The sequence below is a fragment of the Odocoileus virginianus genome, chromosome 12, assembly GCF_023699985.2.
Source record: "Odocoileus virginianus isolate 20LAN1187 ecotype Illinois chromosome 12, Ovbor_1.2, whole genome shotgun sequence".
Lineage (NCBI taxonomy): Eukaryota > Metazoa > Chordata > Mammalia > Artiodactyla > Cervidae > Odocoileus > Odocoileus virginianus.
Window position 1 is genome coordinate 38,361,523 of NC_069685.1, and position 72,089 is coordinate 38,433,611.

The 72,089-nt window shown below is 38.5% G+C and overlaps 2 long non-coding RNA genes across 2 annotated transcripts; one reads left to right on the forward strand and one right to left on the reverse strand.

Moving 5' to 3' along the window:
• Positions 1 to 5,898: 5,898 nt before the first annotated feature.
• On the reverse strand, positions 5,899 to 16,308 carry LOC139037701 (uncharacterized). The gene is made up of 3 exons (XR_011490535.1): positions 16,222 to 16,308; positions 7,427 to 7,477; positions 5,899 to 5,991 (listed from the first exon to the last, which is right to left on the reverse strand). It is a non-coding gene; the product is annotated as an uncharacterized lncRNA (long non-coding RNA).
• An 84-nt stretch (positions 16,309 to 16,392) lies between these two features.
• LOC110127819 (uncharacterized) lies at positions 16,393 to 17,985 on the forward strand. The gene is made up of 2 exons (XR_002310950.2): positions 16,393 to 16,652; positions 17,711 to 17,985. It is a non-coding gene; the product is annotated as an uncharacterized lncRNA (long non-coding RNA).
• Positions 17,986 to 72,089: the final 54,104 nt, after the last annotated feature.

Below are 72,089 nucleotides of genomic sequence, written 5' to 3' on the forward strand. Positions count from 1 at the left end.
CTTCTAATGGTCCCCCCTTCTGGGACCCATGCTCTCTTCTCCTTAAGTGTGAGCAGGGCATAGTGACTTGTGGTTATTAGTAGAAGATGGCAATAGTGATGAGATACAACTTCTGACATTAGATTAAAAGACATCTTACTTGTCTTCTCTCTTGATGGCTTGCTCTGGTGGAAGACTGAAGCATGTAGCCACACCTGAAGCCTATAGTCTACATCCTGCAGATGGAAGAACAGTGCTACTAGATGAAAACTTGGATTTCCTGAAAATAATACTGTTGGGAATGGTAAATGTGTGAGTAAACATCATGCTGTGTCAATACGATTCTCTCATTTTTATAAAACAGAAATATCAGAAAGTCTACCGTGAAGCTTGTAATATACATGTAACATATGTTATAAATCCTATGTATGAAAACCAAAGTATGAAGGATGGGGGGAAATATAATTTCTATGTTGTTAAGATATTTTTGCATTTTACCCGAAGTGATGTTAACATTAACTGAAGCAGAGTATGACAAGAAGCATGTAGAAAACCCTAGAACAACCATTAAAAATGAAATGTAAAGCTATTGCTATAAGACAATAGAGGAAATTGGAGCAAAAAAAAAAGAAAAGAAAAAGAAATAAAAGAGAGAAGAGGGAAAATAGCAGAGGTACAATTACAAAATAAATAAGGGATAGATTTTAACTTAATAGTCTTAATTAAAGGAAATGAAAGAAAGACTACAGTTAAAAGGGAGAGAGTACCCCACTGGATGAAATAGATAGACCCAATTATATGACCTACAATAAATGCATTTCAAATGCTAACACAGATAGGTGTTATAAATAAACATAAATATATATTCACACATAATATACCACTACTAATAAGAAAACAGGTATAACTACATTCATGTCAGAGAAAGTAAATTTTAGGACAAGGAATTATACTTTAAAAATTATAAAATAATAAAGTGGGAACTTAACCAAGAAGGTTAATTTACAACCCTAAATGTGTATACCCACTAACTGTGATCTCAACCCCAGCACTTCCTCCATGATTCGCCACATGCCACGTCTGTCTCTCTGCATCAGCAGAAAGTAGGATAAAGGGAAAGCAAACACAGTTAACCCTGGAACAATGCAGATTTGAACTGTGTGGGTCCACTTATACATGGATCTTTTTCAGTAGTGAACACTACAGTACTATAGGGTCTGCGGTTGGTGGAGGAACCAAGGATGTGGACGGCCAGCCACAAATTATGCTCAAATTAACTCCCATATTGTGCAAAAGTCAACTGTATTCCCGAATGGGATCCCAACTTGGGGCTTGAATTGTTGTGTTCTTGGGCATGTCCTTTCCCTCTCTGGACCTTACTTTTTCAGTGGGTCAGGTTAGGGAACTGGACTTGGTAAGCTCCAAGGGTCTGTCTTCCTTCACTATCCAGTAGAGGGATCCCAAGGCCTCTGATATGGTTATTCTTAACCACCATAGATTTGCTGTTATTGTTATTTTTTAAGTATTTAGAAACATTAAAAAAAAAATAGGGAGCTATGCATAAAACTCTGGATCTAGTGTGTCTTGAATACAAACCAGAGACTCTGGTAACATAGGTCTGTGTTCCTTCTGTACTGCAGCTATTGGTTAGAATGGAGCTCCCACCTCTTTAAAGGAGATACTCTTCTCCAGCTCACCACAGTCCCCACCTTTCCCTATTGCCCTCTGTCCTATATAGTACAGATCAGTTGCCATTTATCACTGTGCTTATATTGTGGCTTTATTCTTTTTTTTAATATGTATTTATCCTTAGACAGGGGCTTTCCTGGTGGCTCAGTGATAAAGAATCCACCTGCCAACGCAGGAGACATGGGTTTGACCCCTGGGTCTGGGAAGATCCCCTGGAAAAGGAAATGGCAACCCACTCCAGTAGTCCTGCCTGGAGAATCCCACGGACAGAGCAGTCTGGCAGGCTACAATCCACGGGATCACAAAGAGTCAGACATGACTTAGCAACTGAACAACAACAGTAGTAACACAAGCTCAAAATGCAGGAAACAAGCGCAGATTGAGCTGAAAAGTAAATAGGAAATTCCACAATCATATGTGGACAATTTAAACTTCTCTCTCAGTAGTTGATAAAGAGTATTAAGAAATAAAAGGTAATTGAATTTGTGAAGTTTTTATTCTGCAGTAGCAGAGTAAACATTCTTATTGGTAGCATATGGGCAATTCACCAAAATAGACCTTATACTGGGGCATAAAACATACCTTCAAAAATCAAAAGGACTGAAACTATAAAACTGTATTTTGCATCTAACAGAATTAAATTTTAAAATGACAGCAGAAATCTATCTAGAAAATTTCCAAATACCTGAGCATTAATCAGATCATTTCTACAAAACCATGAGTCAAAGGAAATTCACAAAAATTTTAAAAATATTCCTGTTAAATGTAAATGAAAACATAATATTTCAACATAGGTGAGATACTGCTAATATATTGCTTAGAAGGAAATTTAAGACTTTAAATAATTATATTAGAAAAAATAAAAATCTAAAACAATTTGTATTAATACCTAAAGAAATGAGGAAAAAGATAACTAAGAAAAGGACAATAGAACACAAGTAAATAAGTCAACAGTAACTAGTAAGAAAAGTCAGTATCATGAAAGGATTTTTCTAAAGATCAGAAAAATAAACTTCTGGCTGGATCAATAGAAAACATAAGTGAAGACACAACTTATCAATAGCAGGAATGAAAGAGAGAGCTCCAGAATTTATAGAAATTAAGACAATCAAGTGATATCATGAACAAATCTGTGTCCATAAATTTGACAATTACATAACATTCAAAATATTATTAGAAAGGCACAAATTATCAGAAATGATTCATCTCTAAATACAAGGTATTTAATACATTCTTCAAGAAAATTCGAGATACCAAGGGAACATTTCATGCAAAGATGGGTTCGATAAAGGACAGAAATGGTATGGACCTAACAGAAGCAGAAGATATTAAGAGGTGGCAAGAATACACAGAGGAACTGTACAAAAAAGATCTTCATGACCCAGATAATCATGATGGTGTGGTCACTCACCTAGAGCCAGACATCCTGGAATGTGAAGTCAAGTGGGCCTTAGAAAGCATCACTAGGAACAAAGATAATGGAGGTGATGGAATTCCAGTTGAGCTATTTCAAATCCTGAAAGATGATGCTGTGAAAGTGCTACACTCAATATGCCAGCAAATTTGGAAAATTCAGCAGTGGCCACAGGACTGGAAAATGTCAGTTTTCATTCTGGTCCCAAAGAAAGGCAATGCCAAAGAATGCTCAAACTACTGCACAATTGCACTCATCTCACATGCTAGTAATGCTCAAAATTCTCCAAGCCAGGCTTCAGCAATACGTGAACACATGAACTTCCAGATGTTCAAGCTGGTTTTAGAAAGGGCAGAGGAACCAGAGATCAAATTGCCAACATCTGCTGGATCATTGAAAAAGCAAGAGAGTTCCAGAAAAGCACTTGTTTCTGTTTTATTGACTATGCCAAAGACTTTGACTGTGTGGATCAAAATAAACTGTGGAAAATTCCAAAAGAGATGGGCATACCAGACCACCTGAACTGCCTCTTGAGAAACCTGTATGCAGGTCAGGAAGCAACAATTAGAACTGGACATGGAACAACAGGCTAGTTCCAAATAAGAAAAGGAATACATCAAGGCTGTATATTGTCACCCTGCTTATTTAACTTATATGCAGAGTACATCATGAGAAATGCTGGGCTGGAAGAAGCAAAAGCTGGAATCAAGATTGCTGGGAGAAATATCAGTAACTTCAGATATGCAGATGACACCACCCTTATTGCAGAAAGTGAAGAGGAACTAAAAAGCCTCTTGATGAAAGTGAAAGAGGAGAGTGGAAACGTTGGCTTAAAGCTCAACATTCAGAAAACTAAGATCATGGCATCTGGTCCCATCACTTCATGGGAAATAAATGGGGAAACAGTGGAAATAGTGTCAGAGTTTATTTTTCTGGGCTCCAAAATCAGTGCAGATGGTGATTGCAGCCATGAAATTAAGACTTTTACTCCTTGGAAGGAAAGCTATGACCAACTTAGATAGCATATTAAAAAGCAGAGACATTACTTTGCCAACAAAGTTCCATCTAGTCAAGGCTATGGTTTTTCCAGTGGTCATGTATGGATGTGAGAGTTCGACTATAAAGAAAGCTGAGTGCTGAAGAATTGATGCATTTGAACTGTGGTGTTGGAGAAGACTCTTGAGAGTCCCTTGGAATGCAAGGAGATCCAACCAGTCCATCCTAAAGATCAATCCTGGGTGTTCATTGGAAGGACTGATACTGAAGCTGAAACTCCAATACTTTGGTCACCTCATGGGAAGAATTGACTCATTGGAAAAGACCCTGATGCTGGGAGAGATTGGGGGCAGGAGGAGAAGGGGATGACAGAGGATAAGATGTTTGGATGGCACCACCGACTCCATGGACACGGGTTTGAGTAAACTCTGGGAGTTGGTGATGGACAGGGAGGCCTGGCGTTCTGTGATTCATGGGGTTGCAAAGAGTTGGACACGTCTGAGTGACTGAACTGAACTGAATATATTCTGTATTACATTGCATCATGGAAAATAGTAAATAGTTCAAATCTTCTTTGGCATTGATACCTATGTTGAGTGCCATACCCCTGGATTAATATTTTAAGACTGTATTTCCTACTAACTTTCTAGGAAGAATAATGGGTATGCTGCTATATACATAGTTGGTGATTAACATAATTATGGTTGAATGGCATCACCATGATTGAATGGTTGGATGGCATCACCAACTCAATGGATATGAGTTTGAGTAAACTACAGGAATTGGTGATGGACAGGGAAGCCTGGTATGCTGCAGTCCCTGGGGTTGCGAAGAGTCCAACACGACTGAGCAACTGAACTGAACTGAACATCATTATTGATATGAAATACTGGCATCAGTGACTCAATGGACATGAATTTGAGCAAACTCCAGGAGATAGTGAAGGACAGGGGAGCCTGGTGTGCTGCTGTTCACAGGGTCACAAAGAATCGGAAACGACTGATTGACTGAACAACAGAGTACAACCATTATGAGACTGCAATACACGGCCAGTGCAATGGCGCCATCAACAAAACTGTACACCGTTCATTGGAGAGACAGGAAAAATTTGCAGCTAATGTGCATTGCTGGTGGAAGCTGCAGGCACAACCAGTGTGTGAAACAACTTGGCAATCATGCTCACCACACAAGCCAGCCATTCTACTCCTAAGTACTTACACAAGTGAAGTGACAAATACACATTTGCACATTCATTCCAGTCCAGAATTGGAAACCAACAGGTGAATAGATGAACTCTTACATTTGAATTAATCCCCAAATGGAAACTTCTCAAATACCCATCAGTAGTGAGTGGATAGAAACCTTCCTGGTGGTCTAGCGATTAAAAATCTACTTTGCGATGCAGGGGACTTGAGTTCAATCCCTGGTTGGGGAACTAAGACCCAACATGACTTGCAGCAACTAAGCCCGTGTGCTGGAACTATTGCGCCTGTGTGCCACAAGGAGAAAGTTCAGGTGCCACAAGGAAAGATCCCACATGATGCAGCAAAGATCCTACAAACTGTGGTAACTAAGTCTCAAAGCAGCCAAACAAATAAATATTAAGATAATACTAAATAGATAAGTAAACTGTGGTACATGTGATACATGAACACAAAGAAAAATCAATGATACACAGAACATGCACAAACCTCAAAAACATGCTGAGACCCAAAAGAATGACACAAAGGAAGACATAGTACATAATTTCATTTACATGAAATGCTTTCACACGTAAAACTAACCTATAGTGACAGGAAGAAGGTCATGCCTACCTGGAGCCATGGTGACATGGCAGGAACATTTACTGCCTAAGGCAGGAGGTAAGTGGTTGTATCTTGATTGCAGTGTATCCAGTGTCAAAACCCATCAATCTGTACATTTGAAATTCATCCATTTTATTGTGTATAAAGATTTCTTCAATGAAATGGAGTAAAACATTTTTTTTTAAGAAAGAGAAAGAAACACATTCTAAGAATGTTCTTCTCAGTATTTGAATGTTTTAATGTAACAATGTTACACACTTTAATAATAAAGATTATGAAATCTATACTTGAAACAAAAAATCAAAAACCCTACATCTATTTAAGTTTACAGTATATCAGATGCAAAGATAATCATATTTTCTTTGCCATAGTCAAACATCAGATAGAAAATGGAAATTTTAATAAATATGAATTTCTCTTCTGCCAAAAATGAAGCAAGGAGAAGAAAAGACAGGAAAATGGATGAGTTAAATGAGTGAAAAAAGAAATACAGTTGTATGACACAGTTACAGTATCTGACATAGATAATATACTGCTCAAAAGTCCCTGCGGAGAAGGCAATGGTCACCCACTCCAGTACTGCCTGGAGAATCCCGGGACGGTGGAGCCTGGTGGGCTGCTGTCTCTGGGGTCGCACAGAGTTGGGCATAACTGAAGCGACTTAGCAGCAGCGGCAACAAAAGTCCCTGAACTGGGGAGATAAGAAAAGAGATACCTATGCAGGTCCATGACCTGAAGGAAAATATTGATTTGCAAACTGCCTGGGGCGCATACTTGAAAATGACGGCATTAGGCTCATATATCCCTTAGAGACTCTAAAGATAGAACAGCTTACTCAGAGGAAGAGGGAGTCGCCTGCAGCCTATTTATTTAGCCTAATAGGGAAATTAGCAGCAAAGCTCTCCAAGTGTCTTACACATGTGATGCAGAGATGGAGGTAACCCATGGAGATTTCAAAACAAATATGGAAACTCCTATTTATATCATTTTACTTAAAATTTTTAAGGAAGTTTTCTTTGACAGTTAACATGTTCATTGGGAATTTTCATGTTTCCCAAATATTGTTGGATTTAGGTGGGTCACCACGTGACCACCACGGACAGTTAATGAGCCTGACACTGCATTATGAGGGGTACAGTTTTTCTAGTCTAAAAAAAAACAAACGAATTTTTTTTCAGATGAAAAGATTTTTCTTAATACAGCACACCCTCTAAGCCCAGCCGTTTGAGCCAGGATGCAGGGTGAGGGTCCACACAGGGTGTTGATGGTTTGGTGGAACTGCCTCTCCTTGGTTTCTGGTACTGCCCTGCAGCTTGTTCTTTGGTTTCCACATGGGGATGCTCGATCGTTTTGACCCTGATGATCAAGGAACAGCCTGTGTAGGGACTTACTGAACAAGAAACAAGAAGAAAGAACTCATTCTAAGGAATTACAAACTTCTTCTAAAAAGCTGGGCAAGTCCAAAAATACATATTTTTAAAAGTGGCAGTGAACTATTAGGTTATAATCTGTACAAAATTCCACTGGTGTTACCTTTGTTTACCTTGAATCACAATGAGTCCTCTCCTATGTGGCCGCATCCTGATTGCAGTTTCTAGAAAGAAATCCTTTGGTTGAATCAGTAAAGCACATTTTTGTGTTCCATAGCTCTTTTCTTAAATGCACATTGCAGTTTCCAGAAGTAGTTTTCCCTCATTGCCTGTATTTGCATAATGTTTATTGCCAGGAAGATTATTTAAGTGTGATGAAAGTTTGAAGTTTGGAGCATGTGCTCTAATCAAGGCTATAGTTACTGCATCTGGAATTATCTGGTTATTCAGAAAAGTCTAATTTGGTGTATGATTTTCTATAAGTTTTAACCAATAAGCTATTTCCCAAAAAGGAAGAACACAGGTTTTGGAATAGCACTACTTTTAGTTTGCCATGTATATACCTTCTTGGTGGAGAAGGGAATGACAATCCACTCCAGTAATCTTGCCTGGGAAAGCCCATGGATAGAGGAACCTGATGGGCTACAGTTCATGGGGTTGTAAAGAGTTGGACATGACTTAGCAACTAAACAACAACAATGCATTCTTGGACCACTGCTTATTTGAACCAATGTATCCGATCACACATATGACGGTTACATAATTGGAATATGATTTTCTGCAGAAGATTTGCTGTCTTCTTTCCAAGCAGAGGAAGTAAGATATTGGGAACTGTGAATAAAAGACATTTTATTTCTGGCACTTCATTTACTCTTTGGAAATTGTTAGACTCAGATACAGTTTCCATTTCCATCTATAATCCAAAATGCTGTTAATAGAGGAGTGATATTATTGTTCATCAGACATGAAGAGATTTATCTTACATTATTTTGATTCTCTGAAAATGGAAACACCATTCAGGGTTTTAAATACCCAGTTGTTGTTTCTGATCTATCCATTCTTACAAATATAGAGTATTCAATTGTTCTTTTCTTTTTAATATATTTTTTTTACTTAAAAATATAAATCTTACTTTATTGTGCACTGATAATAGAGGTATAAAATTAGAATTGCATACATTGGCCAAATATACATTATCAAATTTGTTTCCTGAATCTGGAGAGTAAAGTAATTCACTCTACAAATCTAACAATTATTTATCAAATTCTTGCCTTTCCACAAGAGAATGCAGTTTCTGTTTGTTATGCAGTATTTTAGCTGATCTGAAGGAATGCACAGTCTGTCAGAGAGGCTGACTAACCATATTTTAAGGTATTTTTTGTAAATGATGAAAAGATTAGTGATTGTAAATAACAGCTTAACCTTTATTTTTACTTTTAGAGTCCCCAAGTCAATTATCTTTTACATTTTCTTTAATTTTCCTGTTGACTGTAGCTTTCATGAAATATTTCAGTAGAAATCATAATCATATTCTATGAGGTTTTCATTCTGTATCTGCTTGTTCAAAATGATCTGGAAAGGTTTTTTAAAAAAATATTTTCTGTATGGCTTATTTCCAAATCTATGATCTATTTTTGAATTCAAAATCCATGAAAATACACACAAAAACACAGACTTTCCCATTTTCTCTCATATGGAATTATATTCTGGAGTTACCAAGTGACCCCAAGTTTCACCTGCCATATAATGTTCATCTTATTTTTCATCTAAATCAATCAGCAAATATTTATTCCTTGAATATATATATATTCAAATTTTAAGCTTGGCTCTGGGAATATATTTACTTTGATTTTGAGTGAACAAATACAACTTTCTACCAAAAGATACTTTTCTATAAAAAGTGTAATCTCAAAGTAACAAGTAAAGAATCTAGGGTGGGAGATTTCTAAAAGATATCTCTGAAAATTATAGTAATTCTCTTTTCTTTTGGAAAAGACCAGATCAAAAACCTAAGTTTGCAATAAATAGTGACAGTATAGTTTTTACTTAAATTTATATGTGGTAAGGAGATATTTCTCACCTCTCTTTACACATAAAGGATGATGGCAACATTAGTGCCCTCTGGTCACTATTCAACAACTTTTTTAATGCAAATATTCTCATCAATTTTGTTTGGAAGTTGAGACCTATGTTTTCAAAGTATAAAGTTTTATTAATTTGAATTATTCTGGATGGACAGAAAAAACCTCAATAAACAGTAATGGGGGAAAATAATCTCACTTGAACAACATACCACTCTGAACCCTGATACTTTCTCCAAAGTTGACCTCTTCATTGTTTGCTGCTGATTCTCAGTAGGCATATAGGGCTGCTTGCCCCATATTGATTTGTGCAGAATTATAACATGTTTCTAGATTCCATATATATGCATTAATATACAATATTTATTTTTCTCATTCTGATTTATTTCACTCTGTTTGACAGTCTGTAGGTCCACCCACATGCCTGCAAATGATTCAGTTTTGTTCCTTTTGAATGGCTAAGCAATATTCCACTGTATATCTGTACCATATCCACTTTATCCATTCACCTGTCAAAGTGCATTTAGGTTGTTTCCAAGTCTTGTGACTGTGCCAAGTGGTCATCACTAGTCACATGTGGATGTATACATCAATTTTAAATTTAAATATAATTTTAAAACTCAGGGTACATGCCCAGGAGTGAGATTGCTAGATCATGTTAGTTCTATTTTTAGTTTTCTAAAGAAACTCCATACTGTTCTCCAAGGTGGCTGCAGCAATTTACATTCCCACCAACAGTGTAGGAGGGTTCCTTGTGGAGAAAAGGGAACCCTCTGACCCCCTTTTAATTGGTGCTGTTTATATTCCTTCTGGTGGGATTTCCTAAAGTGTATCTACTACATTTATTGCCTTTAACCATGAAGTAAGCATCGCAAAATGGTAGAATGTGCTAACAGGAAGGAGACACATACCTTTTTAATTTACCTGTATTACCTAGGACTTACTGTTGTTAATTTCAATTTTTATTACAATTATCTGCTCCAAATTTGACAGATGGCATAGCTCAGGATGTGAAAAACTACTTCTGCTAGGCCCAACTCATAAAACACAGACTACAGTAAACATTTAAAACACATTTACATTGTGCCTGAGTGGCTTTTAGTCTATGCACAGGCATTTGATAACATAGCTGCTCTCAGCACAGAAGCAACTCCCTTGTCCACAACATTGCTCACAGCTGGACTCATGGTTGGGGCCTGACTATACAGCAGAAAATAGCAGGACATGTCTGATAAAGACTAAGCAATGAACTGTCCAATCAGAGTGTCAATAAATCACTTCCCATACACATAACTGGCTGCCAGTGAGGATTTCATGGTTGTTTATCTTGTGTCCATATGTGTTTTTAATGGATTTCAACCACAAAAAAAAAAAAAAAAAAAAAGAATTCACAGACACACGCTGATGCAAGAGAGAGAGAATTTAAAATCAGGTGATAGTGAAGTAAGTCAAAAAGAGAAAAACAAATATTGTATATTAAAGCATATATATGGAATCTGGAAAAATGATACAGATGATCTTATTTACAAAGCAGAAATATAATCACAGACATAGAGAACAAATGTATGGACAAATGTGGTAAAGCGGATGATGAATTGAGAGAATGGAATAACGTATATAGTGTGCGGGTATACTGAGTCACTTCAGTTGTGTCTGACTCTGCGTGACCCTATAGACTGTAGCCCGCCAGGCTCCTCTATCCAGGGGTTCTCCAGGCAAGAATACTAGAGTTGGTGCCATGCCCTCCTCCAGGGGTCGAATCCACATCCCATCTACTGCATTGGCAGGTGGCTTCTTTACCATTTGTGCCACCTGGGAAGCCCCATATATATAGTACTATGTATAAACTAGATAGCTAATGAGTGTATGGGTGTGTGGGTCATGTATGGATGTGAGAGATGGACTGTGAAGAAGGCTGAGCACTGAAGAATTGATGCTTTTGAACTGCAGTGTTGGAGAAGACTCTTGAGAGTCCCTCGGACTGCAAGGAGATCCAACCAGTCCATCCTAAAGGAGATCAGTCCTGGGTGTTCATTGGAAGGACTGATGCTGAAGCTGAAACTCCAATACTTTGGTCACCTCATGCGAAGAGTTGACTCATTGGAAAAGACTCTGATTCTGGGAAAGATTGAGAACAGGAGGAGAAGGGGATGACAGAGGATAAGATGGTTGGATGGCATCACTGACTCCGTGGACATGAGTTTGAGTAAACTCCGGGAGTTGGTGATGGACAGGGAGGCCTGGCGTGCTGCGATTCATGGGGTCACAAAGAGTTGGACATGACTGAGTGACTGAACTGAACTGAACTGACCTAATGAGGAACTACTGTATAGCACCGGGAACTCCACTCATACTGTGGTGACCCAGATGGGCAGGAAGTTCAAAGGAAAAGGGATATGTGTACATATGTATGACTGACTTGGGTTTCCCAAGTGGTGCTAGTGGTAAAGTAGCTGCCTGGATGCAGGAGATGTAAGAGACCTGGGTTCAATCCCTGAGTTGGGAAGATGCCCTGGAGGAGGGCATGACAATCCACTCCAGCATTCTTGCCTGGAGAATCCCATGGGCCGAGGAGCCTGGAGGGCTATAATCCATAAGGTTGCAAAGCCCTGGACATGACTGAAGTGACTTGGCACGCACATGGCTGATTCACTCTGCTGTCGTAGAAACTCATACAACCTTATAAAGCAACTATATGCCAATAAAAATTAATTAAAGGATAAGATGTTAATGGCATCTGTCAGGTGATCCTTCCAAGTAAAGAAGATGCCCACCCTTAGGTCTGCAGGAAGCAGAGGGTTTTAGCCTTTTTTATTTAACCACATAGATGTGAAGCTGCCAACCAGGATTGCAAAAATGTAGAAAATGCAAATGCAATGGATCATTTTCATCCCTAACGCCTTTGATTCTACCAGTCCACAGAAAAATCCAAGAGACTGAAAACTAGATGAATCACTCTTTCCTCTACAATCAAAGCATTTGGGCGGTGGTGGGAGTTAAGTATCTTTCTTTAAGTACATTTTAAAGAAAGGAGGGTAGGAGTGAGGGTAATTTCTCACTGAGGGTGAAGCCACCTTTGGAGCTGCAGCTGTCAATAGAATCTGTTTTAAAATGTACTCGCAGACTTTCGACTGAGCACACCACACCCAGACATTTAGATGGTTTAGTGGTACCAGGGGAGATGTGATTACCAGTGGGTGATGGAAAACACTCTGAAAAATATCGGTTCTTCTCTTTGATATGCATTTTGTACAGTATCTAACTAGGGTGGACATTTTATAATTCTTGTGCCCTCATCCTTTAATAATGTTGTATATTTGCAGGTCTTACTGACAGACTTATATGATGTATTCAGAGTATTTTGCAGAGAATGAAATTTTGATTTGTTCTAGTAAAGAAAAAGTTTGCATTAAAGATAAATTACATAGTGGGAGGAATAAGCAAATAGAGGCAAAGGCAGAATTTTGTGGCTGTCTGTCAAGTTGGACTTAATGGTGCTAATCCAAAAGTAACCTGGGGATTTAAGTGGCAGCTAACAGTGAACATGTAGTTGCATGTGTATCACTGTCCAGGAGCCCTGGTCTGTGTTGGCATCGCCTGAAAACCACACTGTGGGATCAGCCCCACCAGGGACACTGCTACTGAGAATAAAGGGGAATCCAGAAGGTGGGGAACCACATGATGTCTCATGAATCTCCCCTTTGGAGACACGTCAATTTCCATCACTCATTTGCTGAAGTCAGTTGTGTGACCAAGCCTGAAGTCAGTGATGTTAAAAGGTCTATCTTAACTCAAGGGATCCTGTAAGAAGAGCAGCAGGTGTTTGAACATGTAACATTACACTGGTCAGAGCACAGCTGCTGGAGCCTCACAGACTCAAATTTCAATCGCAGGTCAGCAACTTGTTGTGCCAGAGTACATGGAACTCCCTGGGTCTCAGTCTTTATTCTGTTTATGGCACTTATTTCACAGAGTCATTATAATATTTAAATAAGATAATGCACATAAAATACATAACACAAATGTTTAACACTTGTAAGCAGACAGAGTTAGCTATTAACATAGTCAAGTTCTGTTCAGTGGTTTTTTAATGTTTTTTATTTCTTTGCTATGATAGTGCTAAGTTGCTTCAGTTGTGTCCGACTCTGAGACCCCATGGACTGTAGCCTGCCAGGCTTCTCTCTTCATGGACTTCTCCAGGCAAGAATAGTAGAGTAGGTAGCCATTCTTTCTCCAGGGGATCTTCCTGACCCAGGGGTTGAAGACCCTGGGTCTCCTGCATTGCAGGTGAATTCTTTACCTTCTAAGCCACCTGGGAAGCCCTTTATTTCTTTAATACTATAATAAAGTCTTTAATATATATGAAAAACAATTGTTCTGAATATTCCCAAGTTGCTGATAGAAACTAGTAGAAGACATTTATTTCAAATCCTCAATAGCAAGTCAGATAACACTTTGCTCTTTGTATTTTAGCAGGGACAGAGGAAGCAATCTAGAAAGGTATACTATGCAGTGTATTTTAAAAACAAAATCCAGAGGCAAATTTTAATTAATTAATTATAATATATTCTAATTTTAAAGCAGCTGTGGCCACACAAATTTATTTTACACTTCTATAAGAATTTTTTTTATTAAGGCTTTTCTTTTTATTCATCTGTTCCCACCAATCCGAGATAAATTTTTAAATCTGGATTTTGTTTCCAAATCAAATTCTGCCCTATAACAGCATATTAATAGCTCTAACTTTTAATAGAAAAATATTGAAAAAAATAATTTCAAAAAAGAGAATATGATGAAAGGACATAGAGGGCACCTGGATGTTTTATTCAAACTCACAGAATTAGTTCTAGAAACGAATTTTGGCAAATTGTAAAATTTCAATTATCAACATTCATAAAGCTTCTGAATTTAACTAAACAACTGAAAAGTCTTTGTCTGAAATATTAAAGGTTATAGTAGTAATAAAGGCAACAGAATATGGAGTATCTTTAAAATCCAAAGAACATTATTTTCACATTTAAAATTCATAAGCAAATTTTCATAAAAACTGGCATTTCTTTCTGCTGACATCTGAGTTAGAATTCGGTCTCATGTCAAAGTCATTGGCTAAATGTTTAATGGGGAAAAATTTATAGACTGAAATAAGGCATATACAATACTAATGAGGGCTTCCCTAGTAGCTCAGATGGTAAAGAATCCGCCTGCAATGCGGGAGACCTGGGTACAATCCCTGGATTGGGAAGATCTCCTGGAGGAGGGCCTGGCTAACCACCCCTATATTCTTGCCTGAAAAATTCCGTGGACAGAGGAGCCTGGCAGGCTAAAGTCAATTAGGTCACAAAGAGTCGGACATGCCTGAGAGACTAAGTATAAATACCAATGAATAAAATAATCTTTCTTAAAAGAAATTTTTGATGGCCTTTGAACTCTTCATAAACAAAATAGCAATAAAACAGAAAATAAAGTTTTAGTTTACCTAGGGAAAAGCAGAAACCAAAACTGAGCTAATTAGTATACTAAAACACTAAGGGTACAGTTAACTCAGATCAAAAGCATTCAGTTGCTCAAGTTTGAGAAACTTAATTTCAAATTCACAACTTTGGTATTTAGGGTGTTGTGAAGTCAGCTCTTCTGCTCTGCAGCGTCCCTCTTCCTATGGCAACATCTGTCTCCAGTCCTTTTTGGTACCTCAGTTTGAATGTGATCACCTTCCAGAATTCACTTCTGAAGGATATTCCTGCATCGGCAAAGTTGTGTGATGCAGACGCCTATGCAAGTTATTCCACAGACTAGGTTTTCCTCCCCCCCGACCCCCGCCCAATGCCCTGGACTCCCCTCTCTTTATCTCTTTCCTGGCTTCATCCCTGTTCTGTTTTCCTCTCTTATTCTTATCAGCATATCTCTTTTCTATTTATCTTTTGGTATGAGAAATGAAGTGAAGTCAGAGAGACCCTTTGGCAGAGGAATAATGAGATGAAGGAGTTAAGAGAATTACCTGTAATATCACAGGAACACGTAGGAAGAAAGCACAGAAGCCATCTCATCACAAAACACAGTGTGTAATTGGCCAACATCATCCATTCATTGCTTTATTCAGCTTTCCTATACTGCATGGTGGTGGGCAGTTTATAACATTTACTTTTTAGTTTACTTTCTCCCCCCAAAGTAAAAATAAATAAAATCACTAAAGAGCAGTCAAACGTCCATGTGTCTGACTTATTGACTATCCAGATTTATGCTAGGATCTGGCCACACAAACGTGAATAAAGTGAAGTTGCTCAGTTGTGTCCAACTCTTTGCAACCCCATGGACTGTAACCTACCAGGCTCCTCCGTCCATGGGATTTTCCAGGCAAGAATACTGGAGTGGGTTGCCATTTCTTTCTCCAGGAGATCTTCCCAACCCAGGGATTGAACTTGGGTCTCCCGCATTATAGGCAGATGCTTTAGCATCTGAGCCACCAGGGAAGCCCCAAATGTGAATAAACTATGACCTAATAAGAGACCTCTTTTTACTGCAAGAAAGACAAACAGGAACACAGCTACCATAATGAACGTACAAACCATTATAAGGGAGTCATGAAAAAGATCATGGGAACATAGAAGAGGAATGAGTCATTCATTTCCGGAATATTTATGTGGCTTTTTGTAGCAGTGGATGCAAGGCTTATCGCTCCCTTATTTGGATGGTCTGGTTTTATAAGTCATTCATTTGTTGTAAGAATAATTTTTGATTTGGAAATAGAATGATTTTTCTCCTCATAGATCCTATATTTTAGTGGAAGTATAGTCAATAAATCAGAGAAATAATTAGATATATATCATACTACTTGGTGCTGAGTGCTACAGAGAAAATTAAAACAAGGAAAGTAGCTAAGAAATGCATACGTGTGCCATGGGGGATCGCATTCCAGAAAGAATAAAGAGCAAGCCTGCCCTAGACCAGGAACACCAAGGCCAGGTGCCTGAAGCAGAGATGCTGATGACTGAGAACCGGAGGGAATGAGGTCACGGAGCTCATTCTGTTACCAGACTGGAGAGAGCTGTGGTGACTATAGTGAAGAATTTAGCTCTCCCTTTGAGGAAGATGGAAATTCCTGAGAGATTTTGAACATAGGCTAACATCTGACTACTATCAACAGGATCACTTCAGTTTGCTCTGTGGAGGATAGCCTGAAGGGGGGCCAGGGAGGGAATAAGTAGAGAGTCAGAGGTCATGGCAAGAATCCTGATGGGAGATGATGGTGTTACCAGAGGGGAGGTTGCTGTATCATCCTAGAAAGATGGCAGAGATGACTCATGGAAGCCAAGGAAGCCAAGTATGGATGTATTAAGTGATGATGCGCTCCTAAGAAGGAGAGAGGGCAGACTCAGATGGGCAGCTGCCCCGAGTGCCCTTGGGGGCTTATTACAGGGGGCGTGAAAATGGTTGGGCAGGGCAGAATATGCATGGACTAGGGAGGGGTTTACCATCACATTTCCTGATTTTCATTCCAGCTCCACCTTAGTGAGGTGTGGAGGGAGTTTTGTTCTTTGGTTTTGAGGGAAGTGTCATGGCATTGAGGCTTGATGGATATTTCATATATATATATATATATATATATATATATATATATATATATGTATGTATGTATGTATGTATGTATTAAGTTAAGTCACTCAGTCGTGTCCAACTCTTTGCGACCCCGTGGACTGTAACCCACCAGGCTCCTCCGTTCATGGGATTCTCCAGGCAAGAATATTGAAGTGGGTTGCCATTTCCTTCTCCAATATATATGTGTGTATATATATATATATATATTTTTATTGGAGTATAATTGCTTTACAAATGGAACCTAGCTAAACTTAAAAGCTTTTGCATAGCAAAGGAAACCATGAACAAGACAACAAAGACACCCCTCAGAGTGGGAGAAAATATTTGATAGGTACTTCTTGTTTGCAAGGTTAATTTTATTGCAATAAGAGCAAAAGGTAACAATTGGATGCTATTAACTCCCACCTTTTGCCACTGTTGACTTAAAAAATCCACAATGTGAGAGTTGCAAGTTAAGTTTTATTTGGGGCAAAATGAGGCCTGCGGCCAGGGAGACAGCACCTGAGACACCTCGGAGAAACTTGCATTGAAGAGAAAAAAAAAAAGGAATGAGTTTTTTCTTTCCCTTTCTCCAGAACAAATAAGATAAAGAGAACAGTGAGCAGGCCTAAACATTCCTAGGTGTTTTTTACTTTAACTCTTTTTACTTTTAACTTTTTTACTCCTAACTCTCCATGTTTGTAATTAAGTTTGCTTTTCTTCCCCCTAACTCTGCAGGAGTTATATGTCACACTTATTTTTCTTTGACTCTATTTTACCCTTGCAACGTATTTTCCCTTGTAGTTACATATCAGAAGAAGGCCACAGAGTCACCAAATTGCCAGACTCAATTACTGGGTTACTGATGCCAGCCTTTGACTGTCTTTGAAATAATGCGAGAGGAAGAAATCAAGTTTCTAACACCTTTGGTCCTCATCACCGACTCCTCACTGCGAGTTCATCTTATATAACTCCTTAGGCTCCTCATGGAGTGGGGGACACAGTTCCTGAGGCATAAGCCTACTGTGTTCCCCCCTCTGCTGGCTGAGGACTAAAGCCACCCTTCTATTTCCTCAAAACTCTGTGTCTGCATTTTTTTATTCAGCTTCAGTGGGCAGAGAAAGCCAAGATTTTGGCCAGCAACCATACTGCACGAAAGAGGAAAAGGGGAAGGCCAGAACATATGATTTTTGGTGAAGGGGGAATACATGCATTCAAGCATTTACTTTTCCAGAAGGTTTCTATGAGTCTCCTGAAGCCTTTGCTGGTCACAAGGAATAGTCATCATCATGAAGGGTTTCAGTGCTTTGCTAGATAAGGAGAGTTACAAGAAATGGGCTCATAAAATCAGCTCCTGAGAATATCTGGCTATCTGAAGGCTTGTCCTGCCAGTTTTTTCCCAAGCACAGAATACCTCATTTCTGATCTGCACCCTGAACTCCTTTCAGGGGGTATTGAAGGTCAGTCAGCAGCTACAGCCGCACATGATTTAATTCTTGTAGAGGTAGATGGCAAGTGCCGATGGCTAGTGCCAATTTGTAGTTGACTCAGCCTTTCTTTCTCTGCCCCAAGAACCCACTGTTGCCTCAAGATGTGTGGTTTCCTGTCTCCCGATCCATGCCTCCTTTCTTGACTCAGACCTAGCTATTTGCCTGCTCTAACAAAGTTGGCTTGGATCATGGTGGAAACAGTGCAAGCTGTGAGCAAATCTTGCAGTCTGAATATACTCTAAGGCTATTAATATTCAATCAAATTAATATTTTGATGATACACTTCTCTGGCACATAAATGTAATGATAGTTGATCTAACGAAGTCAGTCCACACTGTCAATTTCAGCACTTAGAAACTGTTGACTAGAAAACATAGTCACAACCTGAAAGTAGAGAATTGCTTTTTCAGTGGGAATTCTTAGGACTTCAAGCCCGAGAGGCAGCATCTCAAGTAGCCCTGAAAAACTGTTCCAAGGAGTTGGGAGAAGCAGACAGGTTATATAGAATCTTGCAAAAAAGGGGGCAGATAGTCTGAGACATCAAATATTATTATTAATTAAGGAAACTAAGATATCTCAAAATGAGGAATTTAGTGCTCTTTTATGTATGCGAAGATGCAAGTGTCTGGGTTCACTGAAATCATTTCTTTTATATGCTTACATCCCTTGCCTGTGTGGAGGGGCTGTAGCCTGATAGATATTCTTTGCCTTCTTGAATTCCCGTAGGGCTAACTGGCTCACAGAGGAAGGCTGTTATCACTGATGACTGTCAGTGAGCCTCAAGTTCCTTGCTTACCGTAGAGAGTGGCAGATGGCATTGTTCTTCCTGGGCTCAGAAATTCACATTTGGAGGGCTCAATAGCTGTGACACCCTTGTTTATTGATGTGGCAGGGGATATTCCATTTCACAGTATTTAACTATTTTTAATGACCAAGCCAGACTGATATATCATGTAAATCAACCCCAAATTCCATATTTGATCTGTCCTATGTATTCACAGGAAAACTCTAATATTATGACTTCAGAGAGCAGGCCTGAGTAGCCAGGAGTTTATCTAGTGAGAATCAAACCATCTATACTGAGAGAACAGATTGCTGTATACTTTCTCAAACTTTTACTGTTTGCCTATATTTTCCTATAGCATACCTTCATTCACTACTGTCTTTATCAACGTGACTGCTCTTCCAGAAAAGAGTTGCCCAGGAAAACAAATGCTGCACAAAAAGACAGCATCAAAGTATTCACCAAGATTCTCCATAAAACTCTCACCTTCAATTTTCATCTGGCTGTGTTGCTGGTCCTACACTGTTACATCAAGATCCTTGCCATTCTATTTAAAACACCCCCATTCAAAGACCTACTTTAAATATAAAAGGCCTTTAAATACAAATAGCCAATGTTTTCACACCCTTCTGAGATGCTACTAATCTCTGAATACAGTATCCTCCCTTATTGTAGGAAGTAATTATAAACACTTTTCCTCATTAACAAGTGATTTTGGTAATGTTTTCAGGGGACCAGCATTCAGCAATGTTTTACCTGTTAATAGTGGTATACTGTGCTTAGTCGCTCAGTCATGTCTGACTCTTTGCGACCCCATGAACTGTAGCCCACCAGGCTCCTCTGCTCATGGGGATTCTCCAGGCAGGAATACTGGAGTGGGTCACCATGCACTTCTCCAGGGGATCTTCCCAACCCAGGGATTGAATCCAGGGCTCCCACATTGCAGGTGGATTCTTTACTACTGGGCCACCAGGGAAGTCCTTGGTAATAGTGGAGGTGGTGCAAAGAAAATCTTTATAATTTTTTGACTTGCTGGCAGACTTTTACAATTAAAATCCATTGTACAAATATATAAAAAAAATGAGAACACCATTGAGATATTTGGGTCATGGGTGTCATATAATCTAATAGCTTTTCTATAGGATCCCTTTAGCTGCTCTTTGGTGAGTAGCCTGAAGGATGGTGTGTGAAATTTGTGGCCTGATCAAAGACAAAAATAGGGCTGTCATGCACTAATATGGGGAAGAGTGAAGAGGGGCAAGTATGGATAAAGAGTAGAGGCTCCGTCTTAGACCTGTAACATATAAGACACAGACTTGACATGCAAGTGGAGAGACTGAGCAGGCAGTTGGAAATTGGGGTCTGAGCAGAGATATTGGGGTGGACATAAGGTTTGATAGTTGAACATATGGCACTGCCGCTTCTTTTTCTTTTGCTTTTTCCCCTGGTATTTATATTTACTATTGTTGTTCGGTCACCGAGTCATGTCTGACTCTTCCTGACCCCCTGGAGTGCAGCACACCAGGCTTTCCTGCCCTTCACACTCTCTTGGAGTTTGCTCAAGTTCATGTCCATTGAATTGGTGATGCCATCCAACCATTTCACCTTCATTCTCTGTCACCCTCTTCTCCTTCTGCCTTCAATCTTTCCCAGCATCAGGGTCTTTTCCAACGAGTTAGCTGTTTGCATCAGGTGGCCAAAGTGTGTGTGTGTGTGTGTGTGTGTGTGTGTGTGTGTGTGTACATACACATATATATATGAGAAAAATTAAGAATAAGGATAAAATAATAAATAACATTTTAAATTATCACATTTATTTTTATTAGTCATACCCAAACTTCTTTGGTCTTACTGCTACTGCTAAGTCACTTCAGTCATGTCCGATTCTGTGTGACCCCATCCCTGGGATTCTCCAGGCAAGAGCACTGGAGTAGGTTGCCATTTCCTTCTCCAATGCATAAAAATGGAATGCGAAAGTGAAGTCGCTCAGTCATGTCTGACTCTTCACAACCCCGTGGACTGCAGCCTACCAGGCTCCTCCGTCCATGCGATTTTCCAGGCAAGAGTGCTGGAGTGGGGTGCCATTGCCTTCTCCATTGGTCTTACTAAGTATTATTTAAATGGTTCAATATATTGAAAAGTTTTACCCTTTGTTTTTAATGATATTTTGAAGTTGTGTTTCTAAGTTCAGTATATTTTAATATTGCATTTTAAAGCAATGGCTAACTTGACAGAATAAGATCTAGCTGTCAAAGTCCAAAATTGGCTTTATGTGTCAATTATAATATGCATTTTTCTATTCTAATTATGAAAGGTGTTTGGTTGATATTAGCCATAAATTTTCTATTCTAAGTGATCTTGATAGATTGTTCTTGTGTACAAGGCAGTGCACTTTTATATTTTAAGCAAATGGCTCAAAATTCAATAAGGCTCTCCATTTGGAGAATTTGGAACTGATTGGGAGCTTCTATTTTGATGTTTTAATATAAAATATTAAAATGTACGTAAATGACACACTTTTGCTATAAAATATCATATTGAGGGAAACTTTACCAAATACCCAAATTCAATGGAGTATCTTTCAAAATAAAGCTACTTTCTCATTTATCATTAAAATATCATTTTTATCTTAAGGGCATAGCAAAGGTTGCATTTAAAAGAAAATCTGCTGGCTAGTACGCCACTGAAAAGTTGCTATCACCAAAAATTCAGTACATTTGGAACACTTATCCTTTTACCAAAAAAATGCTAATGTATCTTTAGGCTTGACAGCTCTTCTAAGTACCTTGTCTTGACACAAACTGTGGACTTCTGAACAGTACAAAAACAAATCAAGTCATTTCACCTCTCAGGTCATTGTCTTGTAAAAACTCCAGGATTTAAGCTATTCTTTCAACCAATTTAACAAGGTACATACAAACTATTATAATTTAAGTTTTGTTAAAATTAAGTTAGAAAGTGGTAGTAGAACCATGAGCATCTCCACCTTATACAACTTTCAGTCTGCTCTCGGCAACCCTGACCTTTGCAAGTGAGCCTGTAGGCTAGTGAGGACACCAATATTATTCTATATCAAATATTAACATAGCCTGGTTGTTAAATCATTTAAAATTATTTTGGTAGAAAATAAACTTGCCAGTGTTTTTCCACACTAGTCTTTTTATGCACCCTGTGGGGCTTGCAACATATTTTGGAGACCATTGCTTAAAATATATGGAAACAGGCTTGTTGGTATTTCATGAAAGATAAATGTTGAATGCTTAGTATATTAGTGATGGTCCCTTCGTTTTTCAGCTTAAGAAATCAGATTCAGCTTTCATAAAATAATTTATTAGAGACGATATTTTAACAGCTCATAGAAATCATGGAAAAGTTTTCAAGTAAATTTCAAGAATGGGGCCCAGAATGAGTGATTATGGACTTTCTTTTGTCACGATCCTATAAAAGTTACTTCACTACTCACAGGATCTTGCCCCAATAACTCTGTTCAGAAATCCAGGTTCCTGAGAATAGAACTGGGATTGCCCAACTTGGATATTGTATGGATGTCTGGTCCAATCTTTTATGGATGGAAAAGAAAGTCAGATAGTAGAAAATAGTTTCATAAAAGATGTGGAGAACAGATCTCAAAGACAAGGGGCTGGCTGGTGAAGCCAGATTACAACCTCTGTATCAAAGATTGGACATGGGAATGCATGGGACAGGTGTGGGAAAAAAAGAATATGGGCTGACCAAAGAACAGTGTTCCTGAAGCTCAACAATAGAAATAATCAAGGCTAAACAAAGAAATACCATATGATCAAAAAATCCCACTACTGGACATATATTCAAACAATTTTATAATTCCAAAAGACAAATGTACTCAGTGTTCATTGCAGCACTATTCACATAGACAGGGAACAGGAGCAACCCAAACATCCATCAACAGAGGAAGGGAAAAAGAAGATACGTGGTCCATATATACAGTGGAATATTACTCAGCCACAAAAAGGAAGGAAATTTAAAAAAAAATTTAAAAAAATTTTAAAAAAGGAAGGAAATTGAATCATTTGCAGAGACGTGGATAGACCTAGAGACTGTGATACAGAGTGATGTAAATCAGAAAGAGAAAAACAAATATTGTATATTAACATATATGTGGAATATAGTAAGAGTATAGATGATATTATTTGCCAAGCAGAAATAGAATCAGAGACATAGAGAACAAATTTATGGTTACCAGGGGGACAGGGGCTGTAGGATGAATTGGGAGACTGGGATTGACACATAGACACTATTGGTACTATGTATAAAATAGATAACCAATGAGAACCTACTGTATGCCTCAGGGAACTCTACTCAGTGCTCTGTGGTGACCTAAATAAGAAAGGAAGCCAAAAATGTGAGGACATAGGTATATGTATAACTGATTCACTTTGCTATACAGCAGAAACTGACACAGCAGTGTAAAGCAACTATACTCCAATAAAATTAATTTTTAAAAAAGACTTATAAGATCAGCTGGCTGAATTTAGTGGGGTTAAAGATCAGACCTGGAAAAGTAAAATTTGCATTAAAGATGTAAGAGGATTTTGGAAGGAACTTTTGAGGAGCAGCATGACTAGATCAGTCAGAATCTTAATAGGAAACAACTGAAGAAACAACTGAAGAGAATAATGAGATGATTTAGAAAAGAGTGAGTGGGATTAAGGGAAAGCTCCACTTGGGACTAGCAACGCTAGACCCGGAGAAGCAGCGGTGGTGGCCAGAATTTGAAGAGAGCTGGTGGTGCTGAGAGCGGCATTCTATAAAGGCTGTGTCCTTTCCTTAGGGAAGTGTATCTCCCAGCGAACTACAGCCTGCAGTTGGTGTGTGTTAGTTACTCAGGCATGCCTGACTCTTTGCGAGCCGATGGACTATAGCCCACCAGACCCTGTCTCCAGAATTCTCCAGGCAAGAACATTGCAGTGGGTAGCCATTCCCTTCTCCAGGGATCTTCCCGACTCAGGGATCAAACCCGGGTCTCCTTCATTTCAGGCAGATTCTTTACTATCTGAGCCACCAGAGAAGCCCACCAGGAGGTTGTGGCCAGAGTGAAAAGTGCACTTACTATCCATCCTCCTACTTTCTGACTTCCTATTGGAGACTCTCATGGAAGAACTCAAAGAAAAGCTAGAAAACATGGTTACTGGTTGGTGCTATCTACACAGGTTGGCATCTATGGGCCCAGAGAAGAGTGTAGAATGTGTAGAAATGAATGCAAAGGGGAAAATAAAGAATATCCCATCCCAATGATTGAAGCACTGTTTCAGAAAAGATAACGCTTTAACATTAAATATGGAGCACTGCTTTCCTGGTGGCTCAGGAAATAAAGATTTCTCCTGCAATGCAGGAGATTCAGTAGCTTATTGGATATGGTGAGTGTCATAAAGACAGAAAAGTCCATAGAGCAAAAAGTCCCAGCCCCCCAAACAGGAATAAAGTAGAAGGTATACTGTGAGTCTGTGAACATGTTATGCAGGAGAGAGTGGTGAGAGAGAGCACAATTAGGTGACCTCCAAAATAATTTCTGATTCTACAACTTACAGAAAAAGAGAAACACGGTTGGATGATTCAAAGGGTCTTGGATATCTGCACCAACTTGTCAACAAGCGGGTATACAATGCAGACTAATCATCCTAGGACTTACCTTGACTTTGAATTTCCCTGGCCCAGCCCTTTGAGACTACACCCAATTTGATTCCATTTAGCAGAATGTCCTACCGTATTTTCTAAAAATGAGAATTATTTTCTTGAAGACATGTAGTGGTACCCTATAAGAGAATAAATGGCATAACATGGATATTGTTTCTTATATTGCAGATTCAGTCTAAATGATCCTTTCTTTATTTTTTGAAAATCGTTTCAATTGTAAGATGGATTTTTAAATTTTTATTGCATCATTTTTACAAAATTATTCTTGATTTATATTAAACACCTCTTGGGTGTGATATACTGAATGTAGGAATTTTATATATATGGGATATAATGGAGATGGGGATGGTGGGATTGGTTTTATAGCTATCTAGTATAAGGATTCTTTGTCAAATATTTTAATTCATTTTTTCTACTCAGAAGAAACTTTTAGATATCCCAGGCAATTAAGTCCAGTTTTTTTTTTTTTGTTGTTGTTAATTTACAATAATTGCAAGAGAATTAGATTTGTTTTGAAACTTCTCCTTAGACTTGCACAATTGAATCCACATGGTGAATTTTTTTTTTTAAACTGGTTGGGTAGCAGCTGGGAGGAAAATGAGAACATCCTTGTATGATACTGTTGAATGTCACCAGGACTGTGGGGGAAGGAGAAGCCTTTTTATATTTTCTTGAGTTTTTGAACGATGGTCTAAGTTTCACTGAAGTTTCTCTTACAAAAGCACCATTAAGCCAAAATTAAAGACCCCATACATTCCAAGAATAGCTGGATGGTTTTGAATAACATATTTGCCAGCTGAAAAGTACCTCTGAATAGCTCAGGCTCGGCTGGAAGTCTTGTTCTCCCAGCCCATTAGGCTTATGCATTAGAGCACAGACAGCCGCAGCTGCCTGACTGTCCCATTGTGCTCAAGGACTAGAAAGTGATAAGGTTAATGAGACTTTGTATTGATGCCATACCCTTCAGAGCAGAGCCAAACTATGTAAGCACTGCCTTACATGTTCTCCAGTGATTTTAAAGTGTTAATGAGCTTACAGGAGTGCTTAAGGAGAACGGGGCTAATTGTGATAGAAATATTACCCTTGAGGAGAACGTGCTTTTTGTATTGAAACTCTCAATGTTATCAATCATTTGTTAGTGCACAGAAATGGTCCCTCCGAGTTTCCTAAGAGGAAGACAACTAATCCAGCTTCAAGTCGTCTATGACCCCTAAAGGGATGATGTCCAGGATGTTAGAAAGTAATGGGTTTGGGGATACTGGGTGTCTCAGGTCCTTTAATAGGACCCACATAAATATTTTAATATTGTGATTCTCAACTCTGACTGAATGGTCATTAAAAGCACTGGATAGCTTTTTTTAAAAATTGCAAATATCTGGATCTCAATCTTTAAGATTCAGCAAGTCCAAGCATCTGTGCCATTGGTCTAGTAGTTTGTACTATGTTGATTAAAAACAAAAGAATGCTTATAAAGATGCATTGAGCTGTTTAAATCACATGGCTAGGGGAAGAGTTATAATTTGTCTCAAGTCCGCAGGGTTCCAAGGCCCCCATGGGTCACCACACCCTGATTCTGTCCTCCGCTACCAACTCATGACCCAGATAAATTCCCGGGAAGTTCAGCGGGCTTTGTATTAAGGGTGTGGATTTAGAAAGTACATAGATTTTAAATTATGATTTTATGATTTTATTTTTAAATTGAACATTTCCAGCTTGACAGCATATGCACGCCTCCATGACCAACCCAGGAGTAGTAGTGATGAGTCAGCCACCAGCAGTAGGTGGTGCTAAGATTTGTTAAGGACTCCCTGCTCCAGGCGCTCTTGCAGGGATTCTGCAGTTATTATTGTCACCAAACTCAGGTCTTGCTGCTCACCAGTTGAAAGCCAGTACTGGAGAGACAAATGCTGATAGGAACAGAAAAATTGCTTTAATCAGGATGTGGGCAACCTGGGGAGAAGGCAGACCCATGTCCCCAAACCAACTCTGAATGTTCTGCTCAGCCATGAAAGTTTTTAAAGGGAGAAAGGGGGGGTAATCATGGAGACTGGGGTCAGATTCATCCCCATCTCCACTGTGTACAGGCTTGTCAGCTCCTCATGATCTCTCTATAAATGCTGTTTTGTTCACAGTTTGTTCACAAGATGACTGAAGAGGAAGCTGGGGAAGAGATCTAGTCATCTGTTATTTATCTATTCTCCATGTCTACTTCTTTGATCTAAGGAAAGAACCAACGGATTAGGCAAGATATTGTGTGATCAAAAGATTTGAAAGGTGTGCTTGGGCCAGAGGTTAGTTTAAATATAGCTTTGCTAAAGTGACAAGACAAAAGGGGCCTCCTGCAGAGAGCTCTTTCCTGCAAAAAGCTGCTTGCATTACATATTAGCCTTTTGCAGCTACCCTAGGAGGTAGTCACAAAATTGCTACCATTTCGCAGATGGCGACACAGGGGTCTTTAAAGTTTTAGAAAGGTACCTATCTCATGGTTAGTAGGGGCAGACTCAGCATTCAAACCCAGTCTGTCTTGTTCTGGGCCCCAAGTTTATCACTGGTACCCCAAGGATTGGCAAACTTTCTGTAGAGGGCTATGCAATAAATATCTTAGATTTTGTTAGCATACAGACTCTGTCACTGAGATTATAGTGTGAAATCAGAGACAACGTGTAAATTAATGAGCATGATGGTGTTCCAATAATGCGCTGAAAAGCACATTTATGGACCCTGAAATTTGAATATCATATAATTTACAGATATGTTAAATTACAGTATTCATATTACAGAATATTATTCCTTTCTATTTTTAAGGTGTTTTTGAATCCACATTTTTTAAATGAAGACTTCCTTATTATTATTTTGGCCATGCTGTGCAGGATGTGGGATCTTAATTCCCCAATCAAGGATCAAATTGAGGTTCCCTGCAATGGAAGCTCAGTTTTAACTACTGGGCTTCCAGGGAAGTCCCTGATTTTTTAAAGTATTTAAAAATGTTACAACCATCTCTAGCTTGCAGGCTGTACAAAGGCAGGCAGCAGGAGAGATGTGACCTGTGGGTGGTAGTTTGCCCAACTCCTTGACTGTACTACACAGCCAGTTCTCATCAGTAGAGTTTGAGGGACTTGTATCTGGAAAGAAACCTTCATCTCTGCTTTTGCTTTAGAACTCAAGTTATTAAGCTTTAAATCATTAGGCAAATGGACTATACATTTATATAACATGTAAATTTCTAATGAATACAAATACACATTTATAAATCCAATATTCTAACAATTTGAAAGCTGCTTAAAACCACAGCAAGTTCTGAATGTCAATAAAATTAAGGATCCCACATAAGAAATCATTTAAAAGACTCAACCTCTTAACATAAATCAAATATACACAAGGTAACTCAATGGTTACAAATCTTACTGTGATTCTGACATTTAAACGATTCCAATGACACAGAGACTCTGGATTTATGGGCTTACAAAATTTATATTTGGATTTATCCTTTGGATAGCATCATGTTACAGAAATCCCCAAATCATAGTATTCTTTCAAGTCAAGTTATCAAGTTCTAGTTTATAAATTAAGTGATTCTTGTTATGAAGACAAGATTTGGTTTCCTCCAGGGTAAAATTCAATTCCAAGTATACACAAGTGGTGCAGCTCCTTCTTTTGGTTCAAGTTCATGTGTCATTTTATAAGACTTTGTACACCCCTTCTTTCTTGTGATTCACATTATACCTTGTTAGTACTTAATTATATTCCTTATACAGAATCATTAGAACAGGGTCATATAGAAATGCCCCCTCCTAGGAGAACTAGGTCTGCCCAGTCAGCTCCCGCTTATGGACATGTTTTTATAGTACTGTCTTGCAATCTATCATGAAAACCAGTTCCTATCTGATTATTTTGTGTGGCTATTTTGGCTGTCCACTTTTCTTGTTTATAATACAGATCTTGGTTTCCTCAGTTCATCTTGGCTTACTCTTGACTCTCCTGTCAACCCTTCTCCAATCATGCTGTTAAGACACAGTACATATCCATTACCATGCACATTATTTTTAAAAGCAAATAAAATTGATCAATACAGTCCTATTTGCCAGTTTACTTACACATTAAAACTAATTCTAAAACTTACATTACACTTAAACTCCATTTGCATGCAACACCTGTCTTTAGAATCTTCCTTCAATGCAGGAGACCCGGGTTTGACCCCTGGGTTGGGAAGATTCCCTGGAGAAGGGAATGGCAACCCACTCCGGTATTATTGCCTGGATAATTCCACAGACAGAGGAGCTTGGTGGGCTACAGTCCATTGGGTTGCAAGGAGTTGGACAGGACTGGGCAGTTAACATTTTCACTTTACTTTTCACCTGTCTACATTTATGTAGCCTTTCCTGTTTTGAAGTATGTATATAGCCTGAATTTTTTACCATTGATCAGGGTTCAAAACTTCAGCACAATTAACATTTTGGACTGTAAATTCTTTTGTGGGAGCTGTATTTTGCAGGATATTTAGCAACAGCCCTTGCTTCTACCCATTAGATGCCAATAGGATTTGGAGGCCAGTGGGATTTTATTATAGAAGTTCCACAGGACTGGGGAAACAGACTCTTGGAAGGCACAAACAAAATCTTCTGTGCACCAGGACCCAGGAGAAAGTAGCAGTGACCCCACAGGAGACTGAAGGAGACTTGCCTGTGAGTGTCCAGGAGTCTCCCTTGGAGGCATGAGTTGGCGGTGGCCTGCTACAGGGCTGGGGGCACTGAGTGAGGCAGTGTGGCACAGGACCTTTTGAAGGAGGTTTCCACTATCTTCCATTATCTTTCATTACCTGCACTATTGTTTGGTCTCAGATCAAACAACACAGCCCCACCCATCAAGAGAAAATTGGATTAAAGATTTACTGAGCATGGCCCCGCCCATCAGAACAAGACCCAGTTTCCCCCACAGTCAGTCTATCCCAACAGGAAGCTTCCATAAGCCTCGTAACCTTATCCCTCAGAGGGCAGGCAGAATGAAAACCACAATCCCAGAAAACTAATCAAACTGATCACATGGACCACAGCCTGTCTAACTCAGTGAATCTATGAGCCATGCCGTGTAGGGCCACCTAAGTGACATGGGTCATGGTGGAGAGTTTTGACAAAATTTTGTTCACAGGAGAAGGCAATGGCAAAACACTTCAGTTTTGTTGCCTTGAGAATCCCATGAACATTATCAGTTAGTCAGTTCAGTCACTCAGTCATGTCTGAATCTTTGCGATCCCATGGACTGCCCCATGCCAGGCTTCCCTGTCCATCACCAACTCCTGAACCTTGCTCAAACTCATGTCCATCAAGTCAGTGATGCCATCCAATCATCTCATCCTCTGTCGTCCCCTTCTCCTTCTGCCTTCAATCTTGGCCAGCATCAGCGTCTTTTCTTTTCCAATGAGTCAGTTCTCCACATCAAGTGGACAAAATATTGGAGTTTCAGCTTCTGCATCAGATGAACACTATGGAAAGGCAAAAAGATATGACACTGAAAAATGAACTCTCCATGTCGGTGGGTACTCAATATGCTACTGGACAAGAGTGAAGAAATAACACCAGAAAGAATGAAGAGACAGAGCCAAAGCGAAAACAATGCCCAGTTGTGGATGCGACTTGTGATGGAAGTAAAGTCTAATGCTGTAAAGAGTCATATTTCATAGGAACCTGGAATGTTAGGGCCATGAATCAAGGTAAATTGGAAATGGTCAAACAGGCGAGGGCAAGAGTGAGCGTTGACATTTTAGGAATCAGTGAACTAAAATGGAAAGGAATGGATGAATTTAATTCAGATGACTGTTACATCTACTACTGTGAGCGAGAGTCCCTTAGAAGAAATGGAGTAGCCAAAATGGCCAACAAAACAGTTCAAAACGCAGTACATGGGTGCAATCTCAAAACTGACTGAATGATCTCTGTTCATTTCTAAAGCAAACGAACAGTAATCCAAGTCTATGCCTCAACTAGTTATGCTGAAAAAGATGAAGTTGAATGGTTCTGTGAAGACCTACAAGACCTTCTAGGACTGACACCCCAAAAAACTTGTCCTTTTCATTACAGGGGACTGGAATTTCAAACCAGGAAGTCAAGAGACACCTGGAGTAACAGCCAAATTTGGCCTTGGAGTACAAACTAAAGCAGGGTTAAAAGTTTTACCAAGAGAAAGCTCTAGTCATAGCAAACACCCCCTTCCAACAACACAAGAGAAGACTCTACACATGGACATTACCAGATGGTCAATACCGAAATCAGACTAATTATATTGTTTGCAGCCAAATATGGAGAAGCTCTATACTATCAGCAAAAACAAGACCAGGAGCTGACAGTGGCTCAGATCATGAACTCCTTATTGCCAAATTCAGACTTAAATTGAAGAAAGTAGGGAAAACCACTAGATCATTCAGGTATGACCTAAATCAAACCCCTTATGATTATACAGTAGAAATGACAAATAGATTCAAGGGACTAGATCTGATAGACAGAGTGCCTGAAGAACTATGGATGGAGGTTCATGACATTGTTCAGGAGGTAGTGATCAGAACATTCCCAAGAAAAAGAAATGCAAAAATGCAAAATGGTTATCTGAGGAAGCCTTAAATAGCTGAGGAAAGAAGAGAGCAAAAGGCAAAGGAGAAAAGGAAAGATATACCCATTTGAATGCAGAGTTCCAAAGAATAGCAAGGAGAGATAAGAAAGCCTTCTTCAGTGATCAGTGCAAATAAATAGAGGAAAGCAATAGAGTGGGAGAGACTATAGATCCCTTCAAGAAAGTTAGAGAAACCAAGGGAATATTTCATGCAAAGATAGGCACAATAAAGAACAGAAATGGGACAGACCTAAGAGAAGCAGAAGATATTAAGAAGAGGTGACAAGAATATACAGATGAACTGTACAAAGAAGATCTTCATGATCCAGATAACCACAGTGGTGTGATCATTCAACTAGAGCCAGACATCCTGGAATACAAAGTCAAGTGGGCCTTAGGAAGCATCAGTATGAACAAAGCTAGTGGAGGTGATGGAATTCCAGGTGTACTATTTCAAATCTTAAAAGATGATGCTCTGAAAGTGCTGCTTTCAATATGCCAGAAAATTTGGAAAACTCAGCAGTGGCCACAGAACTGGAAAAGGTCAGTTTTCATTTCAATCCCAAAGACAATACCAAATAAATGCACAATTGCACTCATCTCACACGCTACCAAAGTAATGCTCAAAAATTTCCAAGTGAGTCTTTACCAGTACATGAACCATGAAATTTCAGAGGTCAAGTTGGATTTAGAAAAGGCAGAGGAACCAGAGTTCAAATTGCCAACATCCGCTGGATCATTGAAAAAGCAAGAGAATCCCAGAAAAGCATTTGTTTCTGCTTCATTGACTATGTCAAAGCCTTTGACTGTGTGGATCACAATAAACTGTGGAAAATTCTTCAAGACATGGGAATACCAGACCACCTGACCTGGTCCTGTGAAATTTGTATGCAGGCCAAGAAGAAATAGTTAGAAGCAGACATGGAACAACAGACTGGTTCCAAGATGGAAAAGGGGTAACTTTAAGCTGTATATTGTTATCTTGCTCATTTAACTTCTATGCATAGTACATCATGCAAAATGCTGGGCTGGATGAAGCACAATCTGAAATCAAGTTTGCCAGGAGAAATATCAATAACCTCAGATAAGCAGATGAAACTACCCTTAAGGCAGAAAGAGAGAGGAACTAAAGAACCTCTTGATGAAAGTGAAAGAGGAAAGAAGAAAAGTTGGCTTGAAACTCAACATTCAGAAAACTAAGATCATGGCATCTGGTCCCATCACTTCATGGCAAATAGATGGGGAAAATATGGAAACAGTGAGAAGCTTCATTTTGGGGAGCTCCAAAATCACTGCAGATGGTGACTGCAGCCATTAAAATAAAAGATACTGGCTCCTTGGAAGAAAAGCTATGATCAAATTAGATAGAATATTAAAAATTAGACACACTACTTTGCTAATAAAGATCTGTGTAGTCAAAACTATGTTTTTTCCAGTAGTCATGTGTGGATGTGAGTGTTGGATTATAAAGAGAGCTGAGCGCTGAAGAACTGATGCTTTTGAACTGTGGTGTTGGAGAAGACTTTTGAGAGTCCCTTAGAGAGTAAGATCCAACCAGTCCATCCTAAAGGAAATCCATCCTGACTATTCCTTGGAAGGACTGATGCTGAAGCTCCAATACTTTGGCCATCTGATGCAAAGAACTGACTTATTGCAAAAGACCCTGATGCTGGGGAAAACTGAAGGCTGAGGAGAAGGGGACAACAGAGGATGAGAGGGTTTGATGGATGGCATCACCGACTCAATGGGCATGAGTTTGAGCAATCTTCTGGAGTTGAAGATGGACAGGAAATTATCTCCAAATCATGGAAACAGTTCATGCAGCTCAATATTAAAAAGAAGAAGAAGAAGAAGAAGAAGAAGAAGAAGAAGAAGAAGAAGAAGAAGAAGAAGAAGAAGGAGAAGAAGAAGAAGAAGAAGAAGAAGAAGGAGGAGGAGGAGGAGGAGGAGGAGGAGGAGGAGGAGAAGGAGAAGGATAGGGAATCCTGGCGTGCTGCAGTCCATGGGGTTGCAAAGAGTCAGATACAACGATGTGACTGAATTGACTGAGCACATCTTCCAAAAATATCTTCAGACCTTTCCGGTGTCTCAGGGGAAGGGGGAAATTTGTCTTATGTTAAGAGCCATTATAATTGACTCATTTTTTGATGCTCAATATATCAGAAGATAGTTCCTCTTTTAGTTAGCCCCACTGTTCTTTTACTCCTATCACAGGCTTTTTTGAAATTTTTTATCCTTTATGGAAAGAGAAAAGATATTCCACCATCATATTTCCCTTCTCCATTAGTGAGTGTCAGATCTGGGTGCCAAAGTGCTCACCATTTTTAAAAGGAGGAGGTTGACCCTACTGACAGCAAGCCTATTTGAATGACCAAGCATAAATATATGAAGTCCTAATTGCATAATGATGTCTGCAAAACAAACTTGAAAGTGTGTACTTCTTTCAGCATTTTTTTAAACAAAATTTTGTTTATATATATATATATATATATATATAATTATAGTTAATCACTCCCAAAACATCAGTTTCTCATACATTTCCATTCTTCAGGAACTGGGCAGATAGCAAGAGCAGTTGGTTACCAGATGGTTTACCATCCGACTATGAAGCACCTCATGAATATAGCAAGGGTTCTCAACCTTGATTCTGTATTTTAGGAGGGCAGTTGGTTGAAGCACATATTTCTGTATTTAAAAAAATGATGCCCTTAACCAGATGATCACTTAATGATCATCACTTAAAAATGATAATTTAACCAGAGTTATTTCTGAATGAAAATAATGGGTAACTTATTTAGCGCTACTTCTCATTAAAACCAAACTTGCTGATGAATGTTCTGCATTATCTTGTTGCATTCAGCTTCAGTATAAGTAAAACATAGATAAGAATAATTATCTACACACAGGGTTTTCAATCTGGCTCATATCAATCTGTGGATATATCATTCCTTTATCAAAAAAATCTTTCATGATACCACATTGCTCATTTCAGCTGAGCCAAACTTGTGTGTGTATAAGAATTTGATGGAATGCTCTTGAAACATATATTTTTGCCTGGGACTCAACCTTCAAAAGTTCTAATTGAGTTGATTTGGAGATTAAATTTCTAGTAAATATTCCACCTATATTTAATGTAAGTGGTCTGAAGTCTGAGAAACATAGAAAAATAGAAACCTTGACTTACTGAGTAACATAAATAACCTGGCATTTAAGAAGCTCCATAACCTGCATCCAGCCTGTCTAATTCCATCAGATACAAATAACATGCTAAGGTCAGTGGCAAGATGACAGCCTTCCCTTAGAAAAAGCAGTGATATTAAATGCATAAACCACACCTAGCAGGTCAGAAGCTGGTTGATGTTAACCTCCAGAAATCACTAGCATCGTTATGTTCTTTCTTCAGTTAACATTTTTAAAACATTTTATTTTGTATTGGGGTATAGTCTATCAACAATGTTGTGGTAATTTCAGGTGAACTGCAAGGGGACTCAGCCACACATGTACATGTATCCATTCTCCCTGAAATGTCCCTTCCATCCCGGCTGCCACAAAACACTCAGCAGAGTTCCCTGTGCTATACAGTGCATGGTTACTCATTTTAAAGAAGGAAGAGTACAAGCCCATTCCAAACTTTGTAACTATCCTTCCTCTCATTTTTCTTCTGGCAGCCATAAGTTTGTTTTCTAAGTCTGAGAGTCTGTTTCTGTTTTGTTAGCAAGTTCATTTGTATTATTTCTTTTTAGATTCCATATATAAGGGATGTCATTCAATATTTCCCCTTCTCTGTCTGACTTACTTCACTCAGTATGACTATCTCTGGGTCCATCCATGTTGCTGCAAATGGCATTATTTCATTCTTTTTAAAGACTGAGTAATATTCCATTGTGTATATGTACCACATTGCAGCACTCTTTATAAAAGCCCAGGCATGGAAGCAACCTAAATGTCCATTGACAGCTGCTGCTGCTAAGTCGCTTCAGTCACGCCCGACTCTTGGCAACCCTGTGGACCATAGCATGCCAGGCTCCTCGGTCCATGGGATTCTCCAGGCAAGAATACTGGAGTGTGTGGCCATGCCCTCCTCCAGGGGATCTTCCTAAACCTGGGATACAATGCATATCTCTTAAGTCTTTTGCATTAGCACGTGAGCTTTTTACTGTTAGTGCCGCCTGGGAGGTCACATGAGCAGATATACAAAACTTTATTTATTTATTTACTTACTAATGTATGCAACTTAATTAGATAAACAGTTTTATTTGTTTATATTTTGATGGCCTATATGTGTATATTTCAAAGATATAAATCTATAAATCTTGAAAATTCTGTGAACTATCATTTATAGGCATCATATTCAAGACTTTCTTAGTTTGAATAATTAAATATTAGCATCTGCTTATTATATTTTATCACTATGGTCAAGATACTTTAAACATGTGACAATGTATGGAAAATTATTATCTCATTTTACTATATCAAAAAACCTGGTCAAGGTATACGTCTGTGGTTCTCAGGTATATTGTATTGTGATCTAGGTATTTATCCACTTTCACCAACACTTTTATAAGCTAAAATCAGATTTTAACATACACCAGGTGTTGTAGTCATGCGTTCTAGGAGACAAACTCACTCAGAAGGACAATGCAGATGGTGGAGTGCAGTTTATTACCCTGGCGGGCCCAAGGCAGAATCTCCTCTTAGCCAAGGACTCCAGCCAGTTTTTGTGAAAACCTTATATACCATAGTATACGTGCCCAAACCCACCTCCCCAAATTCCCTGAAACTAGTCTGAACAAAGGAAAAGAAAGATACAATCAAAGTTAACCCGTGATTCATATGCCTTAAGCCTAGGTGGTTAACAGTGGACAATTATCAATAGGCCCCAATAAGCATAATAGAAGTTATGATTCTATTTAGTTACACAGACAATTAGGGTATTCTTTTAGGCAAAGGAGAATCTAGGTATGAGCCCTGGTCTCTTCCATCCGGAGGTTCTGGTTTTCCAGTTGGTTTGTCATTTCCATAGATACCGGGCATAGAGCTCAAAGCCCACAGTCCAGCCCAAGTTGGAGTCTTGCTTTCAAGATGGAGCCTGTTCTGTCTCTTTCCTCCTTTACTCTCAACCTGGAAAACAGTAAAGAGTAAGAAATCTTTCCAGCTTTCTGTGCTCTGGGAACTAACTTTCTGAAAGGAACAATTCTTCCTCTTATAACTCAGAAAAAGTGCATAGAAGCCCCTTGTTTACCTCAGACCCTCCAAATTTCTATTTTTTTGCCTCATAAATAATTATTACTGGACTTCCATGGTGGCTCAGCTTCTAAAGAAGCTGCTGCAATTCAAGAGACTATGGCTCCATTCCTGGGTCAGGAAGATCTGCTGGAGAAAGGATAGGCTACCCACTCCAGCATTCTTAGGCTTCCCCAGTGGCTCAGGTGGTCGAGAATCCACCTGCAATGTGGGAGACCTGGATTCAGTCCGGCAAGATCCCCTGGAGAAGGGGATGGTTACCCACTCCCGTATTCAGACCCTCCAAATTCCAATTCATGGCCTTATAAATAATTTTTCATAGATGAACTGCTGCCCCACTGATCCTTTGGAACAAAATGCTTATTAATAAAGCTCTTTTAACACACCAGTCTTTCTTCTCACTTGCCCACATCCTGTTGTCTGTACCTTACTCCTTCCTCTCTGTAAGAGAAAAAACACTTTTGATTAACCCCGAAATGTTTGCTGAACTTCTGTTCAGCAACGTATGTTTCTCTCTATTGCAATAGTCATCCTGGGTTGCAATAAGCCTTTTTACCCTGCCTTGCCTATTGTCTTGTCAAATAAAATCTCCCCTTACTAAGCCCAGATTTATTCTTTATTTAATATATTATTAGTTCCTAGGACTGTAGTTAGAGGCTGACTATTTATTTTAAAGGACAAGTCCTAACTCACTACATCTTAATATAAAGGGCTTCCTGAGAAATTTAATGGTTTGCTAAATCCCTCATTTATCCAACTGGTAGTAGGTCTAAGAAGTGAATTAGATGGATTTTGTATTGCTTTGCAGTCATTTTCCTTAGCTTTTAGTAATGCCCTTATCTGGACAAAATAAATAATTCAATTTCTTATCAGCAGTAATTAGAAATACAACCCATGTAGCTTCTGTTCCTTGAAAATTCTCCAGGATGCTTCATTGACAGCAATGAAATAAAGAACTTTAAACGTAATGGCTTTGATTGTATAGCAAGTTGATTTTTTGAGTTATTTTATTATTCATCTCCATTGGCCTGTAGTTGATTTACAATATTGTAAATTAATTTCAGGTGTCCATCAAAGTGACTTAGTTTATTGTGTAGGTGTGTGTGTGTGTGTGTGTGTGTGTGTGTGTGTGTGTAAAATATAGTTCTCTGTGTTATAAAGTAGGTCCTTGTTGTTTATCTATTTTATACTTAGTAGTGTGTATCTGTTAACCCCAAACTCTGTTTATCCCTCCTGCATCTCCTTTGGTAACCTTAAGTTTGCTTTCCACGTCTGTGAGTTGATTTCTGTTTTTTAAATAAGTTCATTTGCATCACTTTTTAGATTCTACATATAAGTTATATCATATAATATTTATCTTTCTGTGTCTGACATTTCACTTAGTATTAGAATCTCCAAGTCCATCCACGTTGTTGCAAATGGCATTATTCCATTTTTTTTTTTTTGATGTCTGAGCAATATTCCATTGTGTACATGTACCGTGTCTTTTTCATCCATTTATCTGTCCATAGACATTAAGGTTGTTTCCATGTCTACACTATTGTAAATTGTGCCCTGATGAACAATTAAAATTTTCATCTTCTCTGGAAACGTGCCCAGGAGTGGTATTACTGGACCATATGGTATCTCTAGTCTTGGTTTTTTAAGGAGACTCCACACTGTTCTCCATAGTGGCTGCACCAAATTATGTTCCCACCAACAGTGTAGGAGGGTTCCCTTTTCTCCACACCCTCTGCAGCATTTGTAGACATTTTGATCATGGACATTCTCTGCAGTGTGAGGTGATACCTTTAGAGTTGCTTTAATGTATAAACCTCTGTAGAATTAAAAGCAATGCATAAAACTGTCCTTTTGTAAGAAGAAAGTTAAATCTTTGCAGTTAAGTATAAAACAAAGGAATTCAGTTCAGTTCAGTTCAGTTCAGTCACTCAGTCTTGTCCGACTCTTTGTGACTGCATGCATTCAAATGGGTATATTTTTCCTTTTTCCTTTGTTTTTCGCTTCTCTTCTTTTCACACCTGTATGTGTAAGGCCTCCTCAGACAGCTATTTTGCTTAAAAATGCAAAAGCATTTCTTTTTCTTGGGGATGATCTTGCTCCCTGTCTCCATGAACCTCCATCCATAGTTCATCAGGGACTCTGCCTATCAGATCTAGTCCCTTAAATCTGTTTCTCACTTCCACCTGTATAATCATAAGGGATTTGATTTAGGTCATACCTGAATGGTCTAGTGGTTTTCCCCACTATCTTCAATTTACGTCTGAATTTGGCAATAAGGAATTCATGAACTGAGCCACAGTCAGCTCCTGGTCTTGTTTCTGCTGACTGTATAGAGCTTCTCAATCTTTGGCTGCAAAGAATATAATCAATCTGATTTTGGTGTTGGCCATCTGGTGATGCCCATGTGTAGAGTCTTCTCTTGTGTTGTTGGAAGAGGGTGTTTGCTATGACCAGTGCGTTCTCTTGGCAAAACTCTATTAGCCTTTGCCCTGTTTCATACTGTACTCCAAGGCCAAATTTGCCTGTTACTCCAGTTGTTTCTTGACTTCCTACTTTTGCATTCCAGAACCCTATAATGAAAAGGACATCTTTTTTGGGTGTTAATTCTAAAAGGTCTTATAGATCTTCAGAGAACCGTTCAACTTCAGCTTCTTCAGTATTACTGGTTGGGGCATAAACTTGGATTACCATGATATTGAATGGTTTGCCTTGGAAACGAACAGAGATCATTCTGTCGTTTTTGAGATTGCATCCAAGTACTGCATTTCAGACTCTTTTGTTGACCATGATGGCTACTCCATTTCTTCTAAGGGATTCCTTGCCCACAGTAGTAGATATAGTGGTCATCTGAGTTAAATTCACCCATTCCAGTCCATTTTAGTTTGCTGATTCCTAGAATGTCAACGTTCACTTTTGCCATCTTCTGTTTGACCACTTCCAATTTGCCTTGATTCAGGGACCTCACATTTCAGGTTCCTATGCAATATTGCTCTTTACAGCATCAGACCTTACTTCTGTCACCAGTCACATCCACAACTGGGTATTGTTTTTGTTTTGGCTCCAACCCTTCATTCTTTCTGGAGTTATTTCTCCATTGATCTCCAGTAGCATATTGGGCACCTACTGACCTGGGGAGTTCATCTTTTTGTCTTTTCATACTGTTTATGGGGTTCCCAAGGCCAGAATACTGAAGTGGTTTACCATTCCCTTCTTCAGTGGACCACATTTTGTCAGAATTCTCCAACATGACCCGTCCATCTTGGGTGGCCCTACATGGCATGGCTTAGTTTCATTGTGTTAGACAAGGCTGTGGTCCATGTGATCAGATTGGTTAGTTTTCTATGATCGTGGTTTCAGTCACTCTGCCCTCTGATGCCCTCTCTCAGTGCCTACTGCCTTACTGGGGTTTCTCTTACCTTGGACATTGGGGTATCTCTTCATGGCTGGAGTACAGTAAATCTATGTGGCTAGGGTGGTAGGTGTGTATGGAATGCAAATCCTATTTTACCTGATAGTTTCACTCTCCTAGATATCTGAACCATTTATCAGGTATTCTCCATGGACTTGAGTCTACTCAGTTGAACTCCACATCCATTTCTTTCCCTGCTTTTAGAGCGAGCAGAGTGAACAGTATGGAGAGCCAGCATATCTATAAAGAAAACTTGAAGGGCTTAGATTCTCAGGAAACTGGGGATGCCAGTCAGCACAGACTACAAAATAACATTCCCTTTCATCATTTTATAAAGCTATAAACAATATTTTGGCTATTGCACCTTCAATTATGATGGGTTCAGTGGTACAAGCAGTGTTTCTAATATATACTTGACCCTGGCATCCCATCCCCTGACCCTGCTTTCCCGAGCTGGTGTGTTCCAATGATCCAAATTTTAAACAAGTTTCATAGATTCTATCTCTGCATTCAAGATAGTAAACCATTGTTAGAGTATCACAGCATTAATAGAATATTAGGGAGGCAAATAAACATGCAATATGCTTTACCTGGGCTTCTCTGGTGGCTCAGTCAGTAAAGAATCAGCCTGCAATGCAAGGAGACTGCCTGCAATGCAATAGGCACAGGTTTGATCCCAGGTTTGGGAAGAACCCCTGAAGAAGGAAATGGCTACCCACTACGGTATTCTTGCCTGGGAAATCCCATGGACAGAGGAACCTGGTGGGCTATAGTCTCTGGGGTCACAAGAGTTGGACTTGACTTAGCAACTAAACCACCACCACCACTATCATGCTTCACCTGCTGCTGCTGCTAAGTCGCTTCAGTCATATCTGACCCTGTGCACGCCCATAGACTGCTGCCCATTGGGCTCCGCTGTCCCTGGGATTCTCCAGGCAAGAATACTGGAGTGGGTTGCCATTTCCTTTTCCGATGCATGCATGCATGCTAAGTCACTTCACCTAGAATCTGACAAAATTTATTTCACCTAGAATCTGATCAAATTTATTGATCCCCCATGAGAACAATGAACACAGGAATCTGTACACAATTTTGTATCAAATTTTGAGGCATTCAGAGATCTCTTCAAGGCTGGAACCTGCAAAGGACTTCTTAACAAAAGTTTTATTGTTCCCACAATGAGTTTATTTTAGTCAATCTCATATTCATCTTATAAATGAGGAAATTGTAGCTTTAATATTTTAAGATCAACATACAATGAATTCCTTGGTGATTCAGTGGTTAGGACTCAGTGTTTTCACTCTCAAGGGCAGGGGTTCGGTCCCTGGTTGGGGAACTTAGATTCCACAAGAGGCATCTGGTTGTGCTCCCCACCCCCAAAAATCATGTATACAGAATGCATATACTTTCAGTTTTCAACAATTTAAAAGTCAAATTTAACCAGGTTTCAGGCATAGTGATTTTCGAGTAATTTATTCTTAAGCTAATTTTTCTCTAATGCAAACATAAAAATCACAGTCAATAAATTCACTGTGTGAATTCACTTTGAAGATAAATTAACTTTTCCCTAGACATTATTCTTATTTATGGAGTTACTTACTCTTGACTTTGAAGCCATTAGAATTAATGCTGGTAGCTACATGCCATTTTAGTGTCATTGTAAAATACATTGACTCATATTGATGAACATTTTATTTTGTACTCTGGATGTGATAAGAGGTAAGCTGTATCATGCAAAATTAGATTCTCTGGAATTAGAAAGCAAAAATGGATATCATAATTCTGAGCATTTTTATATTTTTCTTTTGAGCCTATCATCCTCACAGAACGATCCCTCTTATTTGTCTCTCTTTACAGAATTCATTTTATTAAAGGCATCTTCACTTTGAGAGATGTTTTAGTGAATATTATCTTAGTCAAGTTAATGAAACTTGGTTCTAGAAATCCAGAAGAAAGAAAAAAAAAATATAATGACTTCTATAAAAGAAGAGATAGTGTGAGAAGATGTGGAATGCTTTCGAAGGAGATGGGCCAGTGTGAAGCACCTCATGAGTCACAGACAGTCTTGGGCAGTTTCTAAAGGGAAGAAGGACATGGGGAGAAAGGACACACACATACACACACACACACAGAGAAGGGGACAGGGAAACGACCAGCAGAACACAGCTCAGAGCAGAGGTTTCAATCTCACCCTGCAGTCAGTTTCTCTCATCCTTACTTGGTTGGGAGATTCTTAAATGCCTGAATTTTCCTATGAATTACCTTAAATGATGTTCCAAATTTAAGTTATGCTAAACATTGGTAGTGACTGTGTACACCTGTGCTTCCCTGTTGGATGCTCCTGCTCTGATATACTTTATAAGCACTTACCACCTTAATGAGGCTGCTTATTTGTAATTAATCCCTATAGGAACCCACTGCTGCAGTTCATCCAATTTGAGTTATTTTCAGTCATCTCTGAAGACATAGTTTGCAGTAAAATATACCAAGTTGCTTATGATCTGGGAAAGAGAGGAAGACGTTTTAAAAGTCCAGATCAATGACCTCACTCTCACTCTGCCTTCAGGATTTTATACTTATTGTTGCGTCCACCAGTGATCTTTCTTTTAATTGACTACTGCCCATGCGTGTTTCAGAACAAAAGCAAGTGTGTGGGCTTCAAGTCAAGAACACCTACTTTATTGCTGTTTCTCAACTTCCTTGACATCTGGTATTAGGCAAGTCAATTCTGCTGTGACTCACTCTAGTTCCCCATTAAATAGGGAAAAGTCAGATCTTCTAACATAATATGATTATTTTGAGGGTGCCAAGAGATGAAAGGTTAATGAAGTTTTGTATTTTTAAAAATGGACATACATATTCTGAAATCCAAGCATATTTTAGGTCTTCAAAGCTGTTCCATGTAAAACATTAATAAACAGAAAACTCAGTTAAACAGAGTTGGGAGACTGGAAGGGGTTTTCTCATGCTTTTTGATAATGGGAGAACCCAACAGGAAAAAGAACCTTCTTCTTTCTTGACAAAGACTTGTTTAATGAAAGGCCATGGGCTCTATTTACTATAACCCTCCCAACTTCCTTTTTCTCCCTATAGAAAAGGGAGAAAACTGAAGAACTGAATTCCTTTTTGCCATGTGAGGACATAGTTGTTGCAGACTGAATTGCAATTCTCTGCTTTTCCACTAGTAAACATATATTTGCTGAGAAAACATCTGGGTGTCTGTTTCAGGTCAAGATAATTTTTTCCTTCCTTTTGCTGAGGGTGCAGAAACTCTTGCTCAATAACTATGGACTCTGGTTTGTTTCATGTTTTACACTTCTGCGTCCACTCTGATTAGCACATCCTTCTTTGGGGCCAGTGATCAGGTTTTCATCTGTATCTTATAAGGTTATATTGTTCCCTTAATAGTTGTTTTGATTCTTATTTTTTTATTTCCCCAGTACTCCTCTTTTAGATAATAATACTTCTTAATCTCATCATTGCAGTCTCATTATTGAGTTTGTTTTCTAATTTCATTGTCTTTTATTTTCTTCTGATCATTCCATTCTGTTTTCTTACAAAATAAGTTCTCTATTCTGTCCCTTTCTTTTTGTGTATGACATGGCTTTTTTTTTCTTTCCTTTTTTTATCAGTTCCTCCCTCTATTCTTTCTTCTGAACTATGACCTTTATTACAGAGATCGTGATGTTGGGATGTGCAATTCACCACTTGCTTATATTCAGTGGGGCCAGGTCTTCCACCTATTCCGTCTTCAAATCAGTTTTCCTTTACATCAAGCAACTACCCATTTATGTAACTGGAACTGTTTGTCTTCTCTCTGAGATCCAGGCAGAGGGGTATTTTTTCCTATGTCTACGGTCTGTGTATGTGGGAGAACTTCCGTTGGGTCGTCTATTATTTTTAAGATTCTGGCACTTATCCTCCACCAGGATTTAAGATATCTATTTTAATGAGGAGAATAACTTTGGCTTCTAATCATTACCATATTTCTGCAAGGGCACTGGAAATGTCAGAATTTGACACTTTTTGCGCTTCTGCTGAAACCCAGCCTGTTACGTAATAGCTCCTACACTTTCTCTTCTCTCCCTGTCTCTGTATCTCTCTCATTTTTTTTTTTTACTTTTGGCCAGAGTGTCTACTTATTTTCTTCATCTACTTCTTGCAAATTCGAGTGTGAAATTTTCACAATTGTGTCAGTCACTCATCTTCTTTCTTGGTATTAATTCTGAGTGGGGTGTGTATGTGTGTGTGTGTGTGTGTATTTGAATGAGTGTGTATTTTAGGCATAATAGAGAGCTTGGGTTAGGATACTAAAATCTATGTTTTGAATTGAGATGGTATCCTTTCCTTATTGGTTATCACTATGAATTTCCCTCATTTAAGATTTGCTGATTTAACTTTGATTTCTAGACTTTGGGAGCAATAATTCTGATTGGAGTCCTCTCCACCATTTTTCTTACTCTTCAGGGTATTCTTTGTCCTTTGTATATAAATTCAATGATAGTGGGAATGAAATCTATATTCATTTTATAACATCTCTATTATAATTCTGTGGCTTCCCCTGACCCCACATAGAGCTATTCAGTTATAGAAACAAGAAAAGTTAGCTTTGTATTAATACATGCATGCTCTTGTGTTGATGTTTTCAATCATTTTATACTCTCCTTCTAAGCACTTTGTAAAATATTCTACAAAGATAGAAGCTCTGAGATGAATGGGTATTCCCTTTGGCATATTAGATATAAACTTGGCAAAAACTGAATGAAAGGTAAGGAAATGGGAATAACTTTTCCCTTTATAGTTGGGAGAGATGGATTATTAAGACCTCATCTGAGACAGATAGTCAAACTAAGCTTTCAGTAAATTAAGCACTGCCTTTCAAGTATTAATCTGACTAATGTAGAAAAAAAATCACCTAGGTAAATAGGTAAGAAATATGCAGGCACTTTATAAAGAGGCATCTCTGGGCATCTGGAATCTGTTTCCACTCCACATTTTATCTACAGTATCAGTTAAGGTCAAGTGAACCAAGTTCTCTAGCATTTAGAATGAAAAATAAATGAAAACCATCAATATTACAATATGAAATGGTGTCTAGCTATAGTGTTCATGTTTACTTTCAGACCCAATTATTGTTTTTACTGTTCAGTTGGCAAGTCATGTCCAACTCTACAAACCCATGGACTGCAGCACACCAGGCCTCCTTGTCCCTCACCATCTCTTGGAGTTTGCCAAAGTTCATGTCCATTGAAGCAGACGTGATTAAACACCTGCATTATATTCTTTGCAATCTGCATCTTTTTTTGATTCACAAAGAAATGTCAATTCCATAAGAGAAAAATGTCATTCCTTCAAATAAAAGCTTCCTTGCAGGTGTTTTAAAAAAAGCATCAGGTTTACAAGTTCTATAAAATAAAAAACTTCTCATTCATTATGCATTCTGTGTTTTTATCTGCATAACAATAGATGGACGTGATGGGGGGTGAATAATGGATCCAGAGCAGATGTGTTCAACATTGTTCTCTGAAAAATGACTATGTAGTTGAGAATAACAACACTTCATGCCCCCAAAATATGACTGGGGAGAGAGGCAGTATTTTACCCTGAGAGCAACAAGCAGCAAAAATGATTCTCCAGTAATTTATCTGTACTTAGATGAATTCTTTAACTTTTTACCAAATGTATTTATTGATAAAAATCACTGTAACATCATTATATTATGTGACATATTTCAATCTTAAATTTTTGAAGTGCATTATAATGTATTCTTAGGGGCTTTCCAGGTGGTGCTAGTGGTAAAGAGACCACCTGTCAATGCAGGAGACATAAGAGACTAGGGTTTGATTCCTGTGTTTAGAAGAGCCCCTGGAGGAGGGCATGGCAACCCACTCCAGTATTCTTGCCTGGAGAACCCCATGGACAAAAGACTCCAGTGAGCTGCAGTCCATGGGGCTGCAAAGAGTTGGACACAACTGAAGTGACTTAGCAAGCATGCACACACACATAATGCATTCTTAGAGGGGCAACTCATATTTCTGAGTGACAGACATGAAGGCTGCCTCCATGGCACATAATAACATTTATGGCTGCAAAAACATTGAAAATGGAAGAAATTCATTTTAATGACACTTTTAAGTGTACAAAATCCTGAGGAAAAAGGCTTTGTGAGGCTGTGCTGTTGTCATCTAGATTTCACCCCCATTGTCAACCAAGTCCTTACATACAGACCTTGAATCTTTATTAAATGTTCCTTTTGTTTAAAAATATGATAAATATATTTTTCCTATTTATAAGCACAAAACTTTTTCTTCAAAACAAAAATAGTGCATTTCATTATAGTTTTGAGGGAAAAGAATTTTTAGGAGAGCAGTTTTATGCAACACTTGAAGAACTGGCATATTAGGAAAGAATAATTCAATAGTTTGGAAGCTGTTATATTAAATATAATATTATATATGCTATATATATATAATTACATATTAGAATACATATATAATATATTCTGGGCTTCCAAGGTGGCGCTGGTGGTAAAGAACCCACTTGCCAAAACAGGTGACATAAGAGATGTGGATCCCATCCCTGGGTAGTGAAGATCTTCTGGAGAAGGGCATGGCAACCCACTCCGATATTCTTGCCTGGAGAATCTGATTGACAGAGGAGCCTGGTGGGCTACAGTCCATGGGGTAGCAAAGAGTTGAACACAATTGAAGCTACTTAAAACACACACACACACATACACACACACACACACAGGGGGGATACACACACACACACACACACACACACACACATATATATATGTACACACATGCATATATATTCTATGAGGTCATCCTATCTAACCTTTTAAAACTTTATCCCCATCATTCTTTCATCATTAACAACATAAAAAAATGCTCATTAGGTGCCAGGCACTATTCTAAGCAGTTAGTAACTGCTTTCATCCTTATGACTGTCAGGTGGGTATTGTCACTGCTGTCCAAATCAGATGAAGACAACCAGGCCCAGAGAAGCTAAGTCATTTGTATGGATAGGAGGGAAACACCCAGAAAGCAGAGCCTGAGACACGGGCTTATCTGAACACAGTTTGTGAAGGAGGCAATCTTAGGAAGTGAAAGTAAGGGATGAGGAGAAGGACAAAAGGAGGGGAAGCCAGCATGCAGATGCATCGCTGAGCTGCAGAACACTGCATTCCATCAGGACCCTGTGAGGAGGGTGTCTGCCTGAAGGAGCAAGGGGAGGACTTACCTAATAGCTCTCTTCTGTCATTCCTCGGGATTTGGCCTTTAGAGCATAAACTCACCAAGCTTATGTGGCATTTGTACAAATGCCAGCTGTCTTTTTCAAGTGTCTCATCCCTCTGGAGCCTGCTTAGACCTGCTCACATTGGTGTGCATGGACTCAGATGTGAGTCAGTGCGGAGCAAATATCCACGTGGTCCAAGCTAGCTTCACCTGGGTAAAGTGCATGAGTCAGTCTTTCACACTCGACGCAGGAAAATTAGTGGAACAAGTGCTTGTCCTTGCTATTTAGCTAGTTCCAAATTCAACCCAATATCCCCCTTTCCCCTCTTCCAACACCACTCATTTTGTATTTTCCTCACATCTGGGCATCACATCAGCCAGGCTGCTGCTGCTGCTGCTAAGTTGCTTCAGTCGTGTCTGACTCTGTGTGACCCCATAGATGGCAGCCCACCAGGCTCCCCCATCCCCGGGATTCTCCAGGCAAGAACACTGAAGTGGGTTGCCATTTCCTTATCCATCAGCCAGGCTGATGTTTGCCTAATTAATTGACCTATACCTCAACAAGTCTTTTGAGGCATTAGTAATCTTGCCCTTTCTGGGCTAAGAGTGAATGAATGCAATTGATCAGTCACTAAGAAAGTGTGGGAGCACCAAAAATATCTTAGTGGACCCCTGAATTCAAGACACATTCTTCACTGCTCCATCACCATCAGCATTCTCAGCCCTTTGAGTTGATTTCCTGCTTCCTAGCATAATAATTTTTTTAACCCTTTCTGCTCCCCTGGCAAAAAATGGCATAAGTGATCAGTCAAGTTATAACTTGATTCAGCATCCTTCTAGGTAAGGCAGTATATGATGAATGTGGAACTTGTAGTTCTTGCTTTTCCATAATGTGATTCCCTGTGTCTGACATGTCTACGTAATGTGTCTATACATCAAAGACTCTGTGGTGCTGGAATCAGAAGAAACCATGCAGCCAGGAAAGAGAAGTCTAAGTTAGCAAATGTCAGTTCCAGTAAAGATTAATCACTTTCTCTTCCAATGTAGAAGAAGCTCAATATAGTTCTCTTGCATCAGTCTAAGATGCTAGCAAGTTAGGTATTTGGTTCCTAAATTGACCTTTGAGGGAGAGAGCCTGTGATGTTGACCCCAGGCCACCATGACCATCTGTCACCCTTTATCCTGTGTGGTAGGATTGCTGAGGACAGAGATTGACAGATGACCATAGGATGAGTCAGTAAATTTCCCCTGTATTGGATGCTCTCTGGTTTGATTAATCAAAGACAGGTGAATCTTAATACTTAATGTTACTTTGTACAGTCCACAGCAAGCACCTTGCCATGATTTCTTGTCTCTGATCTTTTCATTGCATTTCTTTACAACCTCTGATTAACCAGTCAAGTCATCCATCATTCCCTAATTCCAAATCTGTGCGACTCTTAGTGAACCCTCTCTCTAATCAAACTAACCAATTAAACATGCTCCCTGAAACTTTGCCAGTGGTAGGATTTCTCCCCAAGTCTATTCTTTGGGACCACATGGAACTAACCTATTTTCAATTTATGTTCACATCTTTAAGCCAAACATCTTAAAGTGAGGTTTGTCCTCTTGTGAGATGGTAGTGGGGACCACTCTCCCATGAGATCACAGTGTGAGTTAAGCGACAGGCTTCACTGGTAAAACATAGGCAATGTGAGAAGATGGCCACTTGATCATCTAACTGACTTACATCTACACTCTTCAGTTCAGGTCAGTTGTGTCTGATTGTTTGCGACCCCATGGGCTGCAGCACGCCAGGCCATCCTGTCCATCACCAACTCCCGGAGCTTACTCAAACTCATGTCCATTGAGTCAGTGATGCCATCCAATCATCTCATCCTCTGTCATCCCCTTCTCCTCCTGCCTTCAATCTTTCCTAGCATCAGGATCTTTTCCAATGAGGCAGTTCTTCTCAACAGGTGGCCAAAATATCAGAGCTTCAGCTTCAGCATCAGTCTTTCTGATGAATATTCAGGACTGATTTCCTTTAGGATGGACTGGTTGCATCTCCCTGCAGTCCAAGGGGCTCTCAAGAGTCTTCTCCAACACCTCAGTTCAAAAGCATCAATTCTTCGGCACTCAACTTTCTTTATAGTCCAACTCTCACATCCATATGTGACTACTTGTAATAGCTAAGACAACCATTTTGCCTTTTTGCATTTCTTCTTCTTGGAGACGGTTTTGATTACCACTTCCATACAATGTTATGAATCTCCATCCAGAGTTCTTCATGGACTCTGTTTATCAGATCTAATCCCTTGAATCTATTTGTCACTTCCCCTGTATAATTGTAAAGGATTTGATTTAGGTCATACCTGAATGGTCTAGTGATTTTCTCTACTTTCTTCATTTTAAGGGAGGGAGGGAGCATTTACTTTCTCTGAGCTGAGATATTTGTTTCCTCCTGGCCTACTTTATCAGCACTTCTGGTTCCTGGGCTTTTGTACCAGATTGTGAAATCAGTGTCCCAGTTCTCAGGACTATGCATTTGACTGAACTATGCCACCAGCTTTCCTGATTTTTCCAGCTTTCAGATGGCAGACCAGGGAATTTCTCAGACTCTATAACTAATTAATGGGACACTTAATGTGATGTTGAATAGCAGTGCCTAGAATGAGCATCTCTGCCTTGTTCCCCATCTTAAGATGGTCAGCTTGCCTGTTTAAAGCAGGAGCATTACTCTTGGAGCAGGAGCTTTACTTGCACAGTTTCCCTGAGTCCTGGGGATGTAGCAATGATGCTTCATTTGCTCTTAAACTGAAAGTTGACCTCAGATGTGGAAAAGAGCCTTCCTTGAACAGCTATTATGCACCTCACAGAGAAAGGTACTGTTACCTCCATTTTACAAATGAGGACACAGACTTCACTACAGTATTCTTGCCTGGAGAATTCCATGGACAGAGGAACCTGGTGGCAGAGTAGAAGGACATGTGCTCCTCTTCTCCTGCGATTACCCCAAATTTGCAACTTGCTGCTGAACAACTATCCACCAGAGAATGTTTGGTCCCACAAAAAAAATGATATCCCATGTCCAATGGGCAAAGGAGAAGCCCCAACAAGATGGTAGGAGGGGAAAAATCACATTTAGAATCACACCCCATACCTGCCAGAGATGCTTGGAGTACTCAAACAAAATTTTGTGCACACCAGGACCCAGAGACCACACAGAGACTTAGCCAGACCTGCCTTTGAGTATTTGAGTGTCTACTGTGGAAGCACAGGTCAGCAGTGGCCTGCTGCAGGGACAAGGTCTCTGGTTGCAGCAGTCCTGGGTCACACAGTGTGGCATAAGCCTTTTTGGAGAAGATCACTGTTAGCCCTATCATAGAGCCATGAAGCAGATGACCCACAAACTGCAGAACAATTATAACAAAGAAATTACCACACTTTTAAGAAAGTTTTACGACCCACAACAGATTTCCTAACCTTGGGATCAGGCAAAGGGACTGAGAACCCCCAGGGAATTTGACTTTGGAGGCCAGTGGGATTTTATTACAGTAGTTCCACAGGACTGGGGAAACAGACTCTTGGAGGGCACAAACAAAACCTTGTGGGCACCAGGATCCAGGAGAAAGGAGCAGTGGCCCCACAAGTGACTGAGCCAGACTTGCCTGTGAGTGTCCAGGAGACTCCGGTGGAGGCGTGATTCTTCCTGCGTGAACCCCTTACTGTGGGCTACTGGGCAGTGAATACAAGCAAGTCCTTTTGAAGGAGGTCCCCATTAACTTCATTATCCCTACCAGAGTTTCGCCTCAGGCCAAACAACAGGGAGGGAACACATCCCACCCATCAACAGAAAACTGGATTAAAGATTTACTGAGCATGGCCCCACCCATCAGAACAAGATCCAGTTCCCCCTGAGTCTCTCCCATCAGGAAGCTTGCATAAACCTCTTATCCTTATCCATCAGAGGGCAGACAGAATGAAAACTACAATCACAGAAAACTAACCAAACTGATCACATGGACCACAGCCTTGTCTAATTCAATGAAACTATGAGCCATGCTGTGTAGAGCCACCCAAGATGGACAAATCATGATGGAAAGTTCTGACAAAATGTGGTCCACTGGAGAAGGGAATGGCAACCACTTCAGTATTCTTGCCTCGAGAACTCTATGAACAGTATAAAAAGGCCAAAGGTAGGACACTGAAAGATGAACTCCCCAGGTCGGTAGGTGCACAATATGCTCCCGGAGATAGTGGAGAAATAACTCCAGAGAGAATGAAGAAACAGAGCCAAAGCAAAAACAGAGTCCTGTTGTGGATGTGACTGGTGATGGAAGTAAAGTCCGATGCTGTAAAGAACAATATTGCATAGGAACCTGTAATGTTAGGTCCATGAATCAAGGTAAAGTGGAAGTGATCAAACAGAAGATGACAAGGGAGACCATCGACATTTTATTAATCAGTGAAATAAAATGGACTGGACTGGGTGAATTTAATTCAGATGACCATTATATCTACTCTTGTGGGGGAGAATTCTTTAGAAGAAATGGAATAGCCCTCATAGTCAACAGAAGTGGCCAAAATGCAGTACTTGGATGCAATCTCAAAAATGACAGAATGATCTCTGTTCATTTCCAAGGCAAACCATTCAATATCACAGTAATCCAAGTTTATGCCCCAACCACTAATGCCAAAGAATCTGAAGCTAAATAGTTCTATGATGACCTACAAGACCTTCTAGAACTAACACCAAAAAAAAAAAAAAAGGTCTTTTTCATCATAGGGGGCTGGAATGCAAAAGTAGGAAGTCAAGAGATATCTGAAGTAACATGCAAGTTTGGCCTTGGAGTACAAAATGAAGCAGAGCAAAGACTAACAGAGTTTTGCCAAGGGAGTACACTGGTCATAGCAAACACCCTCTTGCAACAACACAAGAGAAGACTCTGCACATTGGCATCACCAGATGGTCAACACTGAAATCAGATCGATTCTATTGTTTGCAGCCAAAGATGGAGAAACTCTATACAGTTAACAAAACCAAGACTGGGAGATGATGGTAGCTCAGATCATGAATTCCTTATTGCAAAATTCAGACGTAAATTGAAGAAAGTGGGGAAAACCACTAGACCATTCAGATATGACCTAAATCTACACCCTTGCCTGCACTATATAGACCTTAAGTGTGATCCCAAATGTCCTCTTCCATTGTAGCGTGGATTGTCTAACACCACTCCATTCTACTGATGGATCTGATAATAATTGACCCAAGATGGGCAATTCCAGTCAAAGAGCCATATATTCTTTAGTAATAAGTCACATTTTCAAGTCAGCCTTTTGTGTACCCAAGGGTTCTGTAATAATGTGCTTGCATGATCAGTCATGTCCAACTCTTTGGGATCCCATGGACTGTATCCCTCCAGGCTCTTCTGTCCATTGGATTTTCCAGGCAAGAACACTGCAGTGGATTGCCACTTCCTTCTTCAGAGGATCTTCTGGATCCAGGGGTTGAACCCATGTGTCTTGCATCTCCTGCATTGGCAGGAAGATTCTTTTCGACTGTGCCAGCCACCTGGGAAGTCCCTCTATAATAAATACTTGCTGGGTAATTTCCAGAGACTCCACGCAGCATTTTTAATATCCCAGATTCATCTAACATCATCAGATTTACCAGGTCCTATGACTTGGGGGCTGGATAGCTTTCTCTACAGGGTGGAACCTCCTGCAGAGCCCATTCTTGTTCCTAGACTCACTTGAAACTGGCAACCCTACAAATCCAATGAAAATGCATTGGAGAATTTTTCTCTAGCTTAGTATACATTGAGTCCAAAATCCAAAGGAACTGTCAAATGTTATAACACTGAGTGACTTAGTGGTAAGGAAGTAAGGTGCAATAGCTGTCTACTACCTAAGATGGGATATCCTGACTGGCCATAGGTCAGGATATTCTTACAAACTTTAATAGGTGATTGACCCCTGAAACTGAATATACTCTGCTGTGCTTAATTGTGCAGTCGTGTCTGACTCTTTGCGACCCCATGGACTGTAGCCCACCAGGCTCCTCTGTCTATCAGGATTCTCTAGGCAAGAATACTGGAGTAGGTTGCCATGCCCTCCTCCAAGAGATATTCTGGACCCAGGGATTGAGCCCAGGTCTCCCGCTTTGCAGGTGGATTCTTCACCATCTGGGCCACCAGAGAAACTCTGAATCTGTGTGCTTTCCTCTTATCTTAAACATGCATGTGTTTTAAAAGTATTAGAGTACTTGCCATTTTCTAACTATCAGGTCTGTTTCACACTATGCTGCAATATAATGGTTTTCAGAAGAAGGTTAAGATTGTTAAATTGCTAGAGTTGACATTGTAAGTAATTGGATATATCTTTCCTATACCATTTAGTGAATAATAAAATCTTACTTTATTTAAAAACAGGGGGTATTTTTTACAATTAGATTATTTTCTCCCAGTGAATTATAAATTCCTTGACAAGAGAACATACACATTTTATTTCTTTTATAGCCACAGAAATTAGTAAAAATGTTTTGCTTATTATACTTGATATAAATGTGGTGAGTTGAATTGAGTAAACTCAATGAATGTGAAGATAATTAAAATATATGATCTGAGGAAATGCTATACTGAGTTTTAAAAAATAGGATAATACATGTATCAAGAGTGAGGAACTAAAAATTATATATTTTTAGTGAGTCTGTAGTGTGCTGACTGATCATACTTTGTGTAGTATGGAGTGAGCAGCATGATCCCCTTGGCTGAGAAAGAAACCTCATTACTGAGATGCAGAAATAAGCCTAGATATTTGGACACAGCCAAGTCTTCACCCCTTGATAATTTCCTATTAGCACTGGAAAAACACAAGCCATCATTTTCAAGTGTATTTTAAGCCAATTATATGGCTTTACTAAGGAAACAACACAATTTAATTAAATAGTTTTAGAAGTAAAATAAACATCTCAGAATTATTTCCACATAAAATATACATTATTTCCTCTGTTTCAATAGCTGCTACAGTTACTTTATATATTCCCATTACTATATGCTCAGGAAATCCTTTCCTGCATTCTCTGTTCATATTCTGGAGCTGGTTTCCATGGCTGCTCTGCATTGCATCACAGAATCTATTTAAATGAGAGATCAGTAACATCCTTGAATTAGAATAGTCCTATTCTTTCCTCTGCAGAAGAGTTGCTAGTATCAAGATAACCCATAAAATTTTGTGGGTATTCAATAACAAATAATTTGTTTCTTAAATTAAAAAGTCCTTTTACTCCTCCAAATATATTCAGTCTGTAAATAATATTAACAATGTTAATGAAGTAAAATAACTGCATTTTCTTCTGAGTGGCCAAACTGATTCAGCTTCACCCTTAGCTTTATCCTATAATACTTTTATTATGAAACACTGTAAGTACTCAAAAAACTACTAAAAAGGTATTTTTAAATGCCTTTAAAAATCTTGTTGTATCATTTCTTCACATCATTAAGTTTGCATACTTGTTACATTTAAGATAGAGCTTCAGTATCCTCTCTGTATGCATTTATCCCCCTTTCTCCATGCAGGTAAATATTATGTTCAATTTTGTCTTATTATTCCCATTAAACATAAATGTGTGTGTGTGTGTGTGTGTAGTCACTTGGTTGTTTCCAACTCTTTGTGACACCGTGGACTGTAGCCTGCCAGGCTCCTTTGTCCATGGGGAATTCTCCAGGCAAGAATACTGGAGTGGATATCCACGCCCTCCTCCAGGGGATCTTCCCAACCCAGGGATTGAACACAGGTCTACCACACTGCAGGTGGATTCTCTACCATCTGAACCACAGGAAACTATGTGTGTGTATATATATATATATATATATATACACACACACACACACACACACACACACACATATATATGTATATGTATATCTATGAATTTTAAAACTGCTATTTCATTTAGTGAATTATAAGGGTTGTGGATTTTGGAAAAGAATACCATAGAAGTAAAGGTTTTTCTCATCTCATTATATCAAGGGGTGCATGACTTCAACTTCTCCTTGGTGGTATTATCCTTGATCATTTGCTTAAGGGTATGATATATGCTCAGGTTCTCTACAACAAAGATGCTATTTCCCCCCTACCATATTCTATTCATTGGAGGTGACTCACTGAATCTAGACCACACTTAGGAGAGAAGAGTTAATTTCCCTTCTAATACCTTCACCTTTTGTGATAAAAATGGATGTTCAACTTCAATAGCTCAATACAAACAACCTATTCATCACCTAGATGTTTCCTGAATAAAAGTTTTGTTCACCCCATCAGGCAAGGAATGTACCAGCTCAGGTACCTGCTGATGACAAAAGGAATATGAGGGAAGGAGTTCTAAATATATGCTATTTCCATTTAATTAATTGCAGAAATCAGGACAACATTTTTAATGAGTGCTTTGCTTATGTTACAAAGAATACATTTGTATATATGAGCATATTTTACATCAGTTCAGTTCAGTTGCTCAGTCGAGTCTGACCCTTTATCACTCCACGGACTGCAGCATGTCAGGCTGCCCTGTCCATCAACAACTCCTGGAGCTTACTCAAACTCATGTCCACTGAGTCAGTGATGCCATCCAACCATCTCATCCTCTGTCATCCCTTTCTCCTCCTACCTTCAATCTTTCCCAGCATCAGGGTCTTTTCCACTGAATCAGTTCTTCACATCAGGTGGCCAAAGTATTGGAGTTTCAGCTTCAGCATCCATTCTCCCAATGAATATTCAGGACTGATTTTCTTTATGATTGACCGGTTTGATCTTGCAGTCCAAGGGACTCTCAAGAGTCTTCTCCAACACCACAGTTCAAAAGCATCAATTCTTCAGTGCTCAGCTTTCTTTATAGTCCTACTCTCATATCCATACAAGACCATTGGAAAAACTGTACCTGTGACTAGAAGGACATTTGTTGGAAAAGTAATGTCTCAGCTTTTTAATATGCTGTCTAGGTTAGTCCTAACTTTTCTTCCAAGGAGTAAGCATCTTTTAATTTCATGGCTACAGTCACCATCTGCAGTGATTTTGGAGCCCCCCAAAATAGTCTCTCACTGTTTCTGTTGTTTTCCCATATATTTGCTATGAAGTAATGGGACCAGATGCCATGATCTTAGTTTTCTGAATGTTGAGCTTTAAGCCAACTTTTTCACTCTCCTCTTTCACTTTCATATCATGAGGCTCTTTAGTTCTTCCTCCCTTTCTGCAATAAGGGTGCTGTCATCTGTGTAACTGAGGTTATTGATATTTCTCCCAGAAATCTTGATTCCAGCTTGTGCTTCCTCTAGCCCAGCATTTCTCATGATGTACTCTGCATTTAAGTCAAATAAACAGGGTGACACTATACAGCCTTGACATATTCCTTTCCCTATTTGGAAACAGTCTATTGTTCCATGTCCAGTTCTGACTGTTGCTTCTTGACCTGCATACGGATTTCTCATGAGGCAGGTCAGGTGGTCTAGAATTCCCAGCTCTTTAAGAGATATATTTATTTTACATATATATATACACATACATATATATATAATAACATATATATATAATATATATATATGTTATTAATAGGTTTGAATTCCATTGGTCCACTTACACATGGATATTTATAAAAACAAATATGTACTACAATAACAACTAATCTGGCCATTGGCTGACTTTGAAGATGCAAATCTAGGATACAGAGTGCTAACTACAAACTTATACTAGGACTTTTGATTGTATAGGAATTGATGGCTCTAACACTCATGTTTAAGAGTCAACTCTGTATATATTGTTTGAGAATCAACTGTGTGTATATATTAATATATACATTGTTGGTCAGTCATCCAGTCATGTCTGAATCTTTGCGACTGCATGGACTGCAGCACACCAGGCCTCCCCGTTCCTCATAATCTCCTGAAGTTTGCCCAAGTTTATGTCCATTTAACTGATGATGCCATCCACCTATCTCATCCTCTGATGCCCGCTTCTCCTTATGCCCTCAATCTTTTCTAGCATCAGGGACTTTTCCAATGAGTCAGCTGTTTGAAGCAGGGGGCCAAAATACTTGAGCTTCAACTTCAGCATCAGTCCTTCCAATAAGTATTCAGAATTGACTTCCCTTAAGATTGACTGATTTAATCTCCTTGCTGTCCAAGGGACTCTCAGGAGTCTTCTCCAGCACCACAGTTTGAAGGCGTCAATTCTTTGGCATTCTGCCTTCTATACAGTCCAGCTCTCACAACCGTACATGCCACTGGGAAGATCATAGCCTTGACTTTATGAACTTGTCGGCAGAGTAATGTTTTTGCTTTTCAACATATTGTCTAGGTTTGTCATAGCTTGCCTGCCAAGAGGCAATTATCTTCTGATTTCATGGGTAAAGTCACCATCTGCAGTGATTTTAGAGCCTAAGAGGAGGGAATCTGTCAATACTTCCAACTTTTCCCTTTCTATTTGCCATAAAGTAATGGAGCCTGATGCCATGGTCTTGGTTTTTTAATTTTAAGCTGACTCTCATTCTCCTCTTTCACCCTCATCAAGAGGCACTTTAGTTTCTCTTTGTTTTCTGCCATTAGGATGGTATCATCTGTATATCTGAGGTTTTTCATGTTTCTCCCGCCTATCTTGATTCCAGCTTGTAACTCATCCAGCCTGGCATTTCTCATGATGTGGTCAGCACACAGACTAAATAAACAGGCTGACAGCAGACAGCCCCATCATACTCCTTTCTCAATCTTGAACCAATCTGTTGTTCCAAACAGGGTTCTAAATGTTGCTTCTTGACCTGTATACAGGTTTCTCAGGAGACAGGTAAGATAATCTGGTATTCCCATCTCTTTAAAAGCTTTCCACAGTTAGTTATGACCACACAGTCAAAGGCTTTAGCATAGTTGATGAAACAGAGGTAGATGTTTTTCTGTAATTACCTTGCTTTCTCTATAATCCAGCAAATGCTGGCAATTTGATTTCTGGTTCTGCCTTTTCTAAACCCACCTTGGACATCTGGAAGTTCTTAGATCAAGTAATGCTGATGCCTAACAAAGAACAGTGTTGCATGTGTATAACTATATATACATTCAGTTCAGCTCAGCCACTTAGTTGTGTCCAACTCCTTGCAGCCCCATTAATCGCAGCACACTAGGTCTCTCTGTCCATCACCAACTCCTGGAGTTTACTCAAACTCATGTCCATCTAGTTGGTGATGCCATCCAGCCCTCTCATCCTCTGTTGTCCCCTTCTCCTCCTGCCCCCAATTCCTCCCAGTATCAGGGTCTTTTCCAATGAGTCAACTCTTCCCATGAGGTGGTCAAAATATTGGAGTTTCAGCTTCAGCACCAGTCCTTCCAATGAACACCCAGGACAGATCTCCTTTAGGATTGACTGGTTGAATCTCCATGAAGTCCAAGGGACTCTCAAGAGTCTTCTCCAACACCACAGTTCAAAAGCATCAATTTTTTGGCACTCAATGTTCTTCACAGTCCAACTCTCACATCCATACATGACCACTGGAAAAACCATAGCTTTGATTAGATGGAGCTTTGTTGGCAAAGTAATGTCTCTGCTTTTTAATATGCTGTCTAGATTGGTCATAACTTTCCTTCCAAGGAGTAAGTGTCTTTTAATTTCATGGCTGCCATCACCATCTGCAGTGATTTTGGAGCCTCCAAAAATAAAGTCTGACACTGTTTCCACTGTTTCCCCATCTATTTGCCATGAAGTGATGGGACCAGATGCCATGATCTTAGTTTTCTGAATGTTGAGCTTTAAGCCAACTTTTTCACTCTCCTCTTTCACTTTCATCAAGAGGCTCTTTAGTACCTCTTCACTTTCTGCCATAAGGGTAGTGTCATCTGAGGTTATTGCTATTTCTCCTGGGAATCTTGATTCCAGCTTGTGCTTCTTCCAGCCCAGCGTTTCTCATGATGTACTCTGTGTATAAGTTAAATAAGCAGGGTGACAATATACAGCCTTGACATACTCCTTTTCCTATTTGAAACCAGTCTGTTGTTCCATGTCCAGTTCTAACTGTTGCTTCCTTACTTACATACAGGTTTCTCAAGAGGCAGGTCAGGTGGTCTGGTATTCAGATCTCTTTCAGAATTGTCCACAATTTATTTTGACCCACACAGTCAAAGGCTTTGGCATAGTCAATAAAGCAGAAATAGATGTTTTTCTAGAACTCTCTTGCTTTTTCGATGATCCAGCGGCTGTACATTATACATCCAGCGGATGTAATATATGCATTAAAGGATATCAAAAGAGATTGGGACACAGCTAGAAGAGGAATAAGTTTCACCTAAATAACAAATTAACATATGAAACAGTGTGTTATTTTAAAGTGAATGTAAGCTGTTTTCACTTTCAAGGATTATTGCATAGATAAAAAGCAAACTAAAAGAATATTTGTTTGTAAATTGTGTGTCCTAAAGAGTGATGTATGGATGCCTATTTGTAAAGAAAAGGACTGTGATGAATTTCTGCTTTGTCAATGTAGCTAAGCTGGAACTGTTTTTCCTGGAATTCTCTCTGTGGTTGCACGTTAGCATGGGCTGCAGGTAAAACTTGTGTGAGATTTGGGAGATGGAAGTGAAGCAGCGGGTCAGTACCTCATGCCAGGCTCCACTGCAGCCCCTCTGTCTTGTTGCTGGTGGAGGCAGCATTCAGGCCATTTGCCTCTCCAGCTTTCGTCAGCTCTCCTCCTTTTCCTAGGCCAAGCACTTCTAAAAGGCATTGCTAGTCTCTTGTGTGTGCCACCTCTATCACTGGAGTTAGGTGCAGTCAGAGAAAACTAAGTTTTAGTTTGTCTTCATGGTTATAACTTTTCATCCAGTTTGCCTGCATGGGTCCCAGGTTGTTCTTCAACCCATTAGTGTTTGGTGATTGTCCATCCTTGATTTCCCTTGCCCTGTATCCAGGTATTTTGGTCAACAACTATGCTATGGACACAACAATTTCAGGCCCCCACTCAACTCACAAGTCTTTCATACCCTTCTCCCTAGATCTCCTACGAGCCACTCATCCATGACTTTTCTTTGGTCCCTTGCATAAGATCCAGCTATTGTAATGATTTTCTTATTCCACAGCACTCACATTGGTTCTGCTTCCTTGAGTGGCCCAAACTAATATGGGTCCTTCTTATTTCTTCTTTCAAATCTCTCAGTCTCTTTTTCATTCCTACATTTTATTTCATGTTATACAAGCTGGATAATTTACTCAGTTTTATCCTCAAGTTTGTGAATTTTTATTTACCAACCGTGTGCTATTAGACAATCTGTGACTATATATTTTATTCACTTTTTTTTTCTATGCTTTATTTTTTAGTTTTAGAAATTCTGTTTTTCTTCTTACTCTAAGTTGTCTCTCTTAAATATTTTTCTTCTTTTATGTTTCTTCTTTTAAGGATTTTCATCATTTTGGATGTACTGTTGCACTGTTTCTTCCAGACAGTCAACTATTTTCTGAAGTTTTCTGGAAGACCTTAATTGGCTATTTTGTGTGTCTATGGACCATGTGGTAAAACCTTATAATTTTGTAATTTTAAAATGTGAGGTTTTCCTCCATGATTTTCTTTTTTCAGTGCAAATCATATTATATTCTTTTGCAATGTGGTTTTTATTTTCATTTTGTCAAGCACACCAGTGGTTTCACAGGTAAGAATTATTTTATGTTATTTTTTGCTTTCAATTTCCAGAAGGTGAAAGTAGTCTAAAAATCTAACCCCATACTGTGTGAGGAAATGCTTCTAACAAAGGGAGGTGGCTATCCCATAAATCCAATATATACCTTGATTCTGGTAAGCAATCTTATTATCTCCTCATACTTTTGGGGAGATTTTTATTGGTACATACTATCATCACTAAGTTCTGTCATCAAGACAAATTATTTTACACATTTCAGTACAGGAATTTGAATAAGTGATTGTTAGTTAAGTATGGACTATATAATTCAATAATGAGAGGCAAGGTACTTTTTATATCAGATTATATTAGCTGACTTAATATAATATGACTATTAGTCTATATTAAATTAAACTTACAAAAAATGAAATTTTCTAAAATTTAAAACCTTTTTCCATTTTGATATGTATACTGTTATATTTTGATGTATTTTATTTATTATGCTTTGATAGATTTTTAGTTAGAGCATAAATCCATTTGTACTTGAGCTTAGTGTGTTAGTCTTGATATATTACTTAATATTTCTGAGAAAACACCATTTGGGAATCATAATAAATCTAAACACAGAAAATTAATTGATTTAGGACTTAAATGCTAATGAAGAAGTTTGTGTCTGCATTAATTATATTGAATGAAGCCGAGACTTCATAAACCAAACACATTTTAACTCAGTGAGAAACATTAATGTAAAATAAATTTGCTCATTGAAAATTTTGCTTTGCTGGTTGTTAGAACCAGCAAAAAGTTTATTGATCACTTAATATGTGTCAAGCAATGTGCTGGATGCTGGGAAATCAGTGGTGAACAAAATCTATTTCCTACTCTTATGACTTACACTCTAGTGGAAAAGCTGAGCAGTAATGGGACATAGTAAACACACACGAAGTAAAATTACAACTGAGCGATAACTTAAAATAACTTAAAAAATGAAATAAACACAGGTGCTATGAGAGTGTATGATACCAAGCACTTTCCTGAGGAAGTGATGCTGCAGGTGATCTTTGAAAGTTAACAAGGGGAAAATGATAGTCAATAGGGGCAGTGGTGAAATTTTGGAAGATTGAGCAATATGTGCCGTTGACACATCTTCAGTTTCAGGAAATTTTAAAAAGAACAATTCAGCCATAGCTAGCTACGAGAAGACCACCATGCATGAGGAGATTTGTAAGTAGGTGAGAGATGTACCACACTGGTTTTGAGGCTATACTGAAAATACTGGTCTTTCATGTATTAGCAGTTAGGAGGCATCAAAGGCTTCATGTGTGTGGTGGGGGGACAGAGATTTTTTAAAACTCCCCTTTAAACTGACTAATCTTCTGTTAATCTTATTTCAAATATTTTTATTTTAGATACTGTGCTTTTTATTTCCAGATGTTCAGTTTGGGTCTTTTTAAAAAAGCTATGTTTCAGGTTCTGCCTTTTAATCCTCTTTCTTCTCTCTACCTTTGTGATCATATGGAGTAGATTTATAACTTTTTTTTTAACTTCAATTTCTTCTAAACATCCTATATGTACTATTTCTGAGTCTGTTTTCATTGATTTTTTTCCTCTTTATTAGGGGCTTTATTTGTGTTTTTACATGCCTGATTATTATTATTATTTTTTTTGCCTGATTATTTTTTATTCATGCCAGACATTGAAAATTTTGCTTTGCTTTGCTGGTTGTTAGAATTTGTGCATCCCTTTATATATTTAGACTCTTTTCTGAAATACAGTTAAATTATTTAGAAACAATGTTATGACCTTTCTAAGGCTTGTATTTCATCATCAATGTTATAATATTTCTAAGGTTTGTGTTTCATTGTTGTTAGGCAGAATAGCATCTAGACTAGGATTAATCTGGACCTGCTATTGAGGAAGTACCCTTCTAAGGACTCAACTTGATGCCTGTGTGTTAGAAGGTTTTTTAAGTCTGGCTCATGTGAATAGCTGCATGATTCTTTGCAATTTCTGGAATTTCCTTCTCCCTCATCACTCTGACAACAAGTAAAAAATGACCAAATTTGACACTAGAGGGTGAGAATTTTGCCATGATCTTCAAATAGTGTTTCATTTCTGATATGGATAAAATCAGAAAATATCTATGACTTCTTTTTGAAATTTTAATGAATAATGATTATTTTCAAAAGTTTGAGAAAGTCATTATTTTGAGCTCCTGAGGATAATGAAAAAACTTTCTTCTCTCTTTCATGGTTATCAATTGTAATACTCTTTCTTAATTGTATCAATGCCTACACAGTCTAACTTCAAGTTAAGAAATAAATAAATATGCTTTATTATCACTGATAAATCCAGAAGTCGTATAAGGATATATTCATAGTAAATAAATGATTTGTTCAAGGTCATTGATAAAGGTCATTGACAGACATCCTATCACTGAAATTGCATTTCATATACATTAAAAACTAACCTGAACATTTTCTAAGTTCCATGTATTTTTGAATGGTGAACCAATTTTTTGGTTTAACCAATTGGGAAATTTGGATTTGAAAGTGTAAGTAACTGGTACCAAAATTATTGATCTCTGTTTCTTATTAAACTGCTTAGATTTTGAGAATGACATTATATAATATACCACTATGTTTTATAGCAGGAATATCACATTTTTAAATATTCAAGAGTTTTCATTATTAATATTCCTACTATGAAACAGAATGGGAATGCTGTCTGAGCCTATAAGATGAACTTTTTTGGATTATATTTCTTCAGTAGTAAATCTAAACCACACATAATAAATTAAGGAATCCTTCTGAGAAATACATTTTTAAAGTAATAATCCTGTCAAAAGCACACAAGTCTTTTGATCTGGGGTTCTGCTTCTATTGTAGGAACTTTTCACCTGGTGACATTATTTTCAGGATAAAAATGTTTAAAAGAAAGCACACAGACCTTTTCTTAAAAAAAAATGATAGATATTTCAGCATAGAAAATAAAAAATAATGTATCTTCCACCAAGTTTCATCAAATATTAGCGTCAGCTTTTATGTGTATAAATCCATAAACTCAATAAAGCATTCTTTTGTGATTTGTAAGCTTTAACTGAATGCTGTCATAAATCTTTTTTGACAACTTGTTTTGTTTTCTTTATGTGGTTTTAGAATAAGTCATGTTGACATATGCCAGTTCATGTCACTCATTTAATCCTCAGGGGAGGATCACTACGGATTGCTTTTTTCTGTCCTTCAACTTTATGTAACTGGATTCATACCGTGTGCTACTCTGGGTCTGTCTTCTTCCACTGAACTATCTGAGATTCATCAGTTGTAGCTTTTGTTGTTAACAGCTGATGCTTTTAGAGTTTTATGGTTATGTAGCTGTAGTGCTTCTTGTCAAGACCATTTAGGAGCTGGGCAATGACTTGAGGTGTTTTGGATCCAGGTCTTGGGATCCATCTTTGTGTCCATCATTTTGCCCCTCATTCTGCAGCGGCTTCACCCCCTGGTTCTCTGATCACTGTCTCCTTTGACCAGTGAGACCACAGTCATCGTGGACTCTAAACCCCTGCAGGAAAAATGTGAAAATGACCCCAAGGAAAAGACAGAGCTTGTGTGGTTTTTACCTCCACTGCTTCTCTTTTCTAAGAAGTATATTTTTAAACACTTCCTATACTTTTTTCCAATCACTTCAGACAGTTATCTCTTATTTTATCTCATCTTAATAATTGATTTTGACAAAAAAGTTATTCTGGTACCAGCTAGTCTATTTGCCTAGATTACAGAAAATTCTTTCTATACAGATGTTTTAAAGTGTACTATGAGTAAATTTATTTTTTGTCTTTTTTAAAAAAATTATTTATTTATTTATTTATTTATTTATATTTTTTACTTTACAATACTGTATTGGTTTTGCCATAGATTGACATGAATCCACCATGGGTGTACATGTGTTCTCCATCCTGAACCCCCCTCCCACCTCCCTCTTAATTATACTGTCACCAATACAGATTACTATGTTTTGTACAATTTTTAAAACTTTGCTTTTGATTTTTAAATCTGTGATTGACCTGAAATTGATTTTTATGTTTTGTATTTGGATATATATTATTTTCTTACATAAACAAACAGTTTATTGAGCAAACTATTCCTTAAATAATGCACAAAACTATTTATTTATACATTCTGCTTAAATATATATAGGAAGAATTATATATTTAATAGGGTTAATCTTTTTAATTATGCATTTATATTATATTTGGTGAGATTATTATTATGCCAACTACTTGGCAGACTACAACAGAGAATATAATTGCATTTGGGGGACAAATTATGAAATTTGGAACACTCAAATTCTGAAAGTATCATGTGACTGAGGTTTAGCTCTTTAAAGACATTCTTAATCAAAAAGTCTCTAGCTGTAGTCACACAATCCCTCTGTGCTAGAATTCTCCAGAGAAACAGAACCAATGGGATATATCTCCATCTCTATCATCTCCTACTTTATCTCCACCTCTATCTCCATCTCTATCTGTTCATATAGAAAGAGAGAGCTTTATTATAAAGAATTGGCTTGTGTGACTATGGACATAGGCAGATTCTAAGATCTGCAAGGTAAGTTAACAGGCTGGAGACCCAAGACAGCCAGGGGTTCTTGGGTTCTATTGGATAAGGTCTATCCGCATTTGGAATATAAATCTTCTTGACTCAAGCTATCAATTTAAATGTTAATCACCTTAAAAAAATACATTCACAGAAACACTCAGAATACAGTGACCCGATATTTGGACACCTTGTGGCCCAGTTAAGTTGAAAACACATTATACAAAAGTAACTCTCTTAACTTCCAAGTACAAGTGTACCTTTAATACTAGTCTCAGTGATTTGTTTTCTGCCCATTTTCATTTGTCATAATAAGCATCAAGGCGTCATTACATAAGTGTCATTCATTCATTTGAAAACATATTTTGAACTCTATTAAGCCCCAAGCTTTGTGATAAACACTGGAAAGTTATAAAGTACATTGTGACATTAAAGAAATGCTTAGGGGATATGATTCAATACTAGTTGTCCAGGAAGAAACTTATAAGCAGGATAAATGGCCTACAAGCACCTCTCAGGCAGGCAAAGAATCTGACCATTCAAGGAACAGAAAGGGAGTCAATGTGGCAAATCGTAGTACAGATCAAAGTGAAGATCTGATTCTACATTCTAAGGAGGATGAAGAGAGATTGATAGCTTTTAAGTAGCAGAGGAGCATATCCAATTTTTGAAAGATCATTCTGTCCTCTATGTGGAAAATAAATGAGATAGAGGCAGAGTCAAAATTAGAGGAATGGAGTTCAGTTATAAGAGATTTAGACAGCAACAGAGTTAAAGAGAACCATACACACTTACAAATAGAGGGAAAATTGACAGCACTTAGCAAGTGATTGGATTTAGGGGAGGAAAAAGGAAGGCATCAATAATGATTCTTGGACTTCTGATATAAGGAATTGCTCAAGGACTTCTAATGAACTACCATTTGTTGAGATGGGGAACTCTACATGCAAAATAGGGTAAGGATGGAAAAGATCATGATCCTGGTAAAGTGAAAAAGCTCCTGCTCATCACTGTGGATAGGCTCAATGGGACAGAACAATCCTTCTACCACCTGGCTTACATTGTTATCCTAGAATCTTCCTTTACCATCATCCTGATGGTTCCATCACATTCTATTAACTGGTTCCCTCTTAGTTTTGATACTGACATCACCTTAAAAGCAAATAAGCCAGTGCCTTCTTTCAGGTCAGTACATGGGAAAGTTAATTTTTTGAGACTTTGCTTCTCTAAAAATGTATTTATTCTATCTTACACTTTATGTATAGCCTGATTGACAATGAAATTCAAGATGGAAGAATTTTGAAGGCTTGCTCTGGTATTTCACAGGTTCTTCAGCCTGAAGACTGAAGCCATTTGAATATTGATTCTTTGCACATGAGCATGAGTATTTTCCCACCCCTAATTTCTGGAGTTTAGTGAAACTTCTCTTGGTCTTCCATGTGCTAAGATTTCACATGGTGTGTCTCTGTATCAGTCTATTTTTACCCACTCTGCTGAGTTCTCTGTTGGTCACATCAATCTAGAAGGTTATCTCTCAGTTGCATTGTTTTCTTAGATAATTTTTTGAAGATCTCCTTTTCTTTCATTTATTTTTGCCATTCCTCACTGATGTGTAATCAACAGAAACTTTTTTCCTGAAAATATCTTGGCCAAGTAAGCAATACAAAGTAGATCATATGGTTTGTTTTTCATATAACTTTGAGATTCTTACTGCAGTGAAAGAGATGGATGGTGTTTGCTCTTATTACAAAATAAACAGACATCTGTACTACTCTCTGCCCTTCCTTGCCCTACAAAGAGGGGAACAGAATAGGAGGATATCAATCAGAAACTCTGCAGGGTATTCCACAAATAGCACCAAAAGGTCCTGGAACAAGTGATAAGACAGTTAAGAAAATAAGATAACCTTTCATTGTGAATTGGTTGTCAATCCACAGAATCTGGGAGTCAAGCAAGAGAAACACTGGCTCTCAGCAAATGTTAAAAGAAAAAAAATTAAACATCAGTTTAAATCAATTGTTTTACCTGGATAGAATTACTGGGGTTATGTGTAAATTCACTCAAGCACTCTATGACCACTGGTTAAATGAGACAGGTCATCTGCTATGATGGATAAAATAATCTATAACTTACCAATGAAAAGCCAGGCTTCCTCTTCAGAATGCTTTGTATGTTTTTTGAAGTCTGTCTAGTAAGTTAAAACTAAGTCATTTTGAATTCAGTGTTTCTTTTGATTGAGTTAGTTGAAGAAGACCCTCCAATCTTCCCTTTGAAATTCTTGAAGCAAAGCACAGTTTTAGGGTTTGCTACCTACCCACATAAACATTAGATTACAGGGTTGTGGCATGGTAATCAACCAGGGTGCCCTTGGGGGCATATTCAAAGCCAAAGTGACTGAGAAAGGTCTGGGAGTCACGAAGCATCTCAGTATGAAACCAAGCTTGTGCCTCCCAGTCAGGAGAACAACCTCCAACCTCTAAGTCGATGCATTTGAAAGCAAATACACTGAAGATTCTATTGCACCACCATGGGCAGAATAAGAATATCTGGTCCTTTGGGTATTCACAGGGCTACTTTGGGAACAGAATGCTAAATATTAGTACACAAAGTCTGATTTGACAGTTTTTCTCCTCTTCCTTTGGAAACGATAGTTTTCTCAGTAACACTGAGGACTATATTTTATACTTTATCTCTGTGTCACGTTGCATGCCTGTTCAAAAAGTTGATCAAACAAAGTTTCTGATCAGTTGTATGGTCACTTAAGACTACCATTTTATTTAGTAATTCCCAGCAGCTAGTGTTAGAATATTTTTTTAGGTCATTTTACAGTCCTTATTAATATGCCTGTAAATATTACAAATTTAGTCCAGAACTTCAAGTATTTTCAGTATAGTCTTTATTACCAAAGTCATAGAGTATTATTTATATGTATCTGTCTGTGTGTCAGTCATCAGTAATAAAGACTCTTTCTGTAGATTTCCTTTTAACTTTTAGATTACAACTTTTAATGATTTTGGCTTCTCATATCTGAATCTTAATTTCTTATATCAAGAGCAGTAATCTCCAAACTGACTAGAAAATATGCATAAAGGCATAAACTTGTTCACAATCAATGATTTTTATTTCTGGCTCTATTTTCTTTTTCTTTTATTTTGTATTCTGATTTAATGTTACCATAATCCTGGAATGTTTGTTTGTGGCTCTGGCCACCATTACAGTTGAAAATATCCAGTGTCACACCAGAGAGTGGAGGACTTGACATCAACAGATTCTGTGTTAAAGACACATAAATGGGACATATTAATGCAACATTTAGCAGTTGGAAGGTAAGTTAAGGGAAAATTTAGTCCCACTGGTGAATTTACAGAGTCACAAGTGAGAATAAACTGGCAAAAGAGGCTCAGAAATAATGGCTTAGCTTCTGTTTCCTCAAATGTTTACAGAAAAGTGAGAACTAGAGCATGATTTTATTGACTTGCACTGATATTATCTGATTCATATTTGTCTATGTCATTATTGTGATATGCATGCTAAGTCACTTCAGTTGTATCACAGCTCTTTGCAACCCCATGGCCTGTAGCCCACCAGGCTCCTCTGTCCTTGGGATTCTCCAGGCATGAATACTAGAGTGGGTCGCGTGCCTTCCTCCAGGGGATCTTCCCCACCCAGGCTTCAAAGTCCTGTCTCCTACATCTCCTGCATTGGCAGATGGGTTCTTTACCACTAAGGTCGCCTTGGAAAGCCCAATTCAATGCCAAATCTGTTATGGGGACTGTTTGACAGTCTTCAATGGCTTAGGCAACCATCAGTGGTTATTCTTAACCTCTGTAACCTCCAGGCCATGCTCTTTGGTAAAGTGCTTAGTCCCAGATGCACAGTGGAGCCACCTGGGCAGGATTTAAAATAATACAGTCATCCAGACCCTCTCCCTAGAGATCCTGATTTAATCAGTCTATTGTTCTTAAGCACTGATTGTTCTTAAGCATTTTTTAAAAGCTCTCTAAGGGCTCGTAATATGTGGCCAGCGTTAAGAATGTCTAGTCTGTGTTATGCAACACTGTAGCTTCAACTGTGTAAAATTTCAGACATTCAAGCCCATAAAAATCTAGAATCAAGAATTGAAAGTTTAGTAATAAGCTTAGAATCTATTCATATATTCTTTTCAGACAGGTATCTGTCTTATATCATCCCTGATGGCTAATGATCCAGGTTTGGTAAAGTTTTCAGTGCCCTGATGTTTCTGACAACTCCAAACATTTTTCTTAGTCTAAGTCAGAACATGTTTTCTTTTCACTCAGGCTCTCTTTTGTAATTCTGTTTTGGAGAAGCTTTGGGATGATTTTACTGAGTGCTTATTCTTATGTCCTCATAATTTCCCTGTGAATACTAGTGGATTTGTCCACTGAATATCAATATTAAATATTTTTAGTGGACAAACATTTTGAATTATTTCATTGCTATTTGTAACTAATCTGCCTGTCCCTTTTTGCATTTAAACAGGTCTGAGTGTTCTGCTCTTCAAATTGTAGAAGACAAAATGTTTCCTTTACCAGGCTTCTGACTCCAAAGACTTATAGCTGGTTGTAAGTTGAAGCTTCATTCAACTGATTTGGAAAATCAAAACCTGTGATTGAGTACTGACTCTGCCATCAGTAAATGAACATAGATCCCTTGAATACTGATTACATTCTCAGAACACTGGTATCAGCAGAGTATTTAGAAGTAAAACGATAGAAATAATGACAATTTACGTTAGTATAGTATATCTTAGAGAAGTAGAAGTTCCTTGCGATGAAGGAGCTCTAAATGAATTGTAGAGATAAGAATATAAGAAAAAAATTATGAATGACCTACAGCAATATGTGTAATAATTTCTGTGATAAACTGTGTGTTCTGTTGGGGTTGAAAGCATAGGGAAATTAATAATGGTAAGTATTTATGAAAGCCTTCGGAAAAAAGGAGGACTTGAAAATGACTCATTTTGTCTTTTAATGTTTAGATAGAGAATTGTAAAGGATAAGTAAGGTCTTCTCTCTAAGTCAGTGAGGGAACAGAGCAGGTATAGATGAAGAGAGAGAGAGAGAGAAACAGGGATAGATGAGAGGGGAAAGACAGACTCTAAATGGAAGGCACACATGTTGACATAAGGCAGAAGGTAAGCTAAGTGGTATGGAAGCAGATCATAGGGTGATTAACAGCACCAGCTTTGCAGTCAGGTTGATGTGGGTTCATTTTTTGTATTGTTATTTTTTAAATTGAGCTATAATTTACATATAGCATTGTGTATCTTTAAGATGTACAATGCATTAACTTGATACATTTGCATATGGCAATATGATGAACACCATAGTGGTAATTAACACCTCTCTCACTTACATAATTATCATTTCATTTTATAGTTTAATTTTTTGTTCCTGTGCTCCTCCCGAATACAAAGAATGAAGTGAATGATCATCAAGAGTTTCTGCAAATAAGGCACTAATTTCAGTCATGTTGGCAAAGAACTGAGTCCCAAATGACAAGAATTTGTTTGTTTGTTTTTAATTTTTACTTTATATTGAATATAGTTGATTTCTGGGAGTAGAAAATGGCAACCCACTTCAGTATTTTTGCCTGGAAAATCCCATGGATAGAAGAGCCTGGCAGACTACAGTTCATAGGGTCACAAAGAGTTGGACAAGACTGAGCATATAGTTAATTTACAATGTTAGTTTCAAGTGTATAGGAAAGTGATTGAGTTCCACATATACATCTATTCTTTTTCAAATTCCTTTCCCATGTCGGTTATTATGGAATATTCAGTACAGTTCCCCGTGCTATACTGTAGGTCCTTATTGGTTATCTATTTGATATATAGTAGCGTGTGTATGTCAATCTCAGTCAGTTCAGTTCAGTCGTTCAGTCATTTCCGACTCTTTGTCACCCCATGGACTGCAGCATGCCAGTCTTCCCTGTCCATCAGCAACTCCTAGAGCTTACTCAAACTCATGTCCATCTAGTCGGTGATGCCATCAATCTCAAACTGTTGGTTTAATTCCTACCCTAACCTTACTAGCCATGACCAATAATGTGTAAGTCATTTATCTCTGTGAAACTCTTTTTCTATATTATTAAACTAGGGACATTACTACACTGACCATATTCTGCATGGTAACAGATAATCCCTTTCATACTCAGTTCAGTATCTGTGTCAATCAATACTGGTTAAAACTTCAATGAAGACAAGCAGAGAAATCAGACATTTTATACTGTTGAAAATTAGCTCTACACATGTAACTCTATGGCTGATTCATGTAAATGTATGACAAAACCCACTGCAATGTTGTGAAGTAATTAGCCTCCAACTAATAAAAAAAAAAAAAAAGAAAATTAACTCTCTCTGAAAGTGCAAGTGAAAGTTGTTCAATCTTGTCCGACTCTTTATGACACCATGGACTATATAGTCCACGGAATTCTCCACACCAGAATACTGGAGTGGGTAGCCTTTCCCTTCTCCTAAAAGGTTACAAATTAGGAAAACATATT